Source organism: Grus americana, chromosome 2 (assembly GCF_028858705.1).
Source record: "Grus americana isolate bGruAme1 chromosome 2, bGruAme1.mat, whole genome shotgun sequence".
Lineage (NCBI taxonomy): Eukaryota > Metazoa > Chordata > Aves > Gruiformes > Gruidae > Grus > Grus americana.
Genome location: NC_072853.1, coordinates 39,670,323 through 39,739,410, shown reverse-complemented (window position 1 = coordinate 39,739,410; position 69,088 = coordinate 39,670,323). Strand labels below are relative to the sequence as shown.

Genomic DNA, 69,088 nt, shown 5'->3' with positions numbered 1-69,088 from the left:
GAAGAGTTCATTGCTGCTATTAGTATTTTTATTATAACCGTTTCCTTTCATTAGGTTTCCTTTGAGACCTCTGGTGTACTTAGGCTAAAAGCCTTACTTCATTTAACATACAATTTATAAGGCGTACTTAGGCCTATTAAAAGCTTTACAAAACTTTGTTCCAGATTATCATTCCCTTCTCTGGCTGTCTACATGTATACTTAATACTTACTTATTTTTGACAGGCATTTTGGTCATATCTAGCCATGTCTTGGACTCTTACATACTGCTGAAATGTCTACAGGTATCCCCCTCAGTTTTATGAATATAAAAAAAAAAATATCATCTGCCTAACTAAATGCAGATAGGTAAAGAATGGGAGGAGTCTGAATAATCTCGCCAAAAAAAAAAGATTAAAGCAGGATCTCAAGGGACTGAACAGGAAAGATTAGCTTGCAGGGGCAAAGTGTTGCAGCAAAGATTAAAATTTGGGAAACAGGTATAGCGGTCAAGAGTATATAGAGGTGGACGTGTGAATGGCAGGGAGGAGGAAGGTGTAACGAAGTATGGGCCTGCCCTAATCAAGGAAAAAAAGCAAGCTGGAAATACAGGAAGAAATAAAGAGAACAGGATGTGGAGAGGGCAGTAACAGCAGGTTGTGCTAAACCTTTCGTTGCTGGACAGAGCTGGACAGAGCCTCCATGGGAAAAATGGCATGCAAACGTGTAACCCATCCACGGGTGGCAGGACAAACACAGAGGGATATCACAGCAAGGTCATACAATGCTTTTAAACACCACTTCCTAATTTTTGAGCACTAAGTTTTGCCATCTCAGTATTCTTACAACTTAGGAAAGAAAAATTATGAGGAAAGGCTGAGAGAGCTGGGTCTTTCCTTTTACAGCACAATAGATTATTTGCAAAACCATCTTGGTGTAAAAATAAGGTGGGGGGGAAAGCATAGCATAAGCAGAGCCCAAGCTTCTAGTTAAATTGTATCTCATTTATCCTGCTCTGTAAGACACTGGAATCCTTGGTGTGTGAAGAGATGATAAAAAACATTTGTGATCAGGAGCTGGCAGGGTAACTCAAGGACTGAGTGACTGATGAAAGGGAAAGACTTTGATCCTGCTGTCTTGCTGTAGCAAGAGTATGAATCATCTGCACCAAATGATTTGCAGAAGTGATGGTTTATTTACTGTCAGATTTATGGGCATCCCCTCAAAAGTCTGGGCATGTTATGGAAGCTATAAGGGCTAGCTAGACCCAGCCCTGTCACGTGGCTGGGAGAATATACATCACACTTGTATGTGTTTAGAGAGGAAAGACTTGTGTAGGTTCCTTAACCCTTGTCTCTTCCTCCTTTCCAATAAATCTGTGCCCATACATATGGGGAAGGATTTACCCATTGGCTGTGTATTTAATTAAATATTTCAGGCTTTAATTTCGTCTTTCATTGTTTTCCACCTATCACTCATTTTTACCTGAAATTTATCTAACAAGCTTCACTGGGTTTTCATTGAAGAGCTTCTGCAAACTGGTGGTGAGGAGGAGCGAAAAAAAAAAAAAAGAAAAGAAAAGAAAAAACAGCAAACAACAGCTCTTCAGCAAACTTCTTGTTATTCCCTGCATCTGAGTGTTTCACAACTTCTGTCTGTGACCGTGTGCTTGGTCTGGCTGGCTGTAGTGTCCCTCCCTGGGACCTCTGCTCTCTGCTCACAATTTTTTGCTGCTTTTGCAGCTTGTCAACATTTCCACTGTATAAGCATACAAGTGATAAAAGATGCTAACTCAGGTTGCTGGGGCTGACAGCCACTGAACAGCTGCGAGCAAAATCAACAAGCAGAATCAATAGGGTGAATATTTGTGCATTCACATGCCTTGTCTTTCCTGCATGCTTTCCAGCCTGCGGTTACTGCCTGCGGTGCAGCTGCAGCAGCAGCAGTCTCTGAGTAATGCTTTGCTGTAGCAAGTTCTCCTTTCCTTTACCTTTAATGCTAAGTGCTCAATCAAAGCCTGTTGTTTTAAGGTGTGGTTCTTTGCTGCCCTGTACTGAGCGTGATCGCACTGTGCAACTACTTCATCCTGTCGGCTTTTTTGCCCTGTTTATGGTACACAGCAGGACATGCAGGATAATAAATACAAGTCCTGGCACAGAAGCTGTATCCAGTGCCCTGACTTAACTAATTTTTGCCTGGGAAGATGACTCTAAATGGAGTTTTACTACCCAGGGAGTTAGGCGCTGACTCTGTGCTGTCAAGATGTGCTCATCTTGGAGTCCTGCACTGGAATTCTGCACTAAAATATGTCAAAAAGAAAAAGGAAAAAAAACCCCAAAACAACAAGGAAATAAATTTCTGCCATTAAAACATAGTCACTGGAGGACAAGGGGATGTGTTGTTTCATATTAATGCCATCTTGATGCTTAGAACATTTGCCAGGACTGTAAAAGTTGCAGGTTTGATTCTTCCCTCTGCCTCCAAATCCCTGTTTCCCAAAACCACGCCTTAAATGCTGTAAAAGAATACTATGGGAACCCTCCATCCCTTAGCTATAGTACACATTGTTCATGAGGAATACTTGGGTTTTAGGGCATAATAAGATGATCCCAACAGGGCAGCATAGCAATCAGAGTACTAAATAGCATACAGGAGTAGGAACTTCTGTTCAGGATCCTGCTCCAAAAACTATTTATATAATTTACAAGTAATACACAAAGGTAGCCAGAAGAAGAAGCTGCCAAACAATTCTCCTGTCATTGAACAAACATCGCTGTTGCATTGGAAGTCTGTGTGAGGCTCGGAAATCTCAAAGGCACGGAAAAATGTTGGTTTTGTCTTTTGAAAAGGGGACATTTGGGGAAAAATAAAACAGCAGTTACTTGCAGTAATTGTTGGCAAAATATTACTTTAGAAATAAGTATACTAAGTATAATTTAATACATAGAAACTACTGACATGTATGTACTAAATAAGTTTACTTTTGAATTAAAACACTGTATTCTATCTAAAGGCAGAATTGTACCTCTCACAAAGGTTTTTGTCTCTGAAAAAATTAGGAAGAAAATAAGAGAACATCAGTACTGTCGACAGTAAACATAGACGGAGATTACAACCAATGAAGCTCAGCAGTGATTTATCATTAGAGATCTGATGTTATAATACAGATGCTGAAAAAACTTAAGTTATTCTAGTTCAAATTAAGTTATTTCTAGGGGAAAAGCTTGAAAAATGGGCATGATCTCTAAATATTAAAAGCAGTCTCGAGAAGTTATATAAACCTCAAGACTATATAAGCTTATAATACGCAAGACTTCTAATCATCTAAACCCACAAGATTTTAAATATTGTAAATAAAAAATACGTAGAAAGCATTTCTAGAATTGAAGTGCAAAGTCAAACTACAATTTTAAAGTTACTATTCTTTTTTTTACTGTGAGTGAAAATATTTCATATAGAAGCTTCTGAATTTTTTGCTATTTCTAAATCTGACCTTATAAAGAAGAAAACAATACAAAACAGTTGCCTCAAAAGTTTCTAGGGTTTCTTTGTTGTTGGGGGGGGGGGTTCCCTCTCCAAGCCTTTTCCATATCAGCCTCCTGACAAAAAGCCTATTTTTCAAGTGGTTTGTGGACTCAACTGGGGTTTATACATGAGGCGTGTACTGATTTATTTAGCATTGTGAGGACTGAAAAATTCTGGATATTCATTAAATATGACCTTGGCCAGCAGGTTGAGGGAGATTATCCTCCCCCTCTACTCTGCCCTAGTGAAGTCACATCTGGAGTACTGTGTCCAGTTCTGGACTCCTCAGTTCTAGAAAGACAGGGAACTGCTGGAGAGAGTCTAGCAGAGGGCTACAAAGATGATGAGGGGACTAGAACATCTCTCTTATGAGGAAAGGTTGAGAGAGCTGGGTCTGTTTAGCCTGGAGAAGAGAAGACTGAGAGGGGATCTCATCAACGCTTATAAATATCTAAAGGGTGGATGTCTAGAGGATGGGACCAGACTCTTCTCTATGGTGCCCAGTGACAGGACAAGGGATAATGGGCACAAACTGGAACACAGGAAGTTCCATTTCAAGATGAGGAAAAACTTCTTCACTTTGAGGGTGACCAAGCACTGGGACAGGCTGCCCAGAGAGGTTGTGGAGTCTCCTTCTCTGGAGATATTCAAAACCCACCTGGACATGATCCTGTGCAACCTGCTCTAGGTGATCCTGGTGTAGCAGGGGGATTAGACTAGATGATCTCCAGAGGTTCCTTCCCACCTCTACCAATCTGTGAATCCCTAAATGCAGCCCCTGCAATCAGGTTAGGCAGCTCACCCAAGCAGCTACAAGACCTAGTTATTGGCATTTAAATACCTGATAGGTACCTAATTCTTATCTAAGACACCTGATGTCCTTCACTCATTTGGTCATCAAATACTGCACTTCATAATTCTCAAACAGGATTCAATTCTGCTCACACTCTAATAAAATGGAACAGGGAACAAGACAACTGTTAGATAAACATTGCCTCTGTACTGTTCAACAGCTTTGAAGCGTTCATAATCAGAATTTTATTACCATCAGCTTGTCCACCCAAACCCACCCTGTATCAGACACATTGCTAAATCTGAGGTAAGTTTGAGGTAAATGAGAAGGGAAGGGGCTTCAGGAGTGGAAAAGCTTGAGGACCACTGCTGTAGAGATTTAAACCTTAGAAATTAATCCACTGTGGTGCTATTGGGCTCAATGACCTCAGCAAAATCAAAGGTTAATTTTGTATCTTCAACATGTCTGCATTTTCTCTGGTTATCAATGAATGTAGTTGATTACCAGCACTGTGGAGATAATGATGGCATTGATGAGATTTTCATTGATGTGATTTTCATTGATACAATCTATTTGTAAACTGAGTCACAGAAAACATAAGTAATGTTTTTGGCAAATCAGATGGCATTGCAAAGACTGCGAAAAGCAATTTCCAGGGAATTAACTATGGTAAACTTTGTTCAATGGAGATTGTGAAGCTTTGAAGACATTCACCTCCCTCAGAAATCTGTGAAGATTAAAAATTCCGAGTAAAGCAGAGTCAGACCTACTGTGTGCTTTTCACATGAGAATATATAGCATTGGTTCTCTGAGACATGGGTAAAACCATTTGCAAGCTGAAGCCTGTAAATAAAAACAGAACATTGAAAAGAGCACCTGCAAATACTGAAAAAAATTATCCAGGTGCACCGTGAACACATTTGTGCATGCAGAAATATGAAAGGTAAGCATGCATGATTATCTTTCAGTTCCATACCAGATACTCTGCTGTATTTTCCTGTCCTTCTTTTAGTTTTGTGGCTATTATACTACTATATACCTCAGCAAGCTAAATGCAAACCTTTCTTTGGGTCTTGTATTTTATTAGGGTTTAGGTTTTTGTTTGGTCTATGCTTTAAATAAATCATCTCTCCTGGTGAATTTATGCAGTTGTCATTCTGCTTCTAAATAGGAGAGAATCCAGTATAATATATTGTAAAAGAATGAGACACACAAACCAGTCATTCTTCCTGTTACAGGGAAGAGACAGATTTTTATTTCTGAAAAACACTGAGATATGTGTCAAGCTCTGGTCTGCTACTACTGACATTGTTGAGTTTTATGCAAGAATATGGCTGTACAGATCAATAATTACAATAAATAGACATTATGTCATATGTAAAATTACAACTATTCCTTTTACAATGCAGAAAATGCAGTATTGCAATTTCTTTTTTTTCTTCTTCCTTTTTGAAAAATGTTTACAAGTATTTTCTCTTATAAAACCCAGATTTTATTTTTTTTTTAAATCATGCTGTTAATCAGTTCTGTTAGTAGATATTTTAACAAGTTCTAGGATACATCAAGCCAATTAGATGTGACCAAACCACCATCCTATTTGAAACAATGGGCATCTTCTCACCTAGACAAGCTTTGGACCACAAAAACATAAGTGCTACGACCAGAATCAGGCCACTATAACAAACTGCTATGTAGAATCTGTGCATTGTTTACATTATGCCTGGACTAAACCAATAACTTAAGCCCTCACATCTCTTTAGGTACTAAGCATCAATGCAGCAGGTATTTCCCAGGCCTTGTCCCTACTGCTAGACAGGTTTGTGAGGTGGAGAGGAATATATTGCAGGCATATAATCAGGCATCAATAAATGCCGTGTCTTCACTGGAAAAGAAACTGGTTGATTCCAGATGGGAACAGCACTGGCTTCAACTCTCCATATATAGTCCTTACAAATATTCTTTTGAGTATGTGAGAAAAATAGCTAATCCTCTACTCTAATTTCCCTTCCATATACTGGATTAAAAACTAGTCTATGCTGCCTCCAGTTGGTGCTGTCTCAACACAAAAAAATCTTTAAGATGAGCCGTTGACAACCTAATTTCATTTAACACCAGCTTCTCCTTTACCAGCTGAAGGTCAGTTGTCTCCACTGACTTTCACAATGTACTTTTATTGAGCATGTAATAGCGTTGTCCACTGCCGTAATGACATAAAGCTTCACATGCCTGGGCATTAATACTTTATTTACAAAAGAGCCCAAGCATGAGAAGTCAAGCTGGAGCCACAGTTTGTGGATAGATTTCCATTCCTTCCTTCTGACCCAGTATCCGTCCTGCTGGCTGGTCATCTGGGATCAAGATGAGGTAAACCTGGGGGATGAGAAATACTATCCAGTGTGAACCAAGACTAGATGACAGTGCATCTCCAGCTGGTGGCATGTCACAGAGCCAATCTAGATTGGAGAACCTTCTACAGGGTAGGAACTGAAGTCAGCTCTTCAGTACAGCTGCTGCAACTGGGACGCATCAAAATTTTTTGCCCTTTGCAAGACAGCAAAATTGTGGAGGTCCAGAGAACAACTACTTTTAAATAAATTCTGTTGATGCCATGTCAGAGGAAATGTGTGGTTTTCAAGAGCATTTTTCCAGAAGCTGTGTTGAGAAGCTACTGTTCACTGCTGCTATGGGAAGTTAGCAAGTCACGGTTTTTAGACCATGAAACTAATGAAGCCTGGTTTCCAGCGGACCTGTGTTTCAAGTTCCTCCACTATCCTCAGCAGAGTAGAGCCAGCTGCCTTCTCTGTGCGGTTTGCTCCTGTAGCCAAGGTCAGACCCTCTGTCTGGCAGAGATGATGGTGCTGTGCTGGTTGTGACTGACACACGTCGTGACCGGTGAACCTGAGCAGATGAGAGAGAAGTGAGGACAGCTGAGCTCGTGCTGCGGTTCTCGAGAGGAGAGAGAAGGTCACCTCTGCTCTTTCTCCAATCCTTTTACGTTTTAAGGACTTAATGCCTTTCTGTCAAATGTAGTCAACATTAGCTGTCAGGTTCAAAAGTTATGAGGGGGAGAGACAGGTCAGAGACTGACTGATGGACAGACAGATGGGCAGGCAATGTGATCCCATTTATTTCCTCAGGATATCAGATCTTTAAGTCATATGGAAAAATGTGGATCATATGTTGGTGGGTGGGATTTTCAACAGCTCCTAAGACCCAGAGTGACAAATTTATTTATGCACCTCATCTTAACTCAGATAAAAGGAGAATTAGATACCCAAATAACATTAAAAGTCTAACCTAAAAGTCTTTAATAGGATTTGCTGTATCACTTGAGTAGCCTTAATCTCTCTTGCTGTATTTAAAATGGCAGATGATAGGAGTTTGGGCACCGATTTAAAAGAGTCTATCATTTTATAAAGCTTACATAAAAGCAATGATAATGCCTGAAAACCTTGAAAAATTTAAAGTTACAACATCAGATGCCTTAATTCACATGCATTGTCTGAATGGTAAAATCTGAGCCTTAGATTGCTGCCAAACAGTTCACATTGAAGCAATGTTCCTACAAGTTTTTACATCGATCCAGGCAAATAAAATAATGTGTTGGATAAGAGATCTCCCATTTTCTATGACCAGTTAAAACATACTGTATGTCAGAGAAGACCAGTGCAATGTTGCAAAGGCACAGTCAAGGCAAGTCTTCGTTTGGTTTGCATTACTTCTACAAGTGAGGTGTGTAGCAAAGAGCCATATGACATGGTAGATAAGATGTACTGACGCTGTCAAGACCTGTGAGCAAATTCTAATTGACAACCATGTTATTTTGCAGAGGAAAGTGTAAAGAGTGACTACAAGTGTAGACATGATATCTGTGTCTGCTGGGCATTGTGAAAGTAAGACTGATATGCACCACCATCAAAATTAATTTCTCCTAGTCAAGTGGAAAGCAGATTCCATCAGTGGGTCCAACATCTTACCCTCAGTATTTATTTTTTTCCAAGTGTTTTTTCAGAAGAAGTTCTTTTAATTTTTTTTTTTTTAACTGAGAACAGGGTTTTTTATATATTTTTCAAATAACCAATTTAAGCTAGGGATGTAAATAAATTTGTCCAGAGGACAGCTATCGATTTACTGCCTTCCAAGATTATGAAATTTGCTTTCATTTTATATTGTAAAAACCAAAACCTATGAAAGCATATTTGGGTTTGGATTAAAAATGTCAGATGTATATTTAGATACCGCACTTGCAGCGACTAGACAGTCAACATGGGACATTTCAGGAAAAAACTCAATCCAAATTGGTAGATCTCTGTGAAAGCTTTGAGTTTAAATGAGGAATATCTTCTGCAAAGAAATGATTCTCAGTAGTTTTACTGTAAAACCTAAACGAATGGCTTGATTTTCAAAAGTGCTTAAATGGGCACAAAGTACCAAAAGAGAGTAAAGGTGCTTCCAAAAATTATGTTTATTGAGAAGCTTATCTCTAGCAACTTCTAAAAACGTTGGGCAGAGACCAAGCAATGCAAATAGTTTGACCCATTTAAATTCTAAGCATTAGGGCATTATTTGCCCATCTCCCTGGCAGTAAAACCAAAGCTAATAAATAACCACATTGCATCATCTTTCCTTGCTACGTTCAGGGAAATCCTGTTGACTTAGACCCTTGCCTGCCAAGTGAAACAATATTTGAGTTCATGAATGACATATAAACTGGGTATTCACTGACTCAGCTGAGTTAATAAATGAATTAGGTATTTTTATTCTTGATTATTTTTTTTTACTGTTTCTTCAGTGAATTCAACTAAAAAGAATGATGATGCTGTCAGTATTGCCTAAACTAATCAGAGTCGTTATAGTGGCACCATTATAGGAAACATACTACAGCTATTTCTATCTTCTGTCAATGTTCTCCTTTCTTTTAGTGCATGAAGGTAGCCAGAGGAGAGAATTATCCTTAGACACTGAAATAGTCCTTCCCTGGGATGTCCTTGCAGCTGTCCAGGCAGGGGAACTTGGTATCATATCAGTGAAATTAAATGAAAGGCGTGAGCACAGAAGGACTGAGAAAGTAACTTCATGATGTGGTTAAACCCCAAAGGTGTCTGTGATTCCTAACAAACATGTAAGATGAGTATTATGTATGCATTGATGGTATTATGACTATGACCGATGTCACTGCATTACCCCGTCCTCTTAGGTTCTGTACAGACACAGAACAAGAAGATGGTCCCTGGCCTGAGGCAGCCTGCATCTACATGTAAAAAAAGACACAAAAAGACAGAGTTAGACAGAGGGTAAGAAAACAGTGAAACCAGACTGGTCAAAACAATAAGCATAAATTATTGCATGTCTGCAACCTAGGTCTTGAGAAGCCTGGAAATGTCAGAAATATCCCAGACGAGCTTCAAGGAGGGACTGAAAGGAGAAATCTCCTTATGCGGAGTTTTTCCCAACAGTGAGGGCAAAAGGGAGCCTGCACCTAATTCTAAATGGTGAAGAAACGCTGGTGCCATAGGTTAGCTGGCAACAGTAAAAAGTGCTTTGATTTCAGGATAAGCATCTTAGGTTTGATGTGACAGAGAAATGGGAGTATAAGGATGCAGACAGAGAGCTAACACTTTCAGATGTGCACAAAACCCAATCTTTAGAGCAGCCTCATGGGCAGGTGTGAGCAGGGCAAGACTGATTTTGACAAGACCAGAAAAAGGTCTCAAGAAATGCGACAACCATAACGTGAATGAGAACTTCAGTTTTGTGAGTAGACAAAGAGAATTCTATCCTGGTTATGCAGAGGGAATTAGTAGAAAAAGAGGTATGAACTAGGGATGAAGATACAGAGGAGCCTGACAGATGTTCAGGTATAGCCAAAATGACAGGCAGAGAGATGACATCTGCCATGGCATCAAAGAGGAGGCAGAGAAGAGTTGGACTGCAAGGGGGAGATTGTTGACTAATCATCCATGAGAGGAAGCCAGAAAGTCAAGACATACTAATATCTTAGTTGTCGTTGATGAATGTTTTGGAGGTAAGAAGTGGATGTGACAATCCTAAAAGAGTATAGCCAATTGCATAGAAATAAATGATATTTGATATGTATCTGAGAAGCCAATATAACCACAAAACAGAGCACACACCGTACTCTATCTCAAAATAATTATGTCAACTCTGTCCTGTTGCAAAGGGGTAAAGTATCTCATTGTTGATTTCTAACAGAGTTATTTCCATCTCATATGAGCCTATTTTTAGACTGAGTAAAAGGTTTTGCTTCCAAACAAAAATAATATGGTTTTAATGCAGATCCCTGGGATGGCCTGTTACTAACCTCCTTCTATTTGGAGAAACAGCCGTTCACTCCAGCTTTTTCTTTGCTTGTTTGTTTCTTTTCCTTACATGTTCAATGTTAATTCATAGCACACCCCATGATTATTCATCCTTTTTAAGCATCCTCATTCTGTGAGAGAGCCTGTTGAAAAACTACAGAAACTATGCTTTTAGGACATCTTTACCTGCTATTTCCCTTGCTTTTAAAAAGCCTGCAAAGCAAAGTGCTTTTCTTACCCTTTGCAAAGGCTGTGTTGGTCTGGCTTTCGATCAAGGTATACTTCTGCGGTTCTGTCCTCAGATTGACTTCTCTCTAAACTTCCCATTTTCTGTCTTACAGATCACCCCAGAAAATGTTTCAAACCACTGACATCGCTCAGTCGTGTGGAGTTACACCAAGAATGAATTTGGCCTGGTTTAAAACTAATAGCAATTTTAGAACATTTTAGAGAAAAAAAAAAATCCTTACTTAACCTAAACATTTTTCTAGTTTACAAACTAACTGAAGAAAACATCACTTGTCCTACCTCAGCACTAAATACTAAAAAAGCCATATTTTCTTCTTTTGGTCCTGAAACTTATTTATTGCTTTTCATTCTTTTTACAAGTAATTATGACAAACTAATTAAACCACTTGTTTAAACAAGTGAAAACTTACATAACCTTGTACCAGTGAAAAAGAAATTAACTCTTTCCTGTTCCTAGCTGAGGTCCTACCAAGGCGAGTAAGATCTATTCAGTGCTTTTTCAGCTCTTGAACCTGAATTCTCTCTCTTCAAATCATGTTACAGCTGATAACAATAAGGGCGATGTTAAAGTACAGAGATCAGGGCATGTTCCTTCTGCATCTGGATTTGGAGACGCTCTGTCCTGAGTCTGGCACAGGGAGTAGCTTCTTTTTTGGCTGGCTGCCGAGATCATCGCCTACAGTTCTGGCCCTGCCTCTGCAGTAGACTTGCATCGCCAGTTGGTGGTTCTGGCGATTCTGCCACTGACATCATCTAAGCAAATATTTTATCAGTCTCCTCTTTAGCCATGAAAATGAAACAGAAATGGTAAACTAAGAATTAACACGCCCCCCCCAATTTAATATTACATAAACTAATTAAACAATAAAATCAACTAACCCGATCGACCCTAATGTGACTTCTGGTTTAAAAAAAAGACTTTAATTTTTGGCAGTATACATATTGAAAAATGAAGATGCTCAGATACAAAACTAAAATTGTTGTTAAACTTTAGCAGCAACAACAAACTGAAGAAAGAAAATAGTATATACATAAAAATTGCATGTCCATTTCAGAACTCCAATAACAAACAAAAGCTTTTGAAGTATCAACTTCCTGTTAACTGAGAGTTGCACTAACATTTTCTAATCTGCATATTTCAGATTACTGATATCAGCATTACTCCAAGATGCATTGCAGTAATTAAACCTACTTTTCGATGTCCTATAAATCATCTTTGCACAAAATGCTGAGTTTATGATTAATTTCTTCTCTATACCTTTCCAGTGACCCAAACCCTTTTTTCCTTTGAGATCAATATCCTTAGACTGATTCTTCATAGACTATGTTTTAAACATGAAAAATACCTGACATGATGTAGGCATACTAAGGGTGAAAGATTAGCTTCTTATGTACACCACCCTAGTTTATATATGTTACTCTGCTTCCCACCCTTGTGGTCAAAAGAGCCTTTATGCTTTGGCCGTGAGCAAACCAGACTTTTCGTTACACCTAAATAACACATTACATTTGACTGCAGTGCATTTAGCAATAACTAGGTCTGAATTCTCTGGGTTCACATGTGCACCCTTTAGAGACTTTTATAATAGACTATCTAGAGTCTTTTCCACTAGCAATTAACATGGGCTTTTCCTTCACACCCTGCCTCAGCAGTAATTTTAAACATTTTTTCTATGAATTAATTCCAATTTCCTTCATGCCAATCCCCAATAGTGACTAGTGCAGCACCTTTGATTCCTCCCCAGCCCTCAGTATTACCTTCACTTTCCCACCAGGCTCCCCCACTTCAGCTCTCCAGCTCCCTCACCCCAAAACTGAAGCCCTCCTAGACCTGCCCTGGCAATTGGAGCCCTCTCATGGGTCTCACCTTTGCTGGCCTACTTCCTGGGCAAGACTAGCATGTGCTGTACGAGTGTCAGCACTGCACAGGTATGACCCGGGCAGCTGCATGCTTCTTCCCTCTTCTGCATCTATTCCCTGCTTGCCATATGGGTTGGAGGAGTTAGTTCTCCTGGGGTATGGAAAGAACTGAGAAATGCCTTTTAAGGGGCACTGGATGGCCGAGCCCAGAGAGTTGTGGTGAACGGAGTTAAATCCAGTTGGTAGCTGGTCACAAGCAGTGCTCCCCAGGGCTCAGTCTTGGGGCAGGTCTTGTTTAATATCTTTATCAATGATCTGGATGAGGGGATTGAGTGCGCCCTCAGTAAGTTTGCAGATGACACCAAACTGGGCAGGAGTGTTGATCTGCATGAGGGTAGGAAGTGTCTGCAGAGGGATCTGGACAGGCTGGATCGATGGGCCAAGGCCAACTGTGTGAGGTTCAACAAGGCCACGTGCCAGGTCCTGCGCTTGGGTCACAACAACCCCAGACAGCACTACAGGCCTGGGGAAGAGTGGCTGGAAAGCTGCCTGGAGGAAAAGGATCTGGGGGTCCTGGTTGACAGCCAGCTGAACATGAGCCAGCAATGTGCCCAGGTGGCCAAGAAGGCCAACAGCATCCTGACTTGTATCAGGAATAGTATGGCCAGCAGGACTAGGAAAGTGATCTCCCCCCTGTACTCGGCTCTGGTGAGGCCGCACCTCGAGTGCTGTGTTCAGTTTTGGGCCCCTCACTACAAGAAAGACATTGAGGGGCTGGAGCATGTCCAGAGAAGGGCAACAAAGCTGGTGAAGGGTCTGAAGCACAAGTGTTATGAGGAGTGGCTGAGGGAACTGGGGTTGTTTAGCCTGGAGAAGAGGAGGCTGAGGGGAGACCTTATTACTCTCTGCAACTACCTGAAAGGAGGTTGTAGTGAGGTGGGTGTTGGTCTCTTCTCCCAAGTAACCAGCGATAGGACAAGAGGAGATGGCCTCAAGTTGTGCCGGGGGGGCTTAGATTGGATATTAGGAAAAATTTCTTCACTGAAGGGTTGTCAAGCGTTGGAACAGGCTGCCCAGAGAGGTGGTGGAGTCACCATCCCTGGAGGTGTTCAAAAAACGTGTAGAAGCGGCACTTTGGGACATGGTTTAGTAGGCACGGTGGCGCTGGGTTGACGGTTGGACTTGATGATCTTAGAGGTCTTTTCCAACCTTAATGATTCTATGATTCCCTCAAAACCACATGCCAAGTGAAGCCTGGATCACCAAAATTTTACCTTTAAGGCAGAGGGAGAGGAAATCGGAGTGGCCTGAGAGCTGAAGGTGTCAACCTAGCAGTTGGAGGGGCTCTGGAGCTCCCACCAGGGTGCTGGGCAGGTGTTTGACAAGACTATCACCCTCTTTGATAGAGAAGCAATGTCAGGAACAAATGATTATGCTAGAAGCTTGTACTGTCAGGTTGAAAGGCAGGGGAGTGATAAGGAACTGACCGGTGCATAGCTGACCGAGAAATCTGTAGCGGCTCTGCTTTTTTAAAGCTCTGAAGAAGTCGGTTTACATTAGGAAGAGTGATTGCACAGCAAATGGCTAAAGAATAACCGGAGAAAGCAAGCCTTGGTCTCCACAAGGAATTTGGAAGAGTGTCTGTAATTCATACCTGCAAAACTGGCCATATGTGCCTCCCTGCCCCTTTCCCCGGCCACACGCAGTAACGTGGCACCAGTCTTCCTTCATTTCTTATTGGAACTTAAACTTCTTGCAGGATTGATGGAGCACTTGGGTAATGCAAAGCTTCATCTTTCTTTAATATATTTAAAGAACTACTTATCCAAAACATTTTGAGTCTGGACATAAACTTTTTCTTCAAATGCCAAAAATATTAATGGAAAAATATGTATTTTGAAAGTACCAGAAGTGAAGAAACACAGAAATTTATAATGGAGAGCAGTACATCTCCATAATGGTGTACACCTAGTTTTACTTCTGAAACACAAAACTCATTTTTGGAAAAGGAGGAGCCCAAGCTCTTGGATAGAAATCTTATTCCTGTTACCAACAATATTCCTGTTGGAGTTTTGACTAATGAAGTACAGTTTAATATTGCACAGCCACAATAAATTCTAGTTGCCTCTAAATTTCTGAGATGGGTTTATTTCAAGCACCACCTAGTGGATCTATTTAAAAGAGAGAGAGAAAAAAAAAAAGGCAATAAGCAAAATATTTTAGCTTTTGAAAGTAGGAATGGCAGCTGTCAGTCTCCCCTCTTTAAATGTTGCTATTTGATTGCTTGTTAATAGCAAGTCACAACAGCTCTGAAAAATATTAAATCAATAAAGGTAAAAAAATATTAGTCTGTTGAGCTGTTCCATGTACAAAATTTGGCTCTTACTGAGCCTCAGCATAGGACATTCTTTTCCCAACTCATTAGGCACAAAACATTAAGAGAGATAGGTTCTTTAATGATCAGAATTCCCGGAGTAAAAGAAAAATAAACTTCAGCTTTTAAATGAAAACAAGTATAAGAGAAAGACAGATGTCATGATTTTAATAATGGAAAATAACTAACCGAAGAAAGAAGGTACTTTTAATATTGTTCACTGGTCAGTAAAATGTGGCTATATAATTATGTAAGTATGTAATTTTTAAGGTGTAGTATATTATGCTTAGAGAGACTTGATAGGTCTACTATCTGAGCAACTTCCTACAATAAAAATAATGTAACATGAATAAATACAGTAAGTTTATTAATACTTTTATTGTTTCTGTTGATTTAATTTATGTATGGAGGGATGGTTACTTATTTTAAATTCTGTGTTTGATCTGAGCATTGCATCATAACAAAGTGGTTGAGTCACCATCCCTGGAAGTATTTAAAAGATGTGTAGATGTGGTGCTTAGGGACATGGTTTAGTGGTGGGCTTGGCAGTGCTAGGTTAACGGTTGGACTTGGTGATCTTAAGGTCTTATCCAACCAAAACAGTTCTATGATCTGTGACTAAATATTACCTACGATGAAGAGCATTTTTCAACAAGACTTCAGACTTATTGTCACAAGAAACTGAGATTTGATTGAAAATGTTAAAATATTGACATCTTTAACGTGATGGGTTGTCAGCCTAAAATAAACTGAGTTTGCCCTGACTTAGGACTGGGACCAAACCTTAAGCACCTGAGTACTTGTGCCTTATCTAATGAGGGGCCCAGCCAGTGCAGACCTTGCAATTAAGATTAGGGCATAGAGATGGCCATGATCAGGCAAGTAAAATATAAAATAGAATGTTGTGAAGTGTCAACAATAAGAGGAAGTACTGCCATGCCAGAATCAGCATAACCATTTATAAGGTACAGTTAGTGATGGCTGAAAGATGAAAACAATGGCAAACAGAAATCAGTGAAAGAACTGAAAGCAGAAACCAATGCTCAGAAAAAAATAATCCTGAGCTCTCTGCTCTGGAGACACTTGTGAGAGGACTAGAATTAATGGTGTTGATCCAGCAGCTGATCGGACATTTGATTATGTAGGTTAATGAAAAGCCATAAAAAAATGGACAGTTTCTGTGTCTGAAATGAAATATAGGGAGGCAGAAAGGATTGGGTATCTCTCTTTGATGAGGCTATTAAAATAAAAACGGATTCACAATAGCCAGTGGGTTAGGGGTTCAATCAAGTAATTAGTTCAGTCAGCTGTATTTGATATTGATGTATTAATTAACCTATATTTAGAAAAAAAAGCTCTTAGTTCTAACTTTCGTATATTGTCCTGGTTTCAGCAGGGATAGAGTTAATTTTCTTCCTAGCAGCGGATATAGTGCTGTGTTTTGGATTTAGGATGAGAATAATGCTGATAACACACTGATGTTTTTAGATGTTGCCAAGCAGTCAAGAACTTCTCAGCTTCTCATACTGCCCTGCCAACGAGAAGGCAGGGGGTGCCCAAGAAGCTGGGAGGGGACACAGCCAGGGCAGCTGACCCAAACTGGCCAAAGGGATATTCCATACCATATGATGTCATGCTCCGTATATAACTGGGGGGGGGTGAGCCAGGAGGCAGGGCAGCTCAAGAACTAGCTGAGCATTGGCTTCGGGTGGTGAAAAATCGTGCTGTTCATCACTTGTTTTTTATATTATTATTATTATTATTATTATTATTCCTTTTCTGTCATATTAAACTGTCTTTATCTTGACCCACAAGTTTTACTTTTTTCTTCCTTTTTTGATTCTCTCCCCCATCCCACTGAGGGAGGACAAGAGAGTGAACGGCTGTGTGGTTGTTTTAGCTGCCTGCTGGGTTAAACCACGACAATTGTATATTGAAAGTATTTTTCACACATTTTACAGTAAACCCACAGTCTAGATTTAACTTGCTATTTTACAATAAGGCACGACTGAAAATAGATAGGAATACAGAGCTACAAGTAGTGATAATGGACAGATGTTTGTCATTAATGAAGAAACTTAGTTACTTTTAGCTGGCTGAATGGAAATGACCAAAGTACTATCTATTAATTATCACAATTTAATCTTTATTTTGAAATTACCTAAGTTATTTTGGTCTGTATGTGGTACATGACAGGAGATCTTTGCTTTAAAACAGAATTTAAGTTGCACACTTCCTACAAATAACAACAGGGGATTCATAATTTGGTGCCTATTTGTTTATAGTATTCTTTTGAAATATTTGGATATTAAAAAAATATAAATAATGTATATATATGTTGTGCCTAATTACATAAATACCTTTATACTGAGGATTCTGAGTGCCTGTGGTGACAAAGTAGGTGTAGGGTTTATGTAGTTCAAAGAAAACAAAACTTTCTCCTTCTCTAGATTTGTATTAAGTATTTTAAAGTGACGCAAATACAAAATATCAAATGTTCTGATTCATAGGTCTCCTTCTCCCACATACTGCGGTCAAGGAAATAGTCAAACAGAGAAATTAACTAAACTCTATCACCCTTTGGTGATTAATTCTTTTTATTATCATACTGATAAAAGGGTGGGTGGCTGGGTTTTGTGCCTGCAAAGGTAAATTGTAATGATGGTTTAGCAATGCAGACCTAATACGTAACATAAATCATAAAGTTGCCTTCTGCAGCTTCAATATTTTTGAGGGTTGAATTCAGCCTGGTGACAATGGGCACAATTCCACTGACACTGTAGACTGATGCTGGGGTTGAATTTAAACTCTTGCATTGCTCAAGGAGAATGGATGTACATCTTTCTTCCTGGCGTTCTGTTCAGTGAGAGACCATGGCACTCAAAGTACACAGAGAAAAGCCTTTCTGGTCAGTCAGAGCCATGCTTCCAAGGACTCAGAAACTCTGGCTTGTATCCAGATCAGGATTTATTAAGAAGACTTCAGCATCCCAGAAGGTAGATGCTTTTAAGGAGATATGTGCAGTATGTCATCCCAGGACAAAGATAGTTACCATAGTTCATTGTAAAAAAAGGTGATTCTGAACATTAAAACATTTCTTAAATAAACCAAGATGACAATATTGTCTACATAATCATGCATAACATAATGATATAAAGTGATATATATAAAATTAGCATATACCTTAGATAGCAGAGGGACATGATACAGATGCAAAAAAAGATCATTATTGTAGGTATTTTTAAGGCAAATGTCCTTCAGGAACACAATTCTTCACTTACTGCCTTATTGCCCCCTTAGTGGGGGTTTGTTCAACTTTCTTGGGAAAATAGAAGTGTGGAGAAATAACCCAAAATATAAAAGTATGGCCTGAAAAATACTGCTTCTGATAGGAAGCATACCGTACTGTTTTAAATTTCAGTAAATTTTATGGAGCACAATGGAGATTTAGGTAGGCACTGTAGATATTAAACGCTCACATAAATAATGAATTTTGACAACATCCTGTAATTACATAAATGGTTTAAGAACATTAACAGAGGACTCATTTTGCACAGGTATACCTGTATAGATAGCAGGGTCTAGACATAGGTACAGGGTTTGGGGGGAGGGGTCACTTTAACTTTCTCAGGATCTGTCAAGGCAAGCTAGCTTAGAGCTAGCTCTGGAGATGTCCTTCCAGTTCCTCTTACCTCTGGTTAGCAGCTAACATCTCCCACAACATTATGCAATATGACTTTTGAATCTAACCACTAACAAACTGCATAGCAAAAAGTATCTAGGAAAAAAAATGGAAGCATCACTGACAGTAGGGTTTTATTAAGTTTTGTAAGGTTATAAAACTGATAAAAATTTTTCCAAGTTTAGAAATCAGATTAATGGAATGGGATGTGGAATAGATACTGGGAGCAGAGACAAAACCCTCATTCTACCAAAGAGCAAACTTGCAGGACTTCTTCAGCAAGAATGGAAAACAGAGAATCCTGTGAAAAAAAGACATGACCTTCTCCCATTTCTGAAAATAATTAGTAAAATTTTTAGGAGGAAAAATAAGAACAGGACACTCGTATGACACGACAAGAGTCAGGCAGTAAAAATATTTCATTTATCTAATGAAAGAGTCCAAGAGTACAGGAGTCAAAATGCTGCCGTCACATGCAGAACATGACTTCAGAAAGGTTTACAGGTATTTTCCACCAGGCTGAATAGAAAAATATTAATAAGGTGGTAGAATCGTGTATCCTTTCCATAATCTATTTAATCCTTTTTTTCCCAAATAAGTGCCAAAGTAAATTTATGGAACGGGTGACTGTCTCAGCAAATGCTCATCATTTCTCTTTCATGTAGTAAACTTTAACTACAAAGGTATTCTTGAATCTAATGTCAAAGGTGGAAATCACATAGTTTGTCTTTGAAATAATTATGGAATCCAGTTCATGACAATTTTTCTTAAACATCAGGAAAATTATAAACCTAAAATTAAAGAATAGCATTCAGTGCATATTCTCGGGCAAGGAAGTTACCACGTGAGGCTTAGCACCTAAGATGCTAGCTCTGTGTATATTTACCTACAGCTCATCAAAGCCAAATCTTGAAACAGGAATGAAACAGGTAAGCAGCTGTGCTGGAGTAGAAAGTTTAAATGGAACAAGAGAAGCTTTTCTTACTACAGGTCACCTAAAAATATTTGGACAAACAGTACAGTATCTGAGCACTGTCTGTACAATCGTTCCATGCTTTTCCCGGCCTGACGTACAAAATAACTTGAAACAGGGTGGAAACAGACCATGGGCAGCTGTCTACAGTGCCCTTTAAGAAAAGAGGGTTGCTACTTGCAGGATTGTGTGTGTTTTAAAGCCTCATGAAGGAATTTCTGCTTTTATAAAAATAGAAAATTGATGGTTTTCATAGATGTTATATCGCTTGCTATTGAATTGGTAAAAGTATGGTCTTAAAAGTACTGTGATGTGGGCCAGAAGTACCCCAGCTATATAAACGATGGCGACTGGTAGTCTTCTCTAGCAGAGTGTTTGGTCGTTACTCTTCCCCTGGGGTTTTGGTCAGGATGATGGCATAGCCGGGCTTCAAACATGCAGTTATGATGAGTAGCATTGTACACCAAAAAGGAGATTGCTATATGTGATTAGGAGCAAAGGCAGGAAGAGACACCATTAATTTTACATAAAATATGAGCAAGATTTAGATACAAAAAATAGACTGATGGACAGAGAAGCTTTCAGGGACAGAATGTAAGAAATAAAGGGGATTTTTTTTTTTAAGACTGTCTTTCATAAGAACAACTAATGAGAGAAGATCTGTCAGCAACTAATTGTTGTGGACCCAGCCTACTGTGGTATGTGACTACATGCTCCCTTAAGCCACATAGCTAGCACACACTGTTATCAAATATACTAATACTTTACATTAGTATGTATCTGGAAAAGAGCTTGCCCGTGTGGAAAGCTCCTGTCTTACTTCATGCTCCCTGATAATGGAGCCCACCAAAACCAAAATCAAAGTATCTAGAAGGTGAAATCATCGTTGTTTAAACACTGGAGTCTTTTTATTAAAGACAGCATACACTAACTTAGTTGCTTGACTCTGTCACAGTGTTAGCTATGAGCTATTACATTGTATTTAATTGCCCATCAATTATAATTTTATTCTATGATTATTTACACTTTCATACAATTTTGCGGTTCTTTCATACAATGTTTTCCTCCAAACCCTTTCATAAGTGCAAGCCTGTATTTCCTCATTCCCAAGAAGTGCATCAACAACATTAACATATTGTACAATTTTATCACTCGTTTATGGTCAGTGTATTTTCCAGAATGCCTGTTGCATATTTTGAAATTCTCTGTTCCATAGATGCTGTTGTACTCTTCAAAACTATTCAAACCTTGGAAAACAATGCTTGCTGGAATCTGGGACCTGCCCTGGCCTTCAGCATAGGATTGGATTTCACACAGGGTGCAGAGCATGTAGTTGTTTAATTACCACTGACTAAATGATATATGATAAAAGTCTTTTAATAGCTCAGAACTATTAAATCTCACACATACAGAAGGAAAATGTTTATTTGCATTGAGCTCTGTTTTTCACTCATTTGTAGCCACATAACAGCAACTTTTGCCAACGCAGTGATCCTTCATGCCAGATGAAGCTGGGCATTCCAGCCATGGAACAGAAATGCAGTGCCAAGGTGCAGCTGCAGGTGTGCTAATAACAGGGATGCTCTGGAAGGCACGTTCCTCAACAGTGACGTACACCTGAGCTTTGACTTTGCTTCATGAACCATCCACAGCCTCTCAATTCCAGAAAATCATAAAAGTGTTGGTTGGTGGGGATATCTGGAGGCCACCTAGTCCAGCTTACTGCTTGGAGAAGGTCTTTCACCAACGCTAGGTCATAATCCACTGATACATTTTTTTTAATGTATCTTTGAGGCAGTAGAAACAGAAGAACATTAGTAGCATGCATTTACTACTTATTTAACAAGTATTTTCATAATCTTCTTGAGCTGTTAGGCTACACTGAGAAACACAGGCATCAGGCTATTTACAGTTTGTTGTCTGGTATTAGTTTGTCAGAGTCTTGGGGCCACTTGCTATCTGTAGCCAAGACTTGACAAAGCACCTGTTTTACAGTCCAGTGACAGCCTCTGTGACGTATGAGAAAATAATGGTTATCTGGACTTGATCTTTTTTTACATTTTACTGGCTAAGAAAAATATCCTAGCTACATTTTCTGAGTGCTTAAGAACTTGTGTCTCAAATCTCAATCATTTTCAAAAAAGTTACTACCATAAAGTTTTCCTAATTTTTAAAATATTCTTCTGGGTTTATCCAGTAAAGTTGAAGGGAAAAATATATCTCAAAAGGGTAAACACAGTCATCCTTTTGCCCTTTAAGTTTGCCATTAAGTTGGCACAATCAGTACTCTGAAAGCAGTAATGGAAAAATCTAAAAGGTTTTGTTGAATGTAACAGGGAAGACTTTGATAAGGACCTACTGATTTCACGGTTAAACAAAGGGAATTGTCCTCCTGATCTCTGTTGTAGTCTAGAGTGACATTTCTAGAAGGGCCCCAAGACCTTTTCAGGGTCATAAGCACACATCCGTTTGGTATGCGTTTCAAATAACCATGAGGAATTGGAGTCCTGAAGAGAATGTTACTGTTGGTTGGCACTCCCTGCCCAATTAAGTCCAGTTGGAGAACTGCCGGCATAGTGACTTAGACATAGCTCCATCTGCACCAACTCTGCAAGTCATGCACATGGGTGATGCCCATCTTCAGTATGATAATCTGATGGCAAAGGGCAGTGGAATCAAACTATCATAGTTCAGATCACAAATTATATTCCTGAACGTTAACTACTATACGATGGAAAATTAAGAGGGGAAAAAAAAAGAGGCCTAAAAGCATTTTGAAAAATGAACCGTATATATTTCCGAAGTCTCTAGAGCCACATAAGGCCGGAACTTGAACTATAATACTACAGAACTAATTGCCACAGAGCATTCCAGCAAGTCCTCAGAGGCTTGCATTATTTCCCATCAAAAAGGTTCATTTGAGCCTAAGACTTTGTAAAGCTTGCAATGCAGACTGGAATCCTGCTGAACTTGCACTCTCTTTAAGGATAATTTTCACTCTACCACATTCCTAATGGTGTAAGGAGGAACAATGCAGAATCACTTCCCAGCAGAGACACCAGCAATATCAAAAACTGGAAATATTTGCAGCACATTGGATTTTTGTCACACAAATCACAGCAACCATTATAAACTGAATTAGAAATTCCTACTGCTTTTATTTATTCCACTATCACATTGCATATTCAACTGAATAGATGCTATTAAGTCACTAGGGGCCAGCACTTTCTCAAAGGCAATACTGTATTTCTATAAAACGAGCAATGTTTAAAACCCCGAACATTCAAAACCAACGGTCAACCTCACAAAATTAATGTCATTGGGTCAAAACCAATGAGATCTTAAACAAATAAATTTGAGTTCTCCTTTCCCGATGACCATTTTCAAAGTTCTTGGCTGCTTACTTTAAAGACTTGTCTAATCAGAAGGGCTAAAACCATTTCAGAAACTGGCACTTTGATGTCATTTTATGATTCCAAAGATAAGACGTTAAAAAATACACTTCCTAGGTCACAGGATAAAATCCTGAGCAACTGGCAAGGTGCTGTACACCAGATGGTTTAAAGCGTGTTTTTCATTGGTCTAGATTCCCTAATGGACTTTAATGTGGCAGATTCTTATTGAGTGTTCCTGATGTCAAATTTAGGTCTCTCAGACCAAAACTGGAATTTTCAATGCCATATTAACATCTAACTTTGTGGGACTTAACTGTGGCCAGCAGTCCCCATGACCTAGAAATGTTGAGATCTGAATTCTCTCCTCAGCGGGAAGAGATTAAACCCCACATTTCTCATGGCAGTATTCTCATCACCACAACAAAAGGTATTCTGGGGTTGAAGTTATTTCACTGTGGTTAAATGAAATAAGATAGAAGATGCCAGGAAAACAAACAAACCAACCCCCTAACAAACCAAAACTAGAAATTAATGTCTAGCTTATTGGTAAGGAGACTATACAATGTGGGCACTCTTTCCACCTAAGTACCTGTCTTCTGTTTTACGTTTCCTCTGCCTCCTCAATCTTTATTTTTTTATATAAATTAGAACTGCTTCACCAAGAAGTGGGAATCCCCTTGTGCCACAGCTGCCTATGGAGTGGGAAAACAGGAAAAAAGAGGAAGGAAGTATGATTTGAAAGAATAAACGTAAGGGTCCACCTGCGTTGTAACTGTGGTGCTAGAGGTGGGCGTGTAGTCTTACTTGCTCTGATAGTGTTTTATAGTAGCTCTATCCAAAGTTAAGTTTGCAGATCTACTAAAGGTTCATCCAGGTGTCAGAAGAGAGCAACTTTAACCTTGCCATCTGCAGTTTAAATCCACGATATTTTGTCCTGTTTGAAAGAATATAGATAGAAATTATCACTTTCTTTTATGCATTAAAAAATATGACTTTCTTCATATCCACCCTCATTTTTCTCCCTTTTAGTCCAACCAAGGCCATTTCTTTCAATCTTTGCTTTAAGAACCTATTTTCCAGACATCCTTGTTGCTTCCCTCTGGACTCTAGCATGTTTCTTGATGGGTGATCAAAATTACAGACTGCACTACAATACAGTAAATGAGCCCTCTACAAGTCTTACCTACACCAATTTTAGCTAACTTCCAGTATAATGTTCACTTTTCAACAATACTATGAAATTACCATTCAGTATAACCTCTTTCATCCATAACTGCTACCCAATTATTTTCCCAGGATCACTTCATGCAATTGCTAAAAGACACCCTTTACTTTGTGAAAACGTGCACCAAGTTTCAAAACGAACTCGGACTGCAAATCTTGAAGGATGTACCTTCCCATTGCCCTGACAGGTATGTTTACACCACAGGTGGTATTGGATTTAAGGCACTCTCCCCTCAAAACTCTAAGCTGCATAACTACCACACTGACTTTTCAGATTCAATTTTATAAACACTTAATTCTCCCCTGGGATTTTTGGAACAGCCTTGGCTTTTATTGATGGTTGCATGCTATGGGAACCCCTATACGGTTGCTGTACTTGTGTTTACACCAAATAAGGCCTGTGGACGTTATTAATGATGGAGGTGAAAGCAGCTGTATAGACAAAAATGCATTTGACGAACCACTGCATTTGCTCTCCCACCAAACCTGTACCAAAGCAGGGACTTACACATGCGGGCTAGCGACAGAGCGAACTGGACGGAGGCTACACGATACACGTTACAAGCAGGTAATCCCGCCACCCGTGAGCTCACCCGGCCGCAGGCCGTACGCAACCCGGGCTCCAGCCCAGGCAGCGCACCGACCGGCAGCGCCGTGCGGCAACAGCGACCACCCCGACCGGAGGTGCCACGGAGGAGGTAGCACGGCCATGTCCGCCCGCGGCAGGACCCAGAAAGCAGACGGCGGGCAGAGGCGGCGGCGGGAGGACAGCCCAGGCCGGGCCCCGGGCCAGGCCCGCCCGCACCCACCACAGGCAGTAACGGCCACCAGCGGCAGCCGGGCTGGGACTCCTCACAGCACTACCGGTCCCGACGCTGACCGCCAGCTGCCTCCTGCGCGCTGCACCCCCCAGCAGAGGCGCAGCGGAGCGCAGGCAATTAACGTTATTTACGGCCCCTTCCCCGAGCATTCCTCAGCGGCCCCCACGAGCATGCGCATTCCCCGGCGCACGGGGAGAGGAGGGGCGGGGGGGAGAGAGAGAGAGGGAGAGCGCGACACCGACTCCTTCCGCCTGCGCCCCTCGCGCGCATGCCCGCTCCCCGCCGGGCGCCGCAGGCCCCGCCCCCGCGCCATTGGAGTCGCTGGTGGCGGGCGCGCGCGGGGCTGTTTCCCTCCCCACGTGACATGGAGGCGGGGACGGGAAGGGAAAGGTCAGTGGCGACGCCGGCGGAGGGGGAGCGGAAGGTCAGGGCGCTGCGGAGCGGAAGTGGGAGCCGGAGCCCGTCCGCCATTGTGGGGAAGCGGAGCCCAGAGCAGGGGGGGAAGCGGCGTTGCGTCCGGCCGGCCGGCTCCTTGCAGCGGGAACCCGATCGGCGGCGGCAGCGAGCCCAGGCGGCGGTGACAATCAGGCGGCGGCGGGGAGGAGGCGGCGGAGGCGAGCGGCGCGGCGGGCGGGCGGGCGAGCGGCCCCGGCGTGCGGAATCACTCGAGGCCCAGGCGGAGCGGAGCGAGGGGATCGCGGCTCCCCGTGAAGAATGTCAGCCACCAGCGTCGACCAGGTACCGGCCTTGGGGCGGCGGCGGGGGGGGACGGGACGCCCGCTCTCAGCCCTTTCCTTTTTCCTGGCCCTTCGTTAGCCCCGGAGGGGGGGGCGGCGGCCAGGCGGCCACCTGCACCTTCCCTCGCCGCCGGGGCGGCGCGGTTCGCGGCCTCCTCCCTCCCTCCTTCCCGCCGCCATGGGGAGCGGCGATCAATCGGAGCCGGCGGCGCCCGGGATGGCGGGCCCCTTTCCCAGCCTGGCAGCCCCTATTTATAACCGCTGATCCGCGCCAGAGCCGCTCCGCCTCCCCGCCCGCAGGGCCCGCCGGCGCTTAGCCCCGCGCCTCCCGGCCCGCCGCCCTGCCGGCTCGCCCCCCTGCCCGGCCTCCCCCCTTTGTGTGTTCTCGTCCCGCAAGCGAGCCCTGCCCGGCCGAGCCCCCTCGGGCTCCCGTTTCCTTTCTCCGCTCCGGGAGCGCACTGGTGCCGGGCCCCCGCGGCGCCCAGCTCCGTCTCCTCTCCCCTGCGCACCCTTAATTCTCTCTGGCTTCGTGTTACCGCGTATTTTCTATTCGTGCCTTTCGCTCTCCTCACCCACCTCTTCTCCCTTCGGGCCTCTGGTTTCTGCTCCTTCCCCGTGGCCTCCGCATCCCCCAGCCGTGCTCCTCTGTTTCTCTCCATGCGCTGTGCTGCACGTCTTAGTTGGTTCTTCTTCACAGAACTTAGTGTTTGTTGGTTTTTATCTTTGCTAGACCTCTGCTGGCCTTTCTTTCTGGCTGGAAGCTATTCTGTCTTGGTCTTTGCTTCCTCCGTGGGTCTCTGCCACACCCCAAAAGTTTTGGCCTTGCAGTCTCCTGCCCCTTTTATTTTTATTTTCTCTGTGTGCCTTTAATGTTTTGTTTCTTTTGTGTCTGTGCACGTTCTCCAGTTTTCTTTTATGCACTTATTTCTAGCTCAGTGATCTCTTAGCATTTCATTGCTCTGTCTTCCACGAAGGCTGCTTCTTCCCAACTTTTTTAGTTCCGTGTCCCCTGTTGGTCTCTGCATGCCTTTGTGTCTGGATTAGGTTCATCCCAAAAGATGAGTTGCGGTTTTTAAGGTTACAGAGGTTTTCCTCTGGTTTTGGGAAAGGGAGATGACTAACCAGTGCAGCTTTAGATGGAGCAGTGTTAAACAGTCTTATGATAACTCTGAGACAGATGCACATAAAAGCAAGATGGAGGTGGTTGCCCCCTAAACTTTGAAACCACTGGATACTGAGTTTTTCAGGACTAGAAATTGTTAGAGAGTGATGGAGGCTGGAGCCCCACTCCTGCTTAGTTGTGCATATGTGAGAAGATGAATTAAATTTTCATGGGCTAGCATTTGGTTTTGTAAGCTATTTTATTTTGTTATAGAGGAATTAAGGATACTGTAACTTGTACTGTTACAGTGATTCTCAGTGCATGACAGATTAACAGTGTTTTATAATGACTAATCCTAAAAAAAATAAAATACAAAAATCATCTTTAGGGTATTATTTCCTTGTGTGAAAACTTCATACAGACTGTATCATTTTCTCAATGTAATTGCCTAGATAAAGAATGCACAATTTGTAGTTCAGCTTATGATAATACTATATATTGCTTTGTATATCTAAAAAGCAAGGCATTGTAGGTTATTCTCTGATAAGTACCCATCAGTCAACGTAAAAGATGACATATGATAATGAAGTTCTAGTACTGGCAGTAATTTTAGGCTACTAACTTTCTTTGTTCTTTTACTGTATGCTTTGTTTTTTGCTTATCTTTCTTGGGGGGGGTGGGTGTCAGGGCAATCAAAATTCCACACCATTTAATCTTCACATGCGGTAAAGGACTAGATTATTTCAAATTTTTTTTGTGACATTCTTTCAATTTTAAAATTATTTGGAGTTTTTTGTAATATTTTATATGATATAACAATATTTTTGTAATAACATATTTTATTAATGTTTTAATAATGTTTTAAACTGATATTTAAGTTGAAAAGAGCAGAATTGGCAAATAAATGGAATTACCCTGAAGTAAACATTAGAGCTTTCTAACTGAACTTGTTTTGCTTTTTTCCCCCCACTTTCCATGTACAGAGACCTAAAGGACAGGGAAATAAAGGTAAGTTAATTCCTTGTACTTCTGTATAAATCTCTTAATATTGCTGTTTATGGAGGTTAATGTATCTTCAAACAATTGTGGGAAGAGAATGTAGCTATAGGATGTCTTTTATTTCAGAACAAGATGATAGGAAATTGTGTGCCAAAATGTTATTTCCCAGCATTTTTACTGTGGCACAGTGGTACATCAATTTAAAATGTTTTCTTTTTCAAATGAAGATTAATATCAGAAGTTGGATGATAACATAGCTATTTCTTTTTAGCTGACTTTGTGATATGCTTGTATAATCTTTTTAACAGTACACCTTGGGCCTTTTTGTGCAGTGAATAGAATCAGTGTACTAGAATCATCAGGGAGAATCTTTTGAATAGTTTCCTTAGCTTGTGAGACAACAGCCACGTGACTATTTAGTTACTCATATCTGTGAGCAGAACACATCACCTTCTGTATTCTCAGAAATTTTGTGGGCTTTTCTCTTCATTTTAGAGTCAGTATAAAATACTCTCTCAGTGTTTGTAGGCCTTCTACTTTTCTATTTTTTTTTCATGTTTCTGTCAACATCTTAACATACTCAACATGGTAAATACCATGCTCAATGGGGTTTCTTCTCTCCCACAGAAACAAGGAACCAACTACTTAATATTCTTCTCTCTAAAATTCTTGGCAAGTCTGTCGTAAATAGCATCTCAGATTATATCTTGCAATTTATTTCTGGTCTGGATTTTGTTATCTTTGATATAAAGACTAATATTGTATTTGGGAATTCTTTTTGCCTGATCAGTACGCTTGTGCCCATTTAATTCTTAAGTGCTCAGCAAGCTGAGCTATAGAATAGCATGCACACAGCTACCTTTGTTTAGTAATATGCCTATTATTTCTTCATGCAGATAAGAAACTTTTTTTTGGAGGTCATGTACTCTTTGCCCCCTGCTGTTCATTATCTGAACTAATCTAATTGTTCTCTGAACTGTCATTTAATGTTATCTGCAGTGTACTTATTCTATTATTCTGTCTGTGTGGAGTTTATCTGCTTCTTATTACATACATCACTTAGGAGGTGACACGTGGTTCCTGAATCATGCTGAATTTGTCCTGTTCCTTTTAACTTTTCTGCATTCAGGGAAAAATCAGCTTGTGTTTATGTCCTCAGACCTTCTCAGTTTGGTCATTCTAGAGTACCTGTTCTCTCATATTCTAATACTTCTACTTCCTCCCCCCCCGCCCCCAACTGGAGCTTTGAACTATTTCTTTGTGTCTTTGAAATAGTCGTGTTTTATACCTTCCATGTTGCCCTTAAAATGAATCTGACTTTTCTTCTCATTTAGCAAGTAGTTGTGGCTTCACATTCTTTGAATTGCCATATCTCAGTTTTAGTGACGTTATCGAGATGCATTTATTAGAGAATCCATATCTATGACTCGGAGCAGAAGTATTAAGCATTTCTATTTGGGTGTTATGTGGCAGCTTGTTATGTTAGGATATTTTTGTGTGCTATGATTTGTAAATGCTGCAGAATGTTTGAATCAAAACACATCTCTTAGTTTGCTGTGTAAGGAAGAGATTTTTGCATTTCTGAACTTGGATTTTTATGGAGTGAATCCTTTTAAATAATGAATACTCACTATGTATTCTTTCTGTGAGAATGTGACCTAAATGAAAACTATAGTGAAACAAAACAATAATCTCCTTCATTCTGTTAAATTATTTGGTATAACATCTATTTAATGAATCGAAGTTACGATTCAACATTAGATTAAAGGGCTAGGAGATTGAAGATGGTAGCACAGTGTAGCATGAGTAGTTGCCTTTGGGTTAGAGACTTTTTCAAGAGGATAAGTTAAGTCAGTATCAGCAGTCCTTACTGACCACATGTTAGCAGACAGTAATCTTTCGGGTGTTGTGATAGGTCCCAGCTTAAAGGAGCTTCAAGGGAAGATGTAATGCCAAGTTAAGAGACTAATTTGAAGTTGGTTCTATGCATAAGAGTAATAATGTTAAAGAGGATGGTAAAAAGGTTACTGTCCATGTGTCTGATACAGTGTATGAGAGAACGTGAGTGAGCAGTATAAGGAGTGTATGCATGGAAATAGAGTATTTTTCATATTGAAACAAAAAAACCACTAGACCTGCAAATGATATTGGGAGGTATTGTATTCTCTAGTAAAATGTTGTGGATGCTTTATTCTAGTCGATTATTAATTGGTGTATCAAATGATGTCTTACGGGGCGGGGGGGGAGAAACTGACATTCCTGAAACTCCATTTTTTTTTTCCCCCTTTTGTTTGTTGTGCCAGTGTATCACACCTGTGATGGGAAAGTGCTGACTTGTGTTTACATACATATGTATATAATTTTTAGTTTTGTAGAAAGTTTACGTGTAAGCAGTAGGTTTAAAACAATAATGAAATGTTATGTGTTTCTTTTAGTACTTATTCTCCCCATTAAGTTTTTCATTAGAAGAAGTTGTTACACCTTGATTATTCTTATGCCTTTGGCCATCATTTGTGCATTTTGCAAGCAGTTATTCAAAGGATAGTAGCAGTTAAAAGACTATAACCTTGAAGTTCCTTTATTTGATGGGATGTTTCTTCCCAATATCTAATTACATTGTATGTTTTCACAGTGTTTGCAGAAGTATATGGTATTTTCAGGGTTGCATTGATACAGATATTTTTAGTAACTGTAGATTAGCTTCAATTAGTATTCTTCATCACTGCCATGTTTATTTGGAACACTTAATGTGAGATTTTGGGAATGAGGCATGCATCTTAATTTTCTTGCTCTTGTTGAATGTGTGTGTGGGCTACATTCTTCATTATTAACACATTAGGTAAAGTTAGAATGAAAAGCCAAAGAAACACACTTCTAGTGATGCTATTTCACTGGGAAATGTATATATTTACTAGGAAAGATGTCAGTGTAGAACTGTTTTGTGTCACTGACTTAAGATCTCAATACAGAATGAATAAGAAAGAAAATATATTTACGGGAATATTCTGTTAGTTGTAATGGCAGACCAAAAATAATTCTGTCTTAAGTGACCTTTAGATACCTCTGAAACAATAAACACAGCAGATGCACGTTTTATGAAGATTAGCTGTCAGAATGAGATTAATTTTGATAGGATTCTAGTCTTGACATGCAGCTGTTTATTCCTTTATTTGTGGCTGCATGCTTTTAAGAAACTTGTATGCCTCTGTCTGTGATTTTCATTATAACAGAATTGTATTTGAGTATCGTGCTCTCCATACTATTTGGTTAAGCCTAAGCAATGGACATGGCATGGACAAAAGATTTTGAGGCTCGTTCCCTTTGTGACTGGGCCAAATATAAAGAGGAATATAGTGTTCCAGCTCATTAGTATATTACCATTGTGTGTAAATTCAGGATGATTAATGACCTTAACTGAAACTATTTATGGGGGGGAAAAAACCCCCAAAACCTCAACACCTAATGCTAATTTAAATTTGGTATTTAATTAGGAATATTATTCTGTCAAGTTTTAAAACCCATTGTGCTCACCATTGCTGGTCATATTTGGCTGTAGCTAGTATACAAACACACTGTGCCAGTTTGTAATTACTGAAGTGTCAAGTGTTCTGACTTTTAAAACTTCAAGAAGATACTCTGAACATGAGCATTCTTCTGAACATTCTTCCTTCCCAGATATTTGCTTTGAAAAAAAATCTTCTTTTGTTCTGTGTTAAATTATTAATTTTAGCTCTTTTTACTGCTGTCTGAAGTTCATAAATTTTTCCAAATTTTGGTTATTCCTTGTGATTATATCTATTCCTTTCTCATTTTTTCAGCTAGTTTCATTCCCTGAAGGCAGTTTGTTTTAGAGGTGTTAGTCAAACGTGAAAAAAAATTTTATGTGACTTGGTCCAGGCACCACTTGCTTTGCAATGTGAACTTTGGGTGGCAAACTACCCCCCCCCCCCCAACACAAAAAAACCACTCTTAAACACTAACTCCAACAAAGTTGAAGGTTTAGTTACACAGTTGTATATACTTTTCAGAAACTTTTGCTAAAAGAGGGAAACCATGGAGTCAGCTCCTAACTTGGTGCACCTTACTGATCACTCTCAAACTTTTTTTTTTAACTGAATCTATTTGATAAATAATAAAAATATTGCATTCAGAAAAAACAGTAATTTAGTTTTGGGAAGAGGTCTTTGTCTTCAAGTTGTATAATTGCAAAGTGCTGGGTTAAGTCCCTATTCTGCTTTGCACCATGGGAAACAGTGGAACTTAGTATAAATTTGTGCAATTTGACTTTGTTTGAATAGTTGCCTGGGGGAGGGTAGAGACACACTTCAAGTAACTTGAGCAGCTGGAAAATCCCAGGTAGGTGTAATGCCTTAGATGAAATTAAAGGTAATAGGAGGCCAAGAAGAGCAGGTAGGAAGAGATTCCAGTGTATAGGGGCATATATGTTAGGAAAGGATTGTAATCGCCCTTGGAGACTTGAGCTCTTGTTTCAGTCTGGCTTTGTCCACTTGGACTATCAGAGAAGCCACTACTGCACTACAGTACAGCAGTTATGTAGGAAACACAGAATTAAATAGCTGAGTAGTGGTGCCCTTCATGGTTATCTTGGTGGGTAACTGCCTTTCCTCCTGGCAGGAGAAAGCTGTATGTTGCGGCTTTCCCTGAACCTATTGAATATCTCTGATCTGGTTGGCCTGCACGTTTGCACTTGGTCTGGTACTTCTGGAAATGCTAGATTTACTGCTTGTGCAAATAAGGTGTGCCTGTAGCTTTTCCTCTGTCTGTGGAGTTCAGGAAAGAATAGTCAGGAGTAGTCCGCTCTGGTTGCTGTCTTTCCAGACCTCTCCTGACGTCTGATGGGGATCATCAACAGAATGACCCATTTTCTTTAAATGTAACAAAGTGGTGCTTAACAATAATATGTTCAGTCTCAACAAAGCACAAGTAGAAGTATTTCAATGTACAAGCAATTAAGAAGTGTTATCTAGGTTAAAAGTGCTTCATAGATCTTCCAGAGAGTATACCTAATACAGATTTACTTTTAGTTTCAGTACAAAACGGTTCGATTCATCAAAAGGATGCAGTAAATGATGATGATTTTGAGCCATATCTAAGTAGCCAGACAAATCAGGTAAGTGAACGTTGTTTACTATCTTGAAGTTAATTTTAGAGTTCAGCTGACTTCCAGACTTAATTCATTTTTGGATGATATTTCTTAGTATTACTTACTTGCCTGAATATCCACTGAAATATAATTTTATATCATATCTTGTCTTGTCATGTGATATCTTAAACAGGTGAAGTCATCTTAACAATTCTGGAAAAGATTCTGTTATAAAGCATGCTCTGATGTCTCCTGGTCTTGTGCTTGTGCTCTGACTTCAGAAAGATGCAGTTACAAGAAGCTTGAGGGCAAAAAACAAACCCAAAACAAACCCCCACACCTTAAATTTACAATGAAATAATCATATATTGGAGGCAGTTGAAGAGTTTTATTTGCTCTGAGAAAATATTAACTGGTTGGACATGTTTTCATGATTTCCTTTTAAGTTGGCGGAAGTATGTCACAGTTGATGGCATAATAGATTGATACTACTTAATATTACTATGGCTTGGTATAACTCTCCTGCCAGGAAGTTAATGACTTATTTTCAGAGCTGTGAATTGTCTCTGTAGTCAAAAGTTAATATTCATTACGTTAAGTTTGTAAGTTGTAGTGGTCTTGGGAGAGGGAGAAAGTGCAAATTATTAAAAGGCTTTGAGAATTTTGCTTGCCTTCCCTCTTTTTTTTTTTCCCCCCCAAATAACGCAACATTAAGGAAGCATCAGCTAGAGGATGATAATGTGCAGTTTTTTCCCCCAAGCAACACCAGAAGTCCTTCAAATGTATTGGAGCTTTATCTTCTCAAGAAGTAAATGCTGTGATTTCCCAAGAGTCTTGGGAGTGGGATTTGAATTTAGCTAGCAAACTTTGTTCTACTAGACCACAGATTGTACTTAATGCTCATTCTCAATAGCGTGGACATGTTATGGATTGATTGTTGTTCCTCCTGAAATGAACAGGCATCCTTTTCACTATAATATTCTGGCAGGTGTCTACAATTAGAAGTGAGAAATTTGACAAAAAACTAAGAATACCAAAACTTGAAATCATAGTTGCAGCTGTTTTTCTGTATTTATGAAACTACAGTTGTTGTGACTTGTTTTTTAAAGTAGCTTGTTATTTTCTCGATACTGTTGGCATGGAGGCATTTTAAGCCTAACACAGTAACTGAAAGATAAAATATTACAAAAAACGGGGCTTTTCAGTGCTTTGAAAAGGTCTCTTGAGGAAAAAAATGGCTATATCTAACAGATACCTTCATCATCTTTTACGTTGAGAGGAATGATGGAAGTTAGAAATGCATTCATACAATGCTTAAAAATGTTCTGGACTGTATTACAGGGTTTTTTTTCTCTGAGGATAATTGTCTATATTGCTGACTTTAGTTTTATTTTCTTGCAGAGTAACAGCTATCCACCAATGTCAGACCCATACATGCCTAGTTATTATGCTCCATCCATTGGATTTCCATACTCCTTAGGCGAAGCAGCTTGGTCAACTGCGGGCGACCCTCCAATGCCATACTTGACAACTTATGGACAGATGAGTAACGGTGAACACCATTACATACCTGATGGTGTCTTTAGTCAACCTGGGGCATTAGGAAATACCCCTCCGTTTCTTGGGCAGCATGGATTTAATTTTTTTCCTGGGAATGCAGACTTCTCTACATGGGGGACAAGTGGATCTCAGGGACAATCAACGCAAAGCTCTGCTTACAGCAGCAGTTATGGCTATCCACCTAGTTCTCTTGGGAGAGCCATAGCAGATGGACAGGCTGGATTTGGCAGTGATACTCTGAGCAAGGTGCCTGGAATTAGCAGCATTGAGCAAGGCATGACTGGACTGAAAATTGGTGGAGATATGACGGCTGCTGTGACAAAAACTGTAGGTTCAGCTCTGAGCAGTACAGGTATGACAAGCATTGCAGCAAACAGTGTGCCCCCAGTTAGCAGTTCAGCACCTAAACCAACCTCATGGGCTGCCATTGCAAGGAAGCCTGCTAAACCTCAGCCGAAACTCAAGCCTAAAGGTAACGTGGGCATAGGGGGCCCTGCTGTACCACCACCACCTATAAAACACAACATGAATATTGGAACTTGGGATGACAAAGGGTCAGTGGTAAAAGCACCCCCAGCCCAACCAGTACTGCCTCCTCAGACTATAATCCAGCAGCCTCAGCCATTAATTCAACCACCACCACTGGTGCAAAGCCAACTGCCTCAACAGCAGCCTCAGCCACAGCAACCACAACAGCAACAAGGACCTCAGCAGCAGGCCCAGCCTCACCAGTTGCAGCAGCAACAGCTGCAAAACCGCTGGGTAGCTCCTCGTAATAGGGGTGTGGGCTTCAGCCAGAACAATGGAGCTGGTAGTGAGAACTTTGGTTTAGGTGTTGTATCCGTCAGCTCCTCACCTTCTGGTGTGGAAGTGCACCCAGTGCTGGAGAAACTAAAGGCCATAAACAACTACAATCCCAAAGACTTCGATTGGAATCTGAAGAATGGACGTGTGTTTATAATCAAAAGTTATTCAGAGGACGATATTCATCGCTCCATTAAGTACTCTATCTGGTGTAGTACTGAACATGGTAATAAGCGCTTGGATGCTGCTTACCGTTCCCTGAATGGAAAAGGCCCGCTCTATTTACTCTTCAGTGTGAATGGCAGTGGACACTTCTGTGGAGTGGCTGAGATGAAGTCTGTTGTGGACTACAATGCGTATGCTGGTGTCTGGTCTCAGGATAAGTGGAAGGGGAAGTTTGATGTCAAATGGATCTTTGTCAAAGACGTTCCCAATAACCAACTGCGGCATATTCGCTTGGAAAACAATGACAACAAACCGGTTACCAATTCGAGGGACACTCAAGAGGTACCCCTAGAAAAAGCCAAGCAAGTGCTTAAAATAATTGCTACTTTCAAGCATACCACCTCAATCTTTGATGACTTTGCACATTATGAGAAGCGTCAAGAGGAGGAGGAAGCCATGCGTAGGGTAAGAAATCAATGTCATTATAGTAGCTCTCCTGTTTTTTCTGGGTTTGGAAACTTTGTTTTTCATGCAACTGGAATTTCTGTGTGCAAGTGTTGAATTGGAAAGTGGTGCTTTTTACCCAAGGTGTCTGTACTTGATAGAACCTGCTCTTAATGAAAAGATTTAAGTTCTTGTAACTTGTTAACACAGGCATGTGTTTAACCACAATACTAACATAGGCCCACATAAGCAGACTTCTGACATGTTTTACTCTTCAAAGTAATCAAAAACTGAATTGAGTTTGTTATCCGTAACTGAAGTCTTCTAGTTCAAATTTTTACTGTTTCTGGATCTCACAAAAAGGACTTTATTTAACATGATGTTTCAATTCAAATTCTACTTCAACGAAATGTTAACAGCATGATTACTGTGAAAAGCAGGTTTTCCCCTTGATTGAATTTGCCTTTTGTACAATTGTGAAACACAGAAGTGATACGATGATGACTTGTCCAAAAAATTATTCTGATGCTGTACATTTCTGATAGTGATTTCCTAAAAAGGTAATACGTAGTTCATTTCTGTGAAGAAAAATATACCTACAATAAATCTGAAGTTTTGGAGGTATTTCAGGAAACCAGACAAGAGAAAAAGGCATTTATTTTAAGCTGTTTTATAGTACTTGTCTACTTTTGTCTTGTGTGTACTCTCCCTACTAATAACACTTGTGTTCACCATTGGCCACAATATTTATTTTTGCTACATTTATTTTCTTTCCAGGCTTGCTAGTTAGTGTAAATATGTGATTTGTCTTATGGTTAGCGACATTTCAGGAAGTGTTGTACCAGTTAGATGGTGTGCAAGAATGCAGAAATAGGAGTTTGCATCGGTGCAGTTTGGTGGTAGTGCTTCCTGTCATACCGCCTACTGAATAAAAAACCCCAAAAGTCTAGGCTTTATGCTAATTAGGGGCCTTGTGGGATGTAAAGTCCTGAATTTGTTCATTTCTTGAAGCTGCCGCAACTCTGGCTGCGTAAGAATTTCACCTGCTTTGCAGCCTTCTTACTTCTCGTAGGTTTCTAGTACTGCAGTGGTTCCACTGCCTCTTGTATGTTCCTAATCCTTCAACACACGTTGCATCTCCTATAGACCAGTGTCATGTGTACCCAAAATCAATTTTGTAGTTCTATTGCACAGCTCTGCAACAAATTGTCATGTTGGAAATTTTTTATTGTTTGGAGGCAAGATGAATATCCTAGTTGGGCATGTAATACTTCTTGATTTTTTTTTTTTTCCTTCTAAAAAGAAAACTGAATATGCCCTAAATCAGTATTGTTACTTCCGTGCCATTTCGATGATGGGAGGATGGGCTATATTCCTAACTAATATTCAGTGTAAGGGGAAAATCTTGACTTTTTCCGGGTTTAATAGAACTTCACTGTGATTTTGGTAATGTTTCAGAAAGACTAAGGTTATCAGGCTTCTCTGTAGCCTTCATGTTTTAATATTTTCTTAATTTGTGATGTTTTAAGACACTTCACAAATAACTGGTTTGCTTCAAAAGTACTACTTTTTGAAAAAAACTTGAGAGTCAGAATTTAGACATGCCCTAGCAACTCAGGAAGGTAATGTGTTTTATTTGTGGTTTTTTTCCTTCTGTAGTAGATGAAACCCATGAAATGTGATGGAGGGGGGAACATAGATTATTGGTAGTGCTTCTATGTATGCTAAAATTAAAATTCAAAGTACTAAATTCAGCATCTCGTAGGTCTCTAAATAGATGACTGTGATTACGCATGTTTGTGTAATAAAGTAACATTACTGTTTCCTTTAATATCTTTATATACAATGTGTATGACTCAAGTACTGAACTCTGCATTTCTCTGTTAACAGTTACCTTTCCCAATACTATTGGGAGAAAACATACTTGTCAAGATACTTCCATAGTAGGCATTGATTCTTCTACAGCATCGTACAAATTGGTTTTGTGACAAATTACAAAAAACTACTTTTGAGTTGTGTATCTAGTTGTGAGGTTTTCTGTTTGTAGATGGATTTTAATACTCCTTAAGCAAATGAATATGTACTTAAAATATAGAAAGTCCAAATTAAACTGACAGCTACTGAAAGTTCATCTTTATCATTCTCTTATGATTGACTGTTGATTTTAAACCTCTAAGTTTCTTCTTTTATCACACAGTGTACAACCAACCTGTCTTTAAATTGTAAACATACAATTGTTAACTCTTTTATGATTCAAGACTAGTTTGGAAATGCAACAATTACTACTGTAAACCCTGGTTTATGGTTAATTGAGTAACCCTTTATTACCTAGTGCCAGCTAGGCTTTTATGGAGCTGTATTTAAATCAGTACACTTTCTACTGCCAGTAGAACTGTGTAAATTAAGTTCATACCCATTTTCTGTGGCAGCTGTGGCAATCACTTTGTTTCCAGTGTTTCTGTCACGAAAAATGTGCTTATTGCTGTTAATAAAATATTAAATACATCAAGCAGAAGTAGTCACTTACATGTTCTTTACAGTTCAGTTAATGTTTTGTTGTTGCATAGGTGGTAACAAACTTTCATACAGCCGGTGATCTAAACATAGTAAACAGCATATGATGTATGGATTTAATTTACTTTATAACTGTTCATCTTGCCAGCTAACTTATTCTAAAATAATTGGTTGTAAAAGTTTAATCTTAACAACTCAGGGGGATCAATAATTAATTTGCAATATGACCTAGCAGTATGTTTTATTAAAATATGGCAATATACTTATAAAAGTGCAATGAATAGTCTTGTTATTAACATGAAACTTCAGTAAGTTTGCCATTTGATAAAGCTTACTTCCGAATGACTATGAATCGTCTCTTTAAGCACAAATATTAGAAGTCTAGTGTCTACCACTGTTTGATGTGACCCTGGTGTGGGTAAGGTTTAGAACTGGATTGGAAACAAATTTGTGCAGTAATCATTCACACTTTTCTTACAGCTCAGGTTCCAGTTTCCTAATTTAAATGTAGAAGTGCTGTGATCTTTCACCAAAGGAGCAAAGAAATAAGCAATGGTTTTCATGAATTCTGTCAGTAGTATATTGAAATAATCCGAAATTACATTAGTCCTTAGTTTGAACTGCTGCTTTGTGGTGTAAATGTGCATATTTATGTGCAGATTATGTAAAAAATGTGTTTGATTGTCTTTCAACAGAAAGCAGTAGCAATAAGATGTAAAAAAAAAGACACAGAAGTCTTAAAATATGCCATTTAAGAGCATGTAATTACATTAGGAAAATAAAAGATACTGAAAAGAAAAAAAACCCCAACTGTATTAGTAGTTATGCGCCTGATCTTTAGTAAATACATGGATCAAAATGAAATGTGACTCTGATTAAAGACACAGTTGTTGGAATATTACAGCTTCCTCACCCTCAGATGATGGCTTGTTGACCTGCAACTACCTGTTGTCCTAGGACTTCTTTTGGTGCTTTTTTAGTGTGGAATTCTACTTTTGTAGCATATAATGGAAAAAAAAATCATGGTTCCACGTAACTGTAGAATGCTTTAAATGGTTTTCTTAGTGAGATAGTTTAGAAAAATAATTTTTATTCATGGGAGAAGATGGAGGAATTCTGTGTATTTGTTTGTCTAATTTGTTTTTTGAATTTTTACTTTTCTGGAAGCCTTTAAATGGCAGCTAAATTTTAAGCATTTTAAATGTTAGCTTTCTTCTGTTCTACTACATATCTTGTAATAGGAATGCTGATACAACTTTTGGACTCTCAAAAGGAGTAATTTCATTCCCCCCCTTCTCCCCCCCATTCTGATACTACTGTAACTTCTGTTTCTTTGATAATTGGGTCATAATCAGGCTGCAGCGTTAAGCAGTGTAACTTCTTTCTACTCCCAGACATTGCTGACTTTATACTTGATTTGATATCACTTAAAAATCTCTTAAGGGAAGTAGGGAAGTGAGAAAACATCCATTAAGAGTGAACTGTAGACACTACCTCCTCCATTTACCCCCCCAACCATCAACTACTAGGCTATAATGTCAAAGTCAGATATGGATACGTCCACAGTCCATGTACAAGTCAAGGAAAACAGGTAGTTGACCAGCATTTCTAATTTAGTTAAATGATAGTTGTACCAGACAATTTCTTAAAGTTTGTGTATTTACATCTAAAAGAGGTTCAAACAGTAAATAAAACAGAACATACAATATTATTTGAGAAACTTGTGCATTTCCTGTATGTTTTTGATGATGTTTCAAGGGCAATTATTTTGCAATTTCCTTGAACTTGATGTTTATCTACAGTTTCATCTTTATAAATTAAAATGATAGTGCAGGTCTCATGTCTATTTTAAGAAAAAACAATGTGGTCAGAAAGTAGAAACAGAAGATACGTTTTTGCTCCCTTGATGATGGCGAGATGAACACGTACCCCTTGTCTTGGAGAAGAGGATTACTTGGTGCTAGAATAATTTTAGACATACTGATCCAGAATTTTCATCCCATGAAGGTGTGCTTATTTACCATGTCTTCATTTGCTTTTGCATCTTTAGTCTTTTGGAGATACTTAAAAATGACCTGCAAGTTCTCTCGTTATAGACACATGGATTTCAATTGTGCTTGTTTTCGGTGCATTTGGTAGAATCAATTGTTTCTGTTCAGAGGTAGTGTTTAGAATTTATTACAGAATGGGGATAGTATGGAGAGGTCTCAATGTTAAAATATGGTATTGTATACAGTGACTGTGTAAGAGCTTGAGTAGTGGTGTGGCCTGCCTTTCTCTAGTAAGGGACAAGATGCTGCAACAGGGAAGGTGCAATATTGGACTGTTGAATGAAAGAGATGGAATATAATTAAACTCACAGGTGGTCTTAGTTTATAGTGACACTTGTATGGATCTTGTTGTGTTTTTCTTTTTGGTTTGAAATTCTTACCTGCAAAATCAAGCCTACGGAGTCCTTTTTACAGAATGGATTTAAATTCTCTGACTCTCCTCAATTTCTCCTGTAAAATAGGGACCTCTATTGGAAAAGCTAGGAATGTCAACCAAATGGTGTACCTTGATGATTAAGAGACCAGTTATTTTTGGAATCTAATTCCAAAATGTTGTTAAATATGAGGTAGCTGCCCAAGACAAGACTTCAGACTTGAAATGAGCTAGATCTTTGACAGGTCCACCTTTTCTAAATGCTGTGTCTTTAGGTTGTGGGTTTTAATGCAAAGGAGCAATTCTAAATCTCTTCTTCCAGAGCAAAAGCAGAACCTTGAATATACATGAATAGTTGTTAAAATTCATGTGGCAGCCTTCTGCTTCCTGCTGCATCTCCTCAGCTTGCACTGCTCTATTAAGAACAAGTTGACTAGAACATTGGTGCTTTTTTTGCAGTTTGCAGGGAAGAAATATTCCTGTATATTGCAAGGAAGTTGCAACCTGTGTGACTCTCTGTGCAGTACATCAACCTTGCTTTGTTGATTCATGCCACAGATGGGCTAGTTAGCAGAAACTTGAGTGAAGATTGCTGGTGATGCTTTGCTGGAAAAAATGGCACTTTAAAACCCTGCAGATCTTGTATGTCTAGTAAAGCTGTTTCTGTAGAGTCAGTGGAGCTAGGGTTAAGTTTTGTATCAATTTTGATTGGCTTTAACTTTCAGATTCATCTAGTTGAAATGATATATTACAAGAATTTGTATCAGGTGATGAGCTGTTTGAGCCCAGTTCTTTGTGAGCACCTTTTCAGAGGTCTGGTAGTGTACTTAATATTGACAGGTAATTATAATTACTGTTTTGCTTCTGTACCTAGGGATTATAGTCAGTTGTGAAAAAGTGAACATAAACTTGCATGTTCTTTGTACTTCTATATAGAATATAACGAGAAACCAAGATAAAATATGTTTGTGTTTCCTCATGACAGAATGATAGTGGAGTTAGATGTGTGCAAAGAGCATGAGTGGTGAAGCTTAGAGAAAAATTGTCTGAGATATTCTTCCCCAGTGTATTCTGTAGGCCCTGTGGTGGATGTCATTTCCTTTCCAAGGCTACTATAGCTTCTTTAGCAGAGCAATTAAATAAGATCTTCTTGTTGCCCATGGGCATCTGAGAAAAATTAACAAAGGTGTCAGTCATCTTTCTGCTCCTTTTGCTGGGACAGTGATTGTGACTGAATGCAATTTCCATAGATCTAGTTAGAAGCTATCTGTTGTCAGTCTTCAAAAGCTGATGTTACACTGTGAGCATTGTTAACAAACAATAATGAGGATCTAGAAGCTTGATTATTTTTTTATTTGTTTTACTTTTTAATGAACTTGCTGAAATGGCTGTCTTGTAGTTAATTAAAATCTGATATTTCAACATGTAATGATGTACAGCACTGAAAGGAAGTGCCTGCTACTTGTAGTTAGAATTGGCTAATCTATCACTGAAAGTATACACCTGGGAAAACAAGACTGGAAGGGCTTTTCTGGCTCATGGAGTTCAAGCTTGGTTTCTGCAGAGCCTTTCCTCATTGTGTGTTACCGTATGGTATCTTTAGGTTTCTTTCCCCACCTCTGCCTTCTGAATGTTTGTACCCTGCTATTTAGTGTGCTGTGGTATTTCAGATGTGGATTAAATTCTTATTGCCTTTATCGTTACCATAATAAAATAATGTGGTCTGTCCATGCTCCACTAACAATGCATGTATCTGCTCAAATTTAAATTTGTTTACCTTTTTACTGTAACTTGTTCATGTTTTTACCATTGCTAAGTATGTTTCAGAGATTGAAATAAGTAAAATGCCATCAAGACTAATAGGAAGAATAAATAAATTAGAAGTCTAGGTCTTGTAGCTTTTCAGACTTTCTTAATATTTATATGCTTGAAAGCCTTATTTACTGTCTGGAGTTCAAATGATCTGCAGCAGCAGGGTCTCAGATGAGTATTAATTCATAATGCTTACCGGGAGAAGGAACTGCTCTGGAGTTGTAAAACCTCACTTGACTTCCTATGTTGGCTTTGATTTTTAATTTGTGCCTTGTAGTTTTCATGTTGGGATAAGGAATAGGAGGAAATGACTGTTTAGGGAGGGGATGGCATCTCCATGGGAAGAATTTCTAGGTCCATGTAAGGCTTCTAGAGATCCTTCTCATCTGATCCTTCCCTCCCATCTTCCCAGAATTCCCAGAAGTGCCTTTCAGAAAAATGTATTTAAATATTTTTATCTGGTTTTGAGGTGATTTCCGTCTTCAGGAGATTTACCCTCTGTACTTTGAAATTCAAGAGCAAGAAGTTAAAAAGGACCTTTATTTTACACAATTTAAAAGTTTCAGTAATGTAGTTTGTTAACAGCCAATGAGATCCTTGTCATAAATGGACTAAACTACTTCTAGCATTTTTCAGTTTTCTCAGTAATCTGTTTTCCACTGTGGTTCTCAAGCACTAAGGTCAATGTTTATGCTGTCATAGCTGTAATGGTACACCAGGGTGCAATAAACTGCAGATTATGGCTGATGCCATTAGTAAATGAGATTTCATGAACTTTGCTGTGGCTGCTTCTCACCACCTCTACAGCTGTCTGTTCTGCCTCTGCCAGGTGTTTCTGCCCACGCAGTGGAGTTGGCAGAGGAGATATGTGCCAGCGCCTCGCTTCACAGAATGCAGTCTGACATGTTAGCTTACATTGCAGATGAGCAGGGCTTTTAGGTTGAAGATTAAATCGCAGTTTGAAGTGAAGCAACTAAGATGTGCTACACATGCCCTTCTGAAGCTGCTGTGAGAACGCTGCCTCTTGGGAGAGGGGCAAAGCAGACAGCTTCAGGCATGAACATTTTAAACATTGCAGTAAGATGCAAAAGTTTGGCAAAATTCTGGGGGGTTTTTTTGTGTTTTTTTTTTTTTTTTCCAAGTATAGCTGATTTTTGCTGGAGATGAGTGTGTGTCAGAACTGTCTACAATTTGCTTGTGGATAACTTCCAAAATGAACACTTTGAAATGCTCGCATTTGCAACTGCTATAAAAAAGCAAAAGTTCTTCTTTCAGGTCTGCCTTCCCTCACCTTGAGCTTCAATTTATGGGATCTTGAGGAAAAAAAATACATCTGAGGACTGTAGTAGCTTGTTATGAGACTACCATTTACATTTTTGCTACTAAAAATGAGGCTTTTTAATTTCCCTTCTTTTTTGACAAAAAATTCCAGAAGTCAGTGTTGTGTGTGTCTTGGTAGTTTCTTTCAAATCAGATCAGGAAACACTTTTGTTGCTTTGAATTTTGAAATTTTGATAGCATAGAGATAAATCTGAGGACATACTACATTGCAGCTACTTTTCAGCACAGGATCATTCGATTAATGCCCTGAATTCAGAGAACTGAAACTTGGAAGTAAATCAGCCTCACAGTTCAGACCAAGTTAATTCCATATTTTTGTTTGCACTAGATTGATGCATGTTTCCGAGGCCTGAGCATTTTTTAGATTCACCTTCACTTGATTTTGTCAGTTTGGGTAGAAAGTTATTTGCATACCTGCAGCTGGCAGGTACCTTTAACCAGCTGATGCATTCCCACATTGTGCTAATTGGAATTGTACTTAATTTCCACGTCCTGCTCTTAAACTTCCCCTAAAGCTGGGTAACCTCACCCTGATGAGTTCAGAAGCGAAGCTGGCCTTTGACGGGGAACTTAAGTTGACTGGAGAAGCTATTTATCCAAGAGCATCACAAGAGATGTGGCAAAGGTTTTGCTCATCTGAACATAGGAAGTAAGAGATGTTGGGTGAAAGGGAAATGTAGTGGAATCCAGTCAGTATGCTGGAAACTTCCTCTGCTCTGATGGTGGAAACCTGCTGGGGATAAGGGCTTTTGTTAGTTTGTCTCTAATCACTGTTTATACAAAAACAGACGATCAAACAAAAACCACCCAAAAAACCAGAGGAGGAATACCTTTTGAGACAGGAAAAGGCAGTGGCAGTGAGTAGGATCTGACTTAGAGCTGGGGGGGTGTGGGGGGCTGGGGTGGTAATTTGCTTTTGAGTAAATTACGTTTTCTCTCTGTTTTGCTGTACAGAGTGCCAAATGTCACTCATACTGGTATCTGAAGAATGTACTGTTTGCTTGCATTGAAAAATGTCAAGTTTGCATGTCTGCTGTAAGTGTTTAAATAAAAATGTAGTAATATGTAACTTTGGGACTACAGAAAGGTATGCTGGTGGTGTTTTGAAGCCTTCTTCCTCTATAGAATTCAAATTTGACTTGAAATTTATTTCCTTTATTTCATCCACTGGAAGCAGGTAGTTAGGATATCGTTTCCTTTACACTTTGAATTTTTATGAACTTAAATGCATTTTGAGTTCAGGGGCTACACAAAGCACAAGGCTACTACTTAATACCGCAGTAGTGTTTTTTCAGCACTTTGCGCAGTTCTTTTGGTTGAAGTCTACTAATAGTAGAGGAATAATCCGAGATGTGCATGAGCAGGCTATTTTTGAATGCCTTACGTGCATAGTGAGGCATGAGGCCGGTGATCATCTGTTTTCAGCCTGGACATGCACTGTTAACGTATCAGTTTGTATTAATGACTGATACTATCAATCTCACATTTTAGAAGCTGTATCTTACTATGCAAATACTGGTCATCTCTCTTTGAACTAGGAAAAAATGATTTCTGGCAGAATACTGGCAGTACTGCTCTCACTTTAAATGTACTGAAGTTCTGCCCTAGAGAATGTACAGTCTTAGACATAGAGCTACTGGGACTGTGAACTGCTTAGCGTGACCAAGAACTGCGCAAGCTTTACTTTTTTGGTGTTCCTGAAGCAACTCGGAGGTCTGTCTTGGAGAGGACTAGATCACCAGCTATACTCTAATAACCAGTATAAATGTTACGTATTCTCTTCTTCCATTATAGTTCTTTTTGTCAGAATATATTTGGGTTCATGTGCTAATATGCACTCTTCCTAAATAGTTTCTAGCATAATAAAGTTTCAGTGTGGTATCAGGTGGAGTGGTTTTGAAATCATTGTTCAAATGCCTCCTGGTTTATTTTGGCTTTCCCTGCTATGTTTATGTTCCATTTATATCATGCTGTGTAATGCAATAATAATAAAAATACTGGAAATGAGTTTTTATATTCTCTTTTAAATGGGGGAGGGAACCTACCTCTCTTCCATGAAGGTATTTTAAAACATTTATATAATGTGCTCAGTTGTGCATATTAAGAAAGGAAATGCTATTGGAAGATAACTCTGTTTCTTACAGCCAAACTACAGTGTCTTTTTACAGTCTAGAAGAAATGTAATGAAGGCAACGAGATACAGTTTATTGATCTGTTTTTATTTTTTTCCTAGAGGTAGTCATAATGCCTAAGTGTATGTTTATCTTTAACATACACTTGGAGAAAATGGAGGATAATGATAAAGCACTGCAAATGTTATTTACTCTGTTAGACTTGCAATACAGAGGAAGAATTTGTTAGTCCCTGATAGAGATACAGTGCGATTAGTATTTTAGCCCTTTACCGTATGAAGATGTTTACAATTGTTTGTATTACACAGATAACGTTACATGCTTTGTTCCGTTACACCAAATGCAACATCTGACAGTGCTTTGTAGTGAATATGGTCTTGACTGCAACTTGCATTCAAGTGGGGTTTTCTTCCCAGCCATTCCTGCCTCACCGGTTTTGCATTTTGTTATTAACTGTAATTTCTAAAAAAAATTTCTTAATTATTTTTCTCACTGTTTGAGCAATGTGTTTGTACAGAGGAGGCGATGCTGGGCCAATTTGTTCCTTTACCTTTTGATCTTAAGCACATTGAAACATTTTATTATAGTGGGTTTTGAGTGAGATACTTGGGAATATGATCTTTACTTTTTCAGAGATATAATGGATGGACAGTATAATATTTAAATATTCATGCAGAGCATTTTTTGACAAGTTGAGCAGAAGATTTAGGGTACGTCTTTCTTGCCTTGTTTGTAGGTCCCTTGGTCTGCTTACTCGGTTTGCTTTGAGCAATGTATTTTAATGAAAGTGATTTAAAAGTAACATTATAAAATATTTTCTTTTTGATAGCTGTTTTTTGGAACATATTTGCCTTTTAGTTTGATATATACTTCTGTGTTTAAGAGGTTGACTTGAACTAAATATTTCATGTTCCTAGAAAAAAAAAAAAGTGAAGCTTTTTCCTTGAAAGCTTGTTGCCTGATTTAGAGAAATGGCAAGCAACGCAACTGCTCTAATGAGAGGAAAGCAGATAATGTTGAACTGTGTGTATTAACATGATTTTCCTTTCTGTTTTGTTTTGTTTTTTTCAGGAGAGAAATAGAAACAAACAATAACTATATGGAGATGTCCTGCTAGAATTACAACACTAATGATGTAGACTCTGGAAATGCCTAATATGTCTAAGAAGACGTTATTAAAGCTTTTTTCTGCTTAAGGTGACATCTTTGAACACTTTAACACAAAATTGACTCTTCTTGTAATGGTTCTCATCAGTGCATCTGCCCTTATACTCTCTCACCAAACACACTTGAGAACTGTACCTTCGTCAAGCACTTTCTGTCCTGAAGCTTTTACCAGTATCTGCTGTCTTTTGTATTTATGCATCCTAGCTAAGGCACAGGAGACCGAACGAATGCAAGGATTCATTAACTCTTTGAATTTGTTAAATACTAACATTTAACCATTAGAAGTGGTTCAATGATGTGAGATTCACATTGCTTCAACTTAATTTTTTCTTTGTTGTAGTTTTTTTAATTGTCAGTTTTTAGCTATTCAACAGATTAAAAGCAAATCATGCCATATTTAGTCCTGGAGTAAAACTCAAGTCTAAATGTTCATGTGAAAATTATTGTAGTAATCTTTTAATATGGCAAAGCAACTTTAAGCTGCAGTTTAGCCAAATGAAACATAACATAAAATTATATTAGAATGACATTTCCCTTGTTTCAAACTGTTTGGTGTAAGAGAATATTAATATGCAGCTTGGTGGACACCACCAGTTAATGCACATTTCTTTATTTTTTTTCTGTAACATGTATACTGAAAAAAGTGCATTTGTCTGAGGAACTGTTTATTTGCTACCACTCAATGAATCTCAGTTTTGAGTAAATGTACCTCAGTCTAAATCAGACTTTTTATGACCTTTATAACTACATTTAAAATAATCTTTAATTCCTATTTCTGGGTGTTTGCAAGCCTGACAGATTGCTATCATGAAAGTGAAAATTTACTCCTCTAGGTGATTCACTAGCTAAATAAACATAATTCTTGTTTAGCAAGCATATACTGTTTCTCAAATTTTTTTGTTTCATTGTTCCAACATCCACGTTTTTTTTCCCCTATTTGAAAATACTTTGAGAAAATTACTTTGTTCCATGGAGGTGACGTATTCATAGCCATGTTAACATGATTTTTGTTAGAACCATGCAACAAGAATTTTAGAATACATATTAAACTGGGTAATTCTATACTAGTTTTTAACTTCTAAAAATTCTATCTTTTGTTTCAGTTTATATAGCAACACATTCAATCTGCTGGAAGAGAATATTAAAAAAAAAAGTTAAGCGGCTTTATTGACTGTACAAAATACTGAACAGCCTGTACCAAACTCCAGGGATAGCTTTCTCTTTTTAGAACGGCAATGTAGAAGTCAGATATGTTATAGCTTAAAATAGCAATACCACATATTATTTGAACATGTTTCATGTCTTACTGTCCAACACAAATGTTTATATTGTGTTTTGAGTCCTACATTTACAGATTCTGGCAATCAAAATTCTGGAGCTTAAGTGGCAAAGGTTTGTTTTGAATACAGACTGTTTTGCTATATTTTACTTTCTCTCTTCTTAAGCCCCTTGCACACTTCTAACCTTGCAAACACAAAAAGCTCAGTACACTTATTTCTTGCTTATTATTAAAAATACTGTTTGAGACTGCGGAGTAGCAGATATGAATCTTAATTTTTACTGCTAGTTTTCTGGAAGCTCAAAAGGGAAGCCATTCCCATATTTTGAGAAAAGAAGCAATCTCACTTAAATGCAGAGTGGGATAAGGGAGGGATAAGCAAAGTGCATATTGTAAGAGGAGATTAGGAGATAAAGGTTTCAAGCCCAAACCCTATGAAATTTGGCTTGAGCCCAAAAATTGCTGCTTCCATGCATTTCTGTTTCTTGCTAACAGGTTTTATAGCTATTTGTTTCCCTCTGATGGCTGATTTATGGATTACTGCCTATTATTCCAACTGTCATTGATCAGTTGAAGTGGCAAAGGTTGATGTTGTGTCCAAAGAATGTTGTCCTGATGATCCTTCAAGGGATCAGCATGTTTCTGCTTCTCTGTTACAAAAATATCTTATGAAAATGCACAGAAGTTTCCAGTTAAAAGAAAGCTACTGTTAAGAGTCAGGCATTCAAGAATTGATTGCATGTGCAACCTTGGTTTGCTTCCACTGCAGTATTCATATTTTTGCAGGCTTTGTTAATATTTCCTGCTTTACCCCTTGCCTCTTTCACTCTAATAGCATGAGCATTGCTCTTGGATTGAATCAGGTTTAGTATAAAATGGGTTCATCACTCAGTTGCAGACTTTGAAAGCTTGGAAAATGAGACAGGATTGTGAGAGAAGGAGGTGATCACATTTAGAGAGCTGTGACAGTTCTTACACTGTTCCAGGATTGTTAGCAAATCTACAAATAGAAGAGTTTCATTGCTGATGGTGTTAGTCATGTTGCGACCGATTTACCGACTGCTGAGAGCTTAGTGTGTGCAGCTGAAATTAAAAGGAATTTTATGTGCATATAAAGTAGTGTAAAAATAGTATATAACATTGTAAAATCAACTATGGAGTGCTGTACTAGTTAATGGACATGTGAAACTTCTAGCCTTCAGCTTCCTTATGCACGAGTTCTTTTCCTCCAGAAAGAAAAGGAATGGTGCTTAATGTCTCAAATAAATGTAGAAATACATTTTTTGGTCTGATTTTTCAATACAGTGAAGTTGTTGTGGAACCCCTTTTCTGTTCGTGATGCCTCCTCCATTGTGCCAGCATTTGTTTTCCTGTGGTCCATACTGAGCCAGTTCAATTTTCTGCTGGTTTAACGGTCTGAGCATTTCTCTGAGGTTAGATGTTTAGGAGGGAGATGGTGGGAGGGGAAGGAAGGAGATTTGTCCTTCCAGAAGCCGGTACCCATTGTTGAATAGACCTGCACTGTAACTACACGCCTATGGGTTGGTGAACCAGACATGCAGCAGAATGTTTAAAACTGGGAAAGGCTCCCCAAGAAAAAAAATACCAGTTTTGGGTTCAGCATAAGGTGTCAGTGGCGTACAGTGAGATATGATGTTATTAGACACATCTAGTGATACCAGGAGGAGGAAAGAAATCCCGAGTATCTTCCATTTTGATGACTTTTTCTGCTTTGAAGAGACCTGAGAATTCATATAGAAAAGTTATTGCTGAAAGGCTTCTCCTACCAACACAAGTGGGACAAATTAAAGTTGTATGAGCTTTGCTAACCTCCGAATGTCTCTTGACTTTGTAACATCAGCATCTTTAACACAGGGTTTTTGGTATTTGACTTTGACAATAAATACTTCCTGTTAGTTGAATGCTTAAGTTGCTGGCTTAAGGAAAACATGGGCACCACTTTATTTTGAGGGACTCTGATGGGGAAAAACTTGATATCCACAACTAGACGAATTTCACTGCTTCCAGTCTTTTGCTATTCTAGGCTTAATTTATCAAAAAGTTGCTTCTATACATCCTCTTGTTCTGTTTTCTTCTTTTTGGATACTCTGGCAGCCTCATAATGCACTGTCTGCAAAATTTGGATACAAAAGCCCCTTGCTGAAATGATTCTTGTCCCAGACAAAACTGTGGCACCAAGCAAAAGATAATGTCGAGCTCTTGATCAAGTGCAAATAACTTAATATTTAGAAGGAAGCATCTTAAATATTTGTCACTGTTTAGTCAAAGTTCTATTTTGAAGTGCTTTCTGTATCATAGGAGAATTTACACGCTTGAAAGATATTCCTTAAAAAAGAAATTTTAAACAAACTATTTTCATGTACAGGTATCAGTGTATCTTTCCTGGCTGAACTGAGTTGAAGCAACAGTGGTTTTAATTCTGTAGGTAGCAGTTACATATATTTTTCGCAATTATTAGTGGCTCTTTCACCAGAAAGATATTTAATTCTAGCACAGTGAAAATCCCATGTGGACAGTGTTTGAATTTTCTGCAGCACTGATTTTTAAATGAATAATTCTAGACATTCAAATACAAATAATCCTTTAGGAATGGATTTTATGTTATTTTCAAAGCCGTTTGAACTCATTTTTCCAGCCACTTTGTTAAGGAAATACACACCATTTTTTCAGTGTCGTGTTTATTCTTTTGCCAGGTGAAGATCCATATAATTTACTGATAAATCCAGAGAGATTGAGAGCAGTTCTTTTCCATTCAGTTGCAGCAAAACCTGGTTTAAATTTTGTTTGGTTTTGTGTGCATTAGAGTATGGTAACTTAGATGAGTATTCTTTGGCGTGAGAATTGACCATTTGATCTTACTCAATCTGTTTGAAACTTTCAGTGAAAGTAACCTGTTCACATGCTTATTTATTCTATTTTCAGCCTGACGCGTCTACCAGAGTTTAGCATGGGAGAGGAAAGAATTTTCTATGGATCATAGGAATTTTAAGTAAATGAGTTTGGCCTCATATAAAATTACAGTGTTAGTGTACAGCTGATGTTTTCCACAAAACATCAGTTCTATACTGTCTGTTCTACTTTATATATTTTAATAAACTGCATTTTAATAGGATGAATATGGACCTTTCAGTTCACAAAGTTAAATTTGTATCCAGTCCAGACTTTTGACAGTATTTCTTTTCACATAATGATCCTGAAACATTCTTATTAATGATACTTGGAGTGGCCAGGGATCTCTAAGCCAAATATTAAAAATAAAACTTGCTGTTTATTAATATAAGGGTATGCATAATGTTCATATTACCTAGTCTTTTCTGACCTTGTCCTTCCCTAGAAGTGGAAATCTGACAAACAGAAGTCAAACACCAGTCAGATGTCTCCTCCAATCAATTTCCGTAAGTTATTTCACAAGAAACTGCTTTGCCACACTGCAAGCAGAGTGCAAATGGGTGGGTCTTCCAGTATCTTCCTCCAGAAATCTGTTCTTAGTCAGACATTCAAGAGGCAGTAAATTCCTTGTTCCCATCTAAGTAAGCATTCCTCCCCACTTCCCTACCCTTTCTGGGAAGACTCCGCTGTCATGTCTTTTGTCTGCTGCTTCCTTTGGATGCCCACGAGGGAAGCCTGACGTTGGATGCTTGTTTTCAGTCTACAAAAAAAAAAAATGTTCCTGACTTCACTTATTTCCTTCTTTGGAGAGAGGAAATCTCCTGGCCGAGTTTAGCTTGTCTCAGCCTGTTTGCCACAATGTAAATAGAGAAATATTGCTTTAAGAACTGGATTAATTCACTCTCCCATGTGGTGTATGCTGGGTTTTTTTTAAGTTAACTCTGCAGCATTTTTATTCAGAAGGTGCAAAGGAGTGTGATTGATTGGAATTGTAAAGGGCATACAGTTTTTTAAATACAAGGGTCCACTCTAAGTGTTCTGAATTTTAGTGGTTGGTGATAACCGATGCGTTAACAGTGAGAGTTTATAAGCTGTTTGCATATCCTGTGTGCATTTGCACTTATCTTAATACTGAATTAACTTCCTTTGTCTGTAAAATTAGTTTGTAATGCTTGAGAAACTTTACCACTTTTTTTTTGGTTGTTTTGAATTTCATCCACTCAGATACTATAACATTTCATCTGCCTGCACAAGTTTACGTGCATCTTGAGAGTGAAGTGGATGTTCGTGTAAAATGAAACAAGATACTCTAGATTGATGACTGTGTTTTAAGTTGAGCTTGTGGGCTTTCAGATGATCCAGCTGTCTTGATTTGTGCCCTCATATGTGAAACATTACACTTCTATCTTGAACTCTGAATTTATGCATCTTTTCTTTCCTGTTCTGCAAACATCTGAAAGAACCTCAGATGTTAAAAAAAGAAATCCTTGCTTTATGCTTAGTCCAGGCATAAAAATTTCAAAACTAAGCATTTGAGCAAGCTAAATGGAGGTTTAGCTTTTAGTTTTGAGCTGAGCTATTACATTTCAGCAAAAGGGTAAGATAAAAGGTTGTGGATCTTTAATTATCTACTGTAATTGTATATCTACTGGGTTTTTTTAAAAAAAGGCTGAAATTTTATTTTGCAAGCATTAATTTATGCAGCTGCTGTTCAATATTACCCAAGAATCTTACAAATATTTGCATCAGTTCAGGTGAGCAGCTATGTAAAACAGAGGATGAAAGAACTGAGATCTCTTTTTCCAGGAATACAGAATTGTTAAATTGGTTAAAATGCAGATGTTTATGCTGTGTGACTGGAATACATTGGATGTTAAATCTATCCCTCTTCTGCTGGTTCTCTGGAAAACTTTGCTAGTTAATTCTTACCGTAATTTTTTTCTTGTTTTTGTTTTCTGCTTCAATTGGCTGCCAATTTGTTTTCAACTGCTTAACCAGTTTGAAGCTTAGATCTCATGAGATGCTTCGCTGGGTCTTGTGAGTGTGGTGCTTCATCAGAAAACGTGTGAAACTGTATTTAATTTCTTCAAGTTAATGTAACTTAATTGCTATTAACTTGAGCTGTATTCCATTCAACTTCATATTTTATGATAATGCTTGGTCTTTCAGTTGTATTGATCTTTGATTTCAAGAATACCAGATGCAGAACAATTCAGAGAACTTTTTAGTTCCTGAAATTTATGCTTATTTTAAATGTTAATAAATAACTATCGTATCTGCTCTTTGGGTTGCTAGTGAGTATTAATGATTTTTTTGCAAAACTGAAAGTCAAAGGTTGAGTCAGGAATACTTGTCCTGGGAAGTAGATGAAATGCTGGAACACCAAAGAGAACTAAGAGCTGTACGAGACAAAGGATGTTAAACAGCTGAGCATGTTGTGAAGTTGATTCTTCGCTCACACTTCACTGTAGCTTTTCAGATGCTGGAAGAATCTTTAAGCAAAGAATTAAAATTCAGTGTGTTCACATAGTCCAGTCGAACTCCTAGTTTGGTCAGCCTGGGTTTTCCTGCTTTTTTTTTTATTTATCTTGTATATATCTCATCCACTTTTCTCTTAACAGTATGATTTTTCTCTTGGCCTTACATCAGTTTACAGTCTTAGAGTTAACTTGCGCTCCAGAATAAAGTTCCTTATTTCATGTTTTCTGTAAATAAGCCATGTGTTTACCAAGGCTTTGAAGGTTAGTTGTGTTCAGTGCATAGGCCGTTCCCCTGCCCCAAGTCATCGTTGCTGTTTACTAGACTTCCCCAGCTGATTTCACGGTCAGTGATTTTTCTAGTCTTGCTTATTTTAAGTTGCTTATCTGAAGAAGTTACTCAGTTACTAGTTTATTTCTGTGAATAATTGTTAGTCTTCGGAGCAGGCTATACTGGTAAGTTGCATCATTTTTTTTATCCTCATACTGATTAAATGACAAGATAATGAAATATGATTAAGTAAGTTCTACATTAGATTTAAAAAATACTGAAGGTTTCCCACACAAGCTGTCTTTTGAACGCTTTCACTGCTTAACTCTCTTGCAAGTTCTAGTTAGCTTTCTCTGTGCCAAATCTGTCTTAACGGTGCTCAGGACTTTTTAGGTAGACTGAAAAAGTCTCTGTTTAAACACAGCTTTTCTGCACCATTACGCCATGATGGAGTTTCTCATTTAGTGTCTTTCTTTAGATCTAAGGGTAAGATTGTGACTGAGGAACTTGAATCTCCTTCAGTGAGCCTACCTGCTTTCTCTGCAACAGAAAATTCACTTGAAAGAACACTTTGACTTTCTACCTTCTTTTTCTTTTGATGTTTTCCTCCCATTCCTTGCAATTCAGTTAATCATACCTATGGCATGTGAAAGAACAATGAGCTGTTGGTTCATTTGGTTGGAACAAGTGGGAGGGGTAATGGGAAGTCTTTAAAGAAAATGAGAAACAGATGGAATTGTGTGATATTTCTACCTGCAGGGAGCAAACACGCCAACAAAGCCTAAGGTGAAAGGAAATTGAGGAAACACTGTCCAGATGTACTCTGTTTCGCTATGTGTTTGTATGTTGGTTCACTATGGAGCTAAGTTTGTGTTGTGGCTTTGTTTGGGTTTTTTATAATTGAAGGGGTTTGCTGATCTTAAAACCTACAGTTCTGATGATTACAAAGAATAAAAAACTTTTTCAGTTGGGAGAAATTCAGTTTCAAATTTTTATTTATTTTTTTTTAAGGTTGGAAGGTACTTCTCGGTCCTTCCCTCTTCCTCCATCCTCAGTTCCACCAGAACAATTTACAAGCAGAGCAGGAAAAAGTTTGTGTAATGCAGATATTTGAACAAATAGTTTTGAAGTTTGGGAGCATAGAGGCCGTCTATCAGCCCATGAAGAAATGTGCAAAGGGAGGCGTCAGTCTGAGGTGCTGCTACCTGGGTGACCCTGGAAAGTAATGCAGCTGACTTTTCAACATGAGTGTGTGAAAAGAGACTTGAAATGGAGCTGACACCTATATCAAATCTCAGATCAAATGAGCTGCTGTTCTTTGTAATTGTGCTCCTCAGAAGTTAAGGTCCCACTGAGGCAGAGACTTATCAGAGACCCCAAGCGAGACCATCCCTGCTGCAGAGTATTTGTCTTTCAAAAGATGTATGAGAAACAAGAGAGAAGAATACTCTGGGTGCAGATTGGGAATTAATGATTTAATGAAGCACTAAGATAATTGTGTGATGAGTTGTACAGAACAGAATAGCTACTTATTGTGCTGTACTTTTAAGTCATTTAGTGTGGTAAGATTTATTTAAATAAGCTAGCTAATTTTTCTTAAATGCTGGTATCAAAATACTGCTGGAGAAAGAGAAATTGTTATTCGTTTGGCAGTCAAAAGGTACTCTTGAATGTGAGATTTAAAAAGTTTATTTCTGCAAACATCAGTGCCCGCAAATTTCTCCTGGTCGTATTTTTAGAGAAAGAGATCTTCAACTAGAATGCAAAAATGTAATGCAGTAATTCTTATATTTATACCTAGTCAACCACCAGCAGGCATCAATTCATCTATATTTAATTGATAATGTAATAATCCTATTGTAATAAATCACATTTTATACAGAGGAGTTGAAGGACACAAGGGGTTAGACACTTGCATTAGACTCTTTACAAATGGATGTCTCTGGACTTGAAAGCTTGTAATTAAGAGAGTCTGAGGAAACCGGGATAGTTGCGGGAAGTATGTGCTGGCAGCAAATATATCTTTTTTTTTTTTTTTTTTTTTTTTTTTTTGTGGAGTTGCAAAAGGGTTAAATAGAAACTAGTAGCACTGGGATACATAGAAACTAGAGGGAAAAACCACTAAAGGTAGAGGAGTGTTAGGGTCTGGGAAGGGTTTAGTGGGGGAGGTACAGGATGAACCACAGGTAGAGAGTGTGTAGAAATGGATGCACAGGGATCTTGAAATAAATTTGTTGATAGTAACTGGGGATTTTTCAGTCTGAAGATAGATTGAACTGGGGGAAGGGAACCGTAGCACTGGTATTTCATCATGCAGGTAGGAGGAAAGAGTTGAAAGTATGGGTGCCTGCTCCCAGGATGGCTGCGGTTCTCTGGTGGTTGCAACTTTCCGCACAAAGGTAAGAACTGGACCTTAAATCACTTCTGCCTGAGGAGGGAAGTCAAGAGGGAAGCATCCAGGTTGGTATGTAATTTGCCCACTAATCTGCTATTAAAACTTAAAGAAGGATGAGTTAGCTCTGCAGCTTTTCAAAGACAAGAACAGAAGTGCTGAGTCTTAAGGGAGACTGCACCTCTGAGTATGAAATTTTGCAGGGGAGATTTAAGACAGTTTTAGCCTTCCACTGTCATCTGGCTTGCATCACTAAGAATAAAAGGCTCACTAGCTGATTTGGATCCAGTTTTGTAGTTCTCACAATCTGTATGAGACACTGATAGTGCAGAAAGTTCCGGGGCAATGTTCTTTTTAATTACAAAGCTTCACAGCTTTGTCTAGCCCAAAGTCCTCAGTCAGTAGTGTCACCAAGGCTAATTACCCAATGCAGATCAAATTAAAATCTTACTGTAATGTAAACCCCAAAAAACCATGTGTAGGAGTCTTCTACCCCACTAACTCTAAAGTGAACCAAAATGTGGGATGTAAAAAAAAAATGTATTAAATTGCACTCAGTTAATTTTTTTCCTGATTCTTTCTAAATCAAAGTATTTTAAACACTTTCATGTGCCTTAGTATTCATAACATTGTGATCAAAAAAGATCCTAAAAATAAATACATCAAATATGTAAATAATTTCATTTTATTGCCTGAACTGAGATCCAGAAAGGATACATCAGTCCTAAGTCTGAAGAAGTTCAAGAAGTTCATCACAAAAATATTTTGAAATTTCAACCCAGCCTTTTTTGCAGATATTTTACAATTAAAATCTTTCCACAAATTGCATCATATAAGAATGGATATGCCATTTAGGCCAAAGATCTAGCTAGTCTGATATCCTGCGTGTGACCGCGACCGGTGGTGAAACACGTGAAGAGCAGTGTAAGAGCAAGGAAAGCATAAGCTGCCTCCAGCGTGCTCTCCTGGCCTCCAGCTAGCTGCCACTTTCTAAATCAGGACCCCTTCTGGATTTTTACTTCAATGAATTGGTTCAGTTGCTTTATGATTTGCTAGTTATATAAATAGCTCAATGCAAATTGAGTAAATTCAGAAACCTTTAAAAGGAGGAAAATTCTATAGCAAAACATCACTTTAAAAAATTTTTTTAATATATCTGCAGTAGAAACATGACTCATTTGACAGCCAAGAACAAGAGAGTCCATTCAGAACTTTCTCAAAAGGACTAAGTTAAGCATGGATTCTCTCTGTTGTAGAGAACCTTTAACCAAATATGAAAAATTATCAAGATGATAAATGGAATGTTACACTACAGGCAAAACGGCATTTACTTTGCAAAATTAAATCTATACCGTGCCTGACAAATGCAGTTGGTGAGTTTCAGTTACTAGGTGTGTCTAGGACTATCCACAGACTTTCCACGCTCTGTTTTCCCCTAGAAAAATACCTCTGAGCTCCAGCAATTAGTTACCTTTGGAGAGAATTTGGTCGAAGTTCCCATCTTGAAATGTGTTCGGTATTCCAGAGGAAGCATACTAAAGCAACCTACAGGAGAACTAAATATAGGAGTTAGATGGGGGCAGGTGCTGCACTCCCACTGAATCAAGTGCTTCTGTCCCTGTACAAAGACAAAATGTGCTTGACGTTGGGTTAGTTGCTGGCTTGGGTTCACTCTCTCCTATTGATTTCTTCCCTCGTGCTCGTGTCGGGGCCCACAGGAATCAGCAGGGGAAAAGCTGTTCCCAAGTGAAAGTTGGATCCTTTGCTTTTAGCTGAAGCGTAATCGCTAGCGAAAATACTTTCTGAAATAAAGAAATGGTGCTTAGGAATTGAGGTTTTCCTTCCAGGAACTTCTGTTTCCAGAACAGGGGTGAGATGCTGTTAGGTATTACCTCTTATATTGTACAGATTTTAACCTGAGTACTCAGCCTCCTTTACAGAGGTAGAGCCCTTTTGTAACAGACTGTAAATTTCAAGCATACCATAATTTACACAGAGCTCAGATTATTGTAATGCTGATATATAGATGTCTTTACCCAAGTTAATTTATTACTTATGAAAGAGTGAGAGCTAGGATGGAGAAAGTCCTTTTTATATGTTGTAGTCTCAAATTGTTGTCTGTGGAAGTCATCATCTAGGTGTCAACTTTATTATGTACTTCTGCTGCCCCTGTGCCCGCTTCTCCTACGGAGCAGTACCCACGCAGTTCTGGGTCTGAGCAATGAGCTTTGCTACTCAGATTGCTCTCAACCAGGCTGACCAGCTCAGCAGCACCTCTGCCCTGCTGCAGGCTTCTGACTCACAGCTGGAACATGTCTGGTGAGTTTGAAGCAGGATCAGTTCAAATGTGCAAGAGCCTACCTCCACCGTGCGAGCAAACAAAATGACTGCCTCACCCGATACCTACGTGGGACAGCAGGAGCATCTGCAGCGTGGTGAAATGAACAGCTTTGGTATCCACTGTTTTCTGGCTTAATTCACTGATTAACAGCATTACAGAGGGGACAGAGTTGTCTTTTTTTCTGTTTTCATAGAATCATAGAATAGTTTGGGTTGGAAGGGACCGTTAAAGGTCATGTAGTGCAACCCCCCCTGCAATGAGCAGGGACATCTTCAACTAGATCAGGTTACTCAGAGCCCTGTCCAGCCTGGCCTTGAATGTTTCCAGGGATGGACAACCTGCGCCAGTGTTTCACCACCCTCATCATCAAAAGTTTCTTCCTTGTACCTAGTCTAAATAGTTTAAAACCATTACTCCTTGTCCTATTGCAACAGGCCCTGTCCCCAGCTTTCTTATAAGCCCCCTTTAAGTACTGGAAGGCTCCTGTAAGGTCTCCCCAGAGCCTTCTCTCCAGGCTGAGCAACCCCAAACTTATCAGCCTTTGATCAGCTTCGTGGCCCTCCTCTGGACTCATTCCAACAGCTCCATGTCTCTCCTGTACTGGGGCCCCCAGAGCTGGATGCAGTACTCCAGGTGGGGTCTCACAAGAGCGGAGCAGAGGGGCAGGATCACCTCCCTCGACCTGCTGGTCACACCTCTTGTGATGCAGCCCAGGACATGGGTGGCTTTCTGGTTTTGGTACTTCAGACTTTCTATGGAACAGCAAACATCCTTTATTCTTCATGCCTTGTTTCATGTCAGTCATGTGGGCACTACTTGACCTAGCAAGGCTTGGGGAACAAATTAATTGAGCATACAAATACTGCAAAGATAAGTTACGTGAACTTCTTTTGTTTCAGACTTTCTGACACTCACTTGATCCCAAGTCAGGATAATTATTCCAGCTCTGTAGGCAGAGGTTGGAATAGATTCAAGAGGAGCTCTGGGAGGCTGAGTTTTCTCTCCTGTCTGAAAAAGCACGGAGGATGGGCTTGCTATATGCTTGCATTAACTATTTGTATTCTTCTTCTACCTCCTTGCTTTCCAACATCAGATATGTTGAAAGGGCAGGTATAAATGGGCCAAAATTTTTTTTGGCTCTGTAATAGTCACAATTCTTGTATGAAAATTGCTCCTTCCAGCCCTGCCAGTCAGGAAAGTAATACCAGTAAACCAGAAAGTGTGCAGCAGTCAGACTGAACTGGGGGAAATAAGATGCAACTTCTTATAAACATAAATGTCAAAAGATTTAATATGGGGGCTAAGTAAATGTGTAGACCACTGTGTTATGATCACGTGTTTGATAGCACTACAAGGTGCCTTATGAGGAAATTTTTGGGCATTCTAAGTTATTTTTTTGTTTTGATGCCTGTATATAGTATCTGCCTCTGCAATAACCAGAAGAAGTTGGTTGTACTTGCAGTCTAGGTAAATAAGACCAAATTTAATTTCACTGGATGTAGGCTTTGATAGCGAGGAACCATGATTGTTAACTGAAGGCATTTGGGAGATTTTAAATATGGAGCTATCTTAATATTATTTGGGCATCTTTCACTTGAAATATTTCAAAAAGTATTTCAGATTTTTCTTGTTAGATTAGGATGGTCCACCTCCAAGACAAATCTGGGATGTTAGAAGTATTATATAAACTTGGATGGGTAGAATTTAATGTGTGAGCCTAGCCCAGTAAAACTAGAGAACAAAGCCTCTTCGTGCTAAGAGATAGTTAGTAGTAAATTAGAGTGTTTGTATAGCTTTACAAAGAGTAATAAGTTAGGGGGACTGTATAGCTTTACAAAGAATAAGCTAGACTTGCTTTCTGTAGGTGAATTAGTCTACCATAAAGGTAAAAATGTACTGAGAAAAAGTAAAAAGAAAACAAAAGTTGAAATGTGGAGGATAGTTTTTTCTCTGCCAAGGACATGGGAAGAGTGGAAATGTGATGGTTTTTAGTGTGTTTCCTGGAGAAAGGTGATGAGACGCATGTAGCTGGGTATAATCTTTAGGCAAAATTAGACTGTAGCTGTTAGTGCTACCTTAGCAGTTTGGGGAGAAAGACTGTCTTCCTCCAGTTTAAATACATATCAAATGAAAAGTGGGGTAAGTACAGCATGGAACATCCAGTGATCTCAATTTCACCATCAGACAAGTGAGATGACTGCTGGCTATTTAGTGTCTACGTCTAAGCATGGTTTAGACAGGGCTCCACAAATGCACCGAGAAGCCTGATGTGGAGACCTGACGGAGAAGGGTTACAGCTGGCCCTGGGCATGACAGAAGCTGCTCAATTTAGAACCATGAGACCATCAAACGTTGCAGTGTGTGAAGGGTAAATATAGCTCCCGGTTTGGGAGGTATCGGGTTCGGAGTGGAAGGAAGGCGGAAGCAATCAGGGCAAATTCTGTGACTAGTATGGAAATATTCGCTGCAGCCATTCCATTAACCTCAGGCACCAAATATACTTTAGGGAAGCATTAGGGGAATGTGTCACTCGGCAGCGTGTGCCTCTGCCGGGCGGCCGAGGTGGCAGGAGCACCGCTGGCCGGGGAACGCTGCGCTCGCCGAGCGAGTCCCTCCTCGGCTGCCTCCCTCCGCGCGTCATGTGCCTGGGGAGGTGGTTTTCACGGGCTGTCTGGGGAGTGAAGTGCTCAAGTGTTTTGCTTTCCTCTTAAACTTACGCTTCTGTGTTTTGACCGAGCGCTGCAGCAAACTGTTGATTTTTATTACGCTCCCTTTTTGTACATTGCTGAGAATCAATGACATCCTCCACAGTTCTTTATTCTTTTCTTTAAGTGTGAGAGGGCAGATTTTGGGGTCCAGCTCTGGTTCTTTTGAGGGACCCATTGACTGATGGCTTGGAGTTAAGCCCCCAATGGAGTTCTTGTTGCTAAGCTTCCTACCATGATGCTGAGAGGCAGACCAGTCCTCGTCAGCTGTTCGGCAAGACACCCCGATATTGCTGCTTTGCTACTCACCTATGTTGGGTAACTTCAATCGCTTCCATCATCTGTCTCCTGGGGCTGGCAAAGAGTGAGGCAAAATGCTTGCCAGAGGCAGTATAGCTCTCCAGCTTCTTTAATTGGTTGGGAATATTTTTTTATTTCAGGAGAAACATGTTCTGTCTCTAGAACAGTTCCCATAGCTTTGAGATTTTTATTTCTCTTTGATAGAGGTGGTTAATGCAAAGTGATATGGCTTTGTTAGAGACAAAATCTATATCTCTGTCTGCAGTTAAATCCAGCTTGACCTCAAAGCTGACGATGAAGATGATAAACTATTCATAAACATTTTTTCCCTGATCCTATCCGTAGCTGCCATGCAAATGTGAAGGGGTGCTACTGTTCTAGCCTTGGTAAGTAGGTATTGAATCACACTTTGAGGAACCTACTTTTGGATAAAGGTGTCTTTCACTCTTCAGAGATGGAACACTGTATGATGTGTGAAAATACCAGATATTTGCTGACCGGGGCAGAAAAAAAAAAAAATTAAAAAAATTACAAATATAATTAAACTTCTAAGACATGACAGCAGAGGGAGCCATTGAGATTTGCTTTGTTTGCTTCTCTTTTAAGGAGAAAAAAAAAAAAAAAAAAAAAACCAACCAAAAACCAAACCCAAACCCCTACCGGACTTCACGTTGTACAGCACTTTTCCCCTTCACATTTAAATGAATAAACAGATGAGATTTTTTTGGGAAAAAAAATTCCATGTTAGTTCAATACATCTTACACTAGTGTCACTAGCAGCATTGAGATGCACTAGATTTTTGATTATATTAGCATTCTGGGCAGCTTTCTAAATAAATTCTGAGAACATAGCTTTGTGGAGCAATCAATGACATTAGTTTGTCACATGCACGCAATCTCTACTAGAATGCGCAATATTGCTCATTAAAATCTGTACTATAAATCTGTGTTATTTTTAACCTGTATTTATTACTGGCCTCATTTTTATATCTACCGACATTTCTTTCTACTGTTTTGTATTTACTTCGGTCTATATATTGCCATATGTTTGCACAGTGCCTGGAGCTGTGTGGGCTTTGCGAGAATGTTAACAGAAGTTTCCAAAAGCAAGCTGTATGCGCACAAAATGCGTTTCCATGTTTTCAAAATTATTAACAGACAGACTACGGCAAATGGCTAAGAAGAAAAAAGGCATTTACATTCTTATTATCGACTCTTCTTATTACCTGCTAGAAACCGCAACAAAAAAATGCCAGCTCATAGCGCTACGTGCCGTCTCCACAAACATATTGAGGCATGTGCTCCCTGAATCAAACGGTGCGGCATAAACTGTGGCGTGGGAGGAGAAAGCGGAGGTGGGAAGATGAAGTTAGCTGCCTAGAGCAGATCGATGTCAGCTGAGATTTTTACTCCAGGCATCTTAGTTCCTGTAAACTAGGGCTAGATGATGATGTTTGCCTTAGAAGCAGCGTTTAGCACGCTTACTGCGTTTTGTTTGCATCAGGACTCTGCTGTCACGCAATACCTGTTCTCTAGTTGTGAATAGCAGTAGTAAGAGCATCACGTATGCTCTTCACGATGATTCCCATTTAGTTTCATCCTGAATGCACATCAGTCTCAAAAAGCAGCTATTATTCTTCAGTTCACAGGTTATTTTTTGTGAAAACATCTAAGACACAATGCTGATTCGATGTTTGAACACTACTTGTGTCTTTGCGAGGGAGGACTTTCATTTCATGCTTTTCTTACTACCCCATTTTCACAATTGTTTCGGTGTACCGAGTGGACTTTTGACAAACTTTTTTCCTTTTTTTTTTAACATTTGCCTGTGTGGGCAGACTGCCGGCAGATCTGTCTTGTTATTGAAGGGCACTTGAAGGTTCTTAGTGTTTGGATATGAAGAGTGGAAACTTAAATGTTCCTTAAAGGATGGATCATAGTCATTGTTCCAGTACACAGAAATTTGTCAGATCTTTGAAATCAGTCCAGAGTTCAGTGCAAATTATTAAATATTTCTTTAATAATAAAAGATTTCACTGAAGATCAGTTAGGCATCAGTGGAAAAAGATTTAACTGAAGATAAAAATGCACTCGGGACCAACACCTATGTTCTAAGTTTAGAAAACCTAGGCTCATATATATGCAAAAAAACATGGGAGTCCAGAGTTTAAATCTATATGGAATTGAGATGTCATGGACAAGCTAGAAGTCCTAATTGCAGCCAGACAGCTTGATGTTGTTCTCATGCTAGCATTTCTGCTTCTATACCACCTATGGAGCTGAATGTATTGTAAGGAGGGACAAATTTGCTGACCCTGTCACTTCTGTGCGGTGGTCAACTCCCTGTATGTCAGCTCTGGCAGCAGATTTAAAACATGGACAGTTAGATGGGGAAGTGAACTGCCGAAGGGTTTATACATAATGCGAGCTCCTTAGAGTGCATTGTATAACCAAATCTGCTGTCTGCAACTTCCAGACCCGCGGAAAGCCCCTGTGCAGTAGATGAGATGTGGTATGTGCTCCTTCAAGAGCTGCAGCACAGAGGCGGTGCGAAAAGGGAAGAATTTTTAAATAGCATTTGCGTTGTCTTAATCCTCTTCTGTCTTCTGGTGTTGGAGCCTCCTTAGACTGTACCTGGGTTGCTCTTATAGTAGTAACCTGTGCCTCTGACTACGGTGGTGTGATGTGTTGCGTTTGCATCTGGGAGAGGGCCCATGTTGGCCGTCAGGGTCCTGCTTATGCCAGTTCCTGAACCGCAGCAAACCCCCTCGCTAGCAGGGATAAAATTAACTTCTCTCGTTGCTGCTAATCGAGGTAAAAGGTCTGCAAGAAGGTGGTAGGCAAAGATGATGAAGGCAAACATCAGGTAGTGTTATGCTGAGGACCTAATAGTTTTCTGGATCACTTGAGAGTGATTTTTACCGAATGTTAAATGGGTAGCCGTGAGACCATGGGGTTGTCTGTGCTCAGCTGTGTAGTATTGGATTTGGAGGAAGCAGAACAAGGGATTTCTGGATACAGTGTGAACCAAAGGGTTAGCGTAAACATTAATATAAGGTGATGGAGGAAGAGGCCAAAACGGTTTTCAGTTTACATGATAAGCAACGTAACCGCACAGCACCCGTATCTGGTAGGGCTGGTGGCTGCCCAGAGCCAACAAAAGCGGGTAAATAGGTTGATGTCCTGTGGAACTGGTAAGAGTGAAAGTCTCCTTGTAAAAGACCTGCAGGTAGAAAATTAATCAGGGGAAGCAGAGTGCTTGGTTCGATGCTGATGTCTGGGATGTCTCAGCTGAGAAGCCCAAATGTGATATTATATCTGTTGTATGGTGCGCATCTAAATTAACTTCACAAACTCTCAAATAAAGAGATTCTAAAGTGGACGTTAGTCATGTGCAGGCAAAATAATACACAAGTCCAGCCCTGACGTCTATGTTAACGAATCACTGGGGAAGAAAGTCGTATTTTGCAACAGGATTCCAGTGCAACTAATGACGTGTGCTATTAGGTATGATCCTGCAATATTTCTGTACCCACACGTGATGATCACTTTCTTGAAACAGAAATGACAAAAATTCTTCTGGTGTTGATGAATCTATTAGTCTTTGTTATAAACAACACAATGAGGCGTCCAGGAAGAAATCTGTACATGCAGAGCTCTGTAAAGAAAACACAGGCAATTAAAACCAAAATTCTGAGCATTCATAGAGTCTTAGGTTACTACAAGTACTCACACTGAGTTAAAAATAAAAACAAAATCTTATGTTTGCCTAGATTTGGATATTTGCTCAGAGCATCAAAACATGGACGTGTTCTTGCTTTTCAATTTTTTGGAAGATTGAATTAAAATCTAAACTCTTGTGACTTAGGCTTATCAAAATTTAGAGCTGATCAGCATCAGTGTTCCCTTAATATTTTTTTTTTAATTCAGTAACTCTGCCACAGCTGTAATTTGATGGAATTTTGCATTGGACAGCAAAGGAGGAGCAGTAAGCTTCTGTCCTTTTAAAGACAGCTCCTTCTGAAATCTAATGGCAACAATTTATCTGCCTTAACAGATTTTTCTACTGCTGTTCATTCAAATGGATATGCAGAGGTCTGGGGACATTAGTTTTTCGGTTAAAGAAATATTTTTTTTTTAACTGTAGTTCAAGACTCTGAAGCAAAATTGAAGTTTGCATTCTGTATAGTAATTATATTTCAAATCCTGTTATACCAGCTAATTCTTTAATTGGGATTATCAATGTTTTCCTTGCACTTCTTAAATGATAAATGTATAATGCCTGAATTTGAAGTATTTTATTTTTCAGAAGGTCACCAAGACCTTTTACAAGCCAAGTTACAGATATTCCTAATCTCCTTGATGCTTTTATTTTGAAAATTTTCTAGTGTTAATAAAATGAGGTTTGCAAAAGAAGAAATCTTAATCTTATTTTAGTATATGTTTATGGTATGAGAGAGTGTTTTCAACTAAAACAACCTTCATACCATCTTTATGGTTTGTTTTCAGTCTTGCTCCCACTCATTCATTTATTCAAGTTACCCATTTGCTGGTGGAGGGTTGGCCATGTTATCATCTTTCTCTTAGAAGAATTATGGCCATCACTTGTAGTCTGTGGGTTTTTTCAGTTGATTTGACACAGTTCCTGAGTAGAAAATGCAAAAGCCTAATAACCTGAAGTTCTAAGAACTTGCAATTAATTTAAAGCATGTAAAAAACCCCAACCCCAAAACTTTGAAGAAATTATATCATAAATTAGGAGAAAAAAATATTCAGGAATTTTGATGACTATTTTAAACAACATTTGGGTTAATACACAGGTTTCCAACATACAACAGTGGAATTAACCTTTGTTTTTACTTCACTAGTTTTGTTGATATCATTCTTTTTTTTTTCCTGCAAACTAATCATGCCATTCTTAATTCCTGGACAGAGCATCAAATGAAAGCTGGGGCACTCTGGCTTGTCTGTCCAGTGTAATTACTTTCTTAAGATTTTTTTTTTTTGGTGACAGGTTGACCTTGTTAGGTTCCAGCTGTCATGTAGTAATATACACGACAACATACTATTATACACTACAATGCCCTTCATCTTCCCATATGTAATTGTCCTTCCTTATTGCCGTTCGCATGTCTAGATAGTTTTCAGTTACAGCTGCTAAAATTATGAAGTTGAGGCTGAAACTCTGTCACTTCTTGCAAATGTAATGTCTGACCTTCATAGCTGTACTCTGCCATCGGGGCCCAGAGATAAACGACTCGTGTTGTTGGCACTTTTATTCCTGCGGGCAGATGTACACTCATGAGGTCACCAGGTTGGAAGTCACGCTACAAACTTTGACAACTTAGCTGCTTATTAGAAAAGCATTAAAAAGAAAAGCAAAACCGAACAAAGAACAAACGAACTTGCGGTGTATTCGGAGTGATATTGATTGGTGTTACGCATAGAAAGTGGCAGTTCACTCTGGAGCCTGATTCCCCGTGGAGGTAGCCTGCAGCCCATAAACCAGGTTTCCTATTGTAGATATTGAGCTGTAGTTTGCTGTTACCTCCTTGAGCCAGATCTTCATGTCTGGAATAGAATGTTGCTCTGATGCCTGGAGACCTGTGTTGCTCCACAGGAAGGCCAAGATCTTACCTGTGCTAGTGACATCAAAGGTTGCTAATGCCTACTACTAGATTTATTAGAGGCTATGGCTTAGGCCATGTGACCTTTTATATCTTTCAACTTTTATGTTGTTAAAGAAGGCTGAATGCTACCTCAATTCCAGATGCAGTTGCATGAAGTTTGGATCTGTTTACCTCTCCCAGAAGCTACTATTAGCTCAGTATTGAGATATTTGGTTGTAATCAAGTTTGGTTTAATTTGATTCATTCTGTCTTCAAAGAATTCTGCATTTTTTGAAACCAGATAATTTTATGACCATTTGTAGATAAAAAACAATGACTAGGAATGAAGTTCTTATTTAAGTTAGAAGATTTTTCCATTGGCCAAGCATAGTATGAGACTTTTTGCCTTCAGAAATTTGTTTTCTGTCTCACTACAAATAATAGGTCTAAACCAGTTACTACTGAAGACTTTATCATGCATCTGATGTTACTTATTGCTGTTATGCTCGTTGCCATAAATATCTCATATTACTTACTTGAAAAAGGATACTGGTGATATGCAGTCAAGATAGCTGCTTTCTAAATACTTGGTCCAGGGACCTTTTACTAGAATAGTAAAAGCATTACTTTTTGAAAAGTGGGATGGAAGAGCTGCAGTGAATTGCATCACATTAGATGTAAGTGTATGTAGTCCAATGCACAGAGTAGAAACTGGAGTGTCATGAGATGCAGTTACTACATTAGATTCGCCATCACGTCATTACTTAACTGTTTTAGGCCTTAAATTAGCTGTTTTCTGACTGGGGATGGCGATGCTTCACAGTTTGGGGAGTGAGCTAATCCCTCTGAATGAACAGTGTTAGAAATAAATAATCCATACTTGCTGTGACACTGATAAGGGATTTAGGAAAAAATATACTTAGTCTAGATAAGCATTTGTAGCATTTATTACACTTCCAAAATACAAGGTGTAGTTTTGTACTTGTTTTACTCTTGGGTATAGAGCTTAGGGGCATGAGTGGACAAAAAGTGAGATACAGTATTTTCCATTACATCCAAAACAGTCCCCCTACATAATAAGAAGGAAAAGAAAGTGCACAAAGGAGGAAAAAAAAGTGTTCCAACATTTTAAAGTTTATAATATTTGGAATATGGAAGATTATTTCTGAGTTCCAAAGCATGTTATTTACCACACTCAAATTGGAGCTCATGGGAACTTCAGAGGATGCTCTGCTTAAAATATTATTCAAAAGAAAGTGTAGTAAAAAAAAAAATTAAAGATTAAAAGTTAGTCCCAAATTATCA

General features: G+C 39.1%; 1 protein-coding gene across 2 annotated transcripts; it reads left to right on the top strand.

The window, feature by feature from the left end:
* Positions 1-25,612: 25,612 nt before the first annotated feature.
* On the top strand, positions 25,613-48,371 carry YTHDF3 (YTH N6-methyladenosine RNA binding protein F3). 2 transcript variants are annotated; one of them, XM_054815186.1, is made up of 5 exons: positions 25,614-25,932; positions 28,017-28,041; positions 33,078-33,163; positions 34,538-36,130; positions 47,404-48,371. In XM_054815186.1, the coding sequence occupies exons 1-5, from the start codon at positions 25,909-25,911 to the stop codon at positions 47,425-47,427; spliced, it is 1,752 nt and encodes a 583-aa protein (XP_054671161.1). In that variant the 5' UTR covers positions 25,614-25,908; the 3' UTR covers positions 47,428-48,371. The 2 variants fall into 2 exon arrangements, with proteins under 2 accessions (XP_054671162.1, XP_054671161.1); XM_054815187.1 differs by lacking the exon at positions 33,078-33,163 and having other exon boundaries at positions 25,613-25,932.
* Positions 48,372-69,088: the final 20,717 nt, after the last annotated feature.

Bases quoted from the DNA above. Each gene is read 5' to 3' on its own strand.
- YTHDF3 (XM_054815186.1), top strand. From the start codon at position 25,909: ATGTCAGCCACCAGCGTCGACCAG. The intron at 25,933-28,016 runs GTACCGGCCTTG...TTCCATGTACAG, and splicing joins CAGCCACCAGCGTCGACCAG to AGACCTAAAGGACAGGGAAA. The intron at 36,131-47,403 runs GTAAGAAATCAA...TGTTTTTTTCAG, and splicing joins AGGAGGAAGCCATGCGTAGG to GAGAGAAATAGAAACAAACA.